This window comes from Vombatus ursinus, unplaced genomic scaffold (genome assembly GCF_900497805.2).
Source record: "Vombatus ursinus unplaced genomic scaffold, bare-nosed wombat genome assembly UNPS02009205.1, whole genome shotgun sequence".
NCBI lineage: Eukaryota > Metazoa > Chordata > Mammalia > Diprotodontia > Vombatidae > Vombatus > Vombatus ursinus.
Window position 1 is genome coordinate 28829224 of NW_020948983.1, and position 72089 is coordinate 28901312.

General features: G+C 40.3%; 2 protein-coding genes across 3 annotated transcripts; one reads left to right on the plus strand and one right to left on the minus strand.

Moving 5' to 3' along the window:
- Positions 1–8730: 8730 nt before the first annotated feature.
- Positions 8731–26714, minus strand: LOC114035501 (protein regulator of cytokinesis 1-like). Its single transcript, XM_027851648.1, has 12 exons — positions 26589–26714; positions 25660–25782; positions 25281–25514; positions 24527–24697; positions 23275–23424; positions 21806–21953; positions 16532–16668; positions 14525–14620; positions 13073–13219; positions 12053–12163; positions 9151–9321; positions 8731–8814 (listed from the first exon to the last, which is right to left on the minus strand). Exons 1-12 carry the CDS (start codon positions 26685–26687, stop codon positions 8731–8733), a joined length of 1671 nt encoding a protein of 556 aa, XP_027707449.1. The 5' UTR covers positions 26688–26714.
- Positions 26715–46828: 20114 nt separating this feature from the next.
- On the plus strand, positions 46829–63789 carry UNC45A (unc-45 myosin chaperone A). 2 transcript variants are annotated; one of them, XM_027851647.1, is made up of 20 exons: positions 46829–46899; positions 47058–47219; positions 48336–48372; positions 48673–48848; positions 51463–51567; positions 52213–52380; positions 53059–53227; positions 53579–53749; positions 55374–55545; positions 55998–56298; positions 57823–57917; positions 58327–58468; positions 59117–59257; positions 59842–59969; positions 60228–60294; positions 61374–61487; positions 61710–61825; positions 62138–62255; positions 62693–62848; positions 63119–63789. In XM_027851647.1, exons 1-20 carry the CDS (start codon positions 46885–46887, stop codon positions 63374–63376), a joined length of 2811 nt encoding a protein of 936 aa, XP_027707448.1. In that variant the 5' UTR covers positions 46829–46884; the 3' UTR covers positions 63377–63789. The 2 variants fall into 2 exon arrangements, with proteins under 2 accessions (XP_027707448.1, XP_027707447.1); XM_027851646.1 differs by lacking the exons at positions 46829–46899; positions 47058–47219; positions 48336–48372 and having other exon boundaries at positions 48761–48848; positions 51463–51556.
- Positions 63790–72089: the final 8300 nt, after the last annotated feature.

Below are 72089 nucleotides of genomic sequence, written 5' to 3' on the forward strand. Positions count from 1 at the left end.
TTAATTCATCTAGAAACTTAGTCACCAGTTCCCAGAGCTTCAAAGAAGGTCTTGCAAGCTAATAGGGGGTGGGGAGTGGGGGCAGGGAACAGGGTAGAGAGGGGAAGGACATATCAAATAACACTAGTTGAAATTATCCAGAAATATTCAGAGATGAGAAGTGAAAATTTTTCAGTCTCTCAGGGGTCTAAAAAGCTAACAATGAGCTCATCCTGGTAAGAAAAGCTAGGACAATGAAAACGATTTTTAAAAACAGTATTTGGGGGGAAGAGGAAGATCAAAAAGGATTAGAACTGCTCCTTCTTTTGAATGGGATGAAAATAAACTATGGAGAGCAAGCAGAACTGCTCAACTCTTATTTTGCTTCTAACAGTGCCTAGCATCGTAGGTACTTAATACAAGTTTGTTGATTGACTGGAAAGCACAGAACAGAAATGGCTAGTGGGGGTTAACGCCCAAGATAAGTAAGGTGATAAAGTAATAGCACAGAGGAGCTATTTATGACTTCAAGTCACCAGGCCCACATACTGGTACATATGATTGTTGAACCGTTAATGGTGATTAAGATATTGGAGAGTAGGATAAGTGTCAAAGTCTTGGAAAAGAAAAAGTGTCCCAATTAAAAAAAAGGTTGAGAATGGAATTTGCCAACTACAGGCCAGGAAACCCAACAAATTCTTGGCAATATTCTAAGAATGTATTATTAAAGGGATGGTTAACAAATATATAGAAACAGAAGTGGTCATCACAAAGAAATCCAGCATTTCTTCAAGAACAGGTCATGTTATTCTAACTTTTTTACTTTTTTGGGGGGGGGGGGGGGGTCATCAGCCTGGCAGATCAGGTCAATTCTGTAGCTCTACTTTACCTAGATTTTAGCAAAGCATTTGTCCAAGTCCCTAACATTATTCTTTTGGAAAAGATGAAGGAATACGGACTAGATGACAATACAAAAAGAGTGTTTCAGAACTATCAGAATGGCCAAACCCGAAGAGTTTGTACAATATCATCTTGGAGTGTGCCTCAGCAAGTTGAAATATCAATGAGTTGGACAAAGACACAGATGGCATATTCTTATCAAATTTGCTCATGACGAAAACCTGAGATAGACAACACATTGGACAACAATCTGGATTCGAAAATATCTCCGTAGGATAAATCATTGACCCAAACTGAATAACTTGAAATGTAGTAGAAATTTTAAATCTCCCACTTGTGTTTCAAAAACTAACTTCATTGGTGTAAGTTAGGGGAGGTATAGGAAAGCTCAACATGAGTTAGCAGTGTGATACAGAAGCCAAGAAAATTAATGCAATGTTAGGCTGTTAACGAAAAAAAAAATTGGAAGAAGGGAAAGAATAATATCCAAGACTAGGTAGATGATAATCCTGCTGTACTCTTTTGTTTAATTTTGGGTGCCATGTAGAAAAGGCATTGATAAACTGGAGATCATCCAGAAGAGGTCAACCAGAATTGTGAAGGGTCTGTTCATGGAAGAGCAATTGAGGGAACCGGGGATGTTTAGCTAGGAGAAGATTTATGAGATATGATCATCATCTTCATATATTTAAAGGGTTGTCATGTGGAACAAGAATTCTATTTGACCTGCTTTGACTCAAAGGACAGAATGAGGCATGATGGGAAAAGTTGCAAGGAGGCAGACTTAGGTTTAAGAAAAATCTTCCTAACAGTCTGAACTTTCCAAAAGTGGAACAGGCTGCCTTTGGAAAGAGTGAGTTCTCCCTTATTTTAAAGTTTTCAAACAAAGCTCGTTTGGGTATATTGTAAAGGGTAATTTTTGTTCAGGATCTGGTTGGACTAAATTGTCTCTGGTCTCTTTTAACTCTGTGACTGTGAATCTATGAAAAAAAATTTTGTGCAAATAAAATAAATGCAGCTAGAATTTGGAGAAAATGTAGATTAGGAAATAAATTTGCTTTAAACATCTTTGATAATAGTCTGACATCCAAAATTCGTAAGGTTAAGTAAGGGCTATTCCTTAATAAATGTGTTTGGAAAGAACTATCAACAATCACATGAAAAAGTTTGAGAATCATTAATAATCAGAAAAATGCAATTCAAAACCATATGAACATTTACCACAGCCATCAAATTAATGAGAAATGATTGTTTATTAACAAATTAGCAAAGATAGTAAAATGATAGGAAATTTCAGGGTTAGAGAACGCTCAGTCAGATATTAATGCTTATTAATGATATTGGCCTTTGGTTCTTTTTCTGATTTATTCTTTCCTGCTTTTTTAATTAGAACCGTGTTTGTGGCAATTTGCTAGCATGTCTTTCTCTATTTTTGGAAATAAGGATTATTTGTTTTTTCAACCTGGAGCATTTTCTATAGTAATTTATGGCTTGCTGCATTTGTCTGAAATCAGATTACTTAAGTGACCTAATTTTAGTATTTTATACTTTTGTAGCTATTAATCAGTTTTCTATTGGTATTGAATTCCATTTCTATAATATTCAATACAGTAGTTTCATGTACTTCTCTTAATTTCCTCATTATCTGCTGTAAACTTTCCCTCATTGAGTGGTCTTATACCATTTGAACTACTGTTTGATATGTGAATTGCAGGACAGGCACCATAGTGTAGGAGACAGTATGTTGGGCTTAGAGTGAGGTAACCCAAGCCCTGCCTCCGATATTTAGTAGCTGTATGATCCTGGTCAAGTCATTTCACCTGTCTGAGATTTAGATAACTCTCAGAGACTTAATTTGCATTGCCTTCAACACCAATGAAATCACAGACCTTTTGTGGAAAGGAGGAAAAATAGAAAATTGTTTCCTGCTAGCTACTTACAAAATTTTCTAACTGAAGTGCTAGGATTTGGTCAACTGCATTTCTCAGCAAGCTAAACTTAAGATTTCTCTCTCTATCAGTAATCTTGTGAGTAGTATTAATTTATACTCTATTCTTTTTCCAATATTCCAGGAAACCTTGGATTATTTCATGGAATATGGTATATCCAAACTGTTGGCTTTTTCATATTTTTCTGGGAGGCCAATAATTCCCTTGTCAAACTGTCCTCTAGTTCTGGTGCTTTGGTTGTAGAGATCTACAATCTTACTCTAGGTTTTATCATTGTTTTTACTTTGCAATGTTTATTCTTCCATTTCCACATTTATTTGTTTTGCCTGAGCAACTCTACTTACCCCAGAGAGACAACTGCTTCAATGAGGTTTTCCACTGTATGTGGTCAAACCTCAGGTTTGTCTTCTTTCTTCCTTTGGTGATCTTACAGATCCCAGATCTTCCTTCCTAGCTTCTTGTGATGGAAACCACTCTGAAGACTTTTCTCTTTTAGAGGCATAGTTGTTGTTGCAATCTTGCTCTTACCTTCGCCTCATCTTATTCACTATATTGAGGTCTCTTTTACTTGCTTCTTAGGTCTTTTAGTTTTCCTGCAAGATTTTTCCTGTGAATGTTCATTTGCTTTCTCCTCTTTTTTTGGTTCTTTTAACTGGCACATCTGTTGTTGTTGTTTTAAGGTGGTACAGGGAAGCTGGAATTAGCCATGGCTACTTATTCCACCATCTTGTTCCAAGTCCCATGCCATCCCATTCTCTTCCACTCATATTGCCACCAGCCTAATCAAGGTCCTCATCACCCCCACCTGGACTGCTACCATGTAACTGTAAAAAAATTAGCCCCCTAATTGGTCTCCTTGCCTCCAATTTCTCCCCTCTCCAAACCATCCTTCCCATAGGAACCAAAATAAAACTCCTAAGAAACCATGTCTTCCCTGCTCAAAAATCTTCAGTGGCAGCTCCCTATCACCTATAAGCATAACATACCAACTCCTAGGTTTAGCATTTAAGGCTCTCCAGAGTCTGGTTCCACCCCACCTTTCCAACCTTACTTCATATTAGTCCCCTTCACACACATTACACTCCAACCAAACTTGCTGTTTGCTAAACCTGTCCCACGCTTTTCTCCAATACAACTTGGCAATGATGCCCATTTTGCACTGATTGCACCCCCCCCATTACCTACCTTGAACTCTCTAGTCTTCTCTACTTTCAAGAGTCCTTTTCTCCGTTCAAAGCTCAGCTCAGGTGCTACCTGTTTTATGTATCCCCCACCCCTAAAGCTTCTAGTTTAAAGTGCTCTTTCACTCCTCAACCTTCACACCTTGATCTTTCCTCTGCCCCTGTCACTCCCTCATTTTACACTTATTTGTGTACAAGGCATCCCTCCCACCCCATAAGTTCCTGGATGACAGACTGTCATTTTCTCTTTGGATCCCTGACACCCGTCATAGTGCTTTGCATATAAAAGACACTTTTAACCAAAGAGCACAGACCCCACTTAATCAAGGAGCAGGGTTCTGCTATAGCTTTCTGCAGCAAATAGTGGCAAACCAAGGCACGATTATTACAATTTTTAAAATCGGTCTCTTCCTGCCTCTATCAGTGACTTCTTGGCCCCCTCTCCTCTTACCAAGAATGAGGAGATAAAATCAGCAGGTCTAGGGCAGAGTCTACTATCTGGAACGAGGACAGAGAGAAAATGGCTGAACTGCATCTCTCAGCCATTCCCCATTTTTAATTAGGAATATGAAATGTTTTATGCCTGTGACCGGCTAGAAAGATGCTGGAGCTCATAGTTGGGGTGGATGAGGGAGGGAGAAGTAGCGAAGATGAGATACCACAGCAGGGGGTCTTAAGTTTTTTGTCACAGACCACTTTGGTAATCTGGTGATGACAATGGACCCTCTCAAAATGTTTTTGAATGGATAAAATACGTAAGATTCCAAAGGAAGCCAATTATAGTACAGTGAATAAATTATTGTACTTAGAATGAGGAAGACCCTAGTTCAAATATTTTCCAGTCATTTACTAGCTGTGTGACCTTGGGCAAGTCATGTGACCTCTCTTAGCTTTAGTTTTCCTCATCGATAAAATGGGCATAATAATAGTACCTACATGACGGGTTGAGTAATAGTACCTACATGATGGGTTGTTGTGAGGGTCAAATGAGATAATGTACGTAAAGCACTATACAAACTTCAAAGTGCTATATAAATGTTATTATCAATAATAATAATTTTATAAGAATACTTTAAAATCCCAGGTTAAGGATCTCTGTGACCAAAGAAAAAAGCTAACAAATTTATCAATCTGTGAATTAAAGATCAACATTTCCCACCCTACATACACCATATTCACAGACGGATCTTACAGAAGAAAATGAACGTTTGCTCTTCCAGTATACTTTTAACTAGCTTTATTTTAATTTTTTTAGAAAAGAACTCATTATTTCAACAACAAATACTTAGATGGTACTTTATAACCTTCTTTCCAAGATTAAGTAGGCAGATGTAAATTACTTCCATTTAACAAATAGGGAGCCTAAGACACAGAAGAGTTAAAATGACTTCCTCTATCCCAAAGCTGATAAGTGGCAGAGGATTTGAACCCAGGTCTTCTGACTCTAAGTCCAAGGCTTTATCTACCACATCACAGTCAAAGTAAATAAACGTTTTAAAAAAAAAAGTAAATAAACATTATTATTCAGGACTCCATTCCTAAGATGAGAAGCCACAGACATTTTGTGGAATCTAATCACTGGTTTAAACATTTTCTCAAGTGAGAACAAACTTGAACTATAGGGATGTCAAAACCACCCCAGGGAAGATAGGGAGGCCCACAGCCTGGTAGGAAGAAGATCCTTTTCAGGATTATATATTGGTAGAGTTGAAAGTTCCCGAATTGTCATCAGATTTGGAAGCCTCTGAAAATTCTTGCTGCCGGGAGAGAAATAAAGTTAGTTGATCAAAGTGGGTAACAAGCTCATTCCTGGCTCAGCATAGGGATCTGGCAGCTAAATTAAGTCACCATCCTCACCCCTCCCTCCTAGCACAGCAGATACTCTTGGAGGTCCTGAGCCTTTCAGCTGCAAACAGAGGGCAATGATGTCACCCTGACTGGATGTGGGTCAAGTGTCAGTCATCAGCCCCAGCAAGAGGTTGTTAACTCAAGGTCAATTACTTTGTGCCTTCAGTCTGGCATAGAAAAGACGCATACGTACATGTGCATGCTCCAAGCCATGATGGATTATGAAAGAGACAGATTCTGTAGAACAGAAATGCTAAATATTCACCAAGCTGCTGGCTGAGTTTCTAATTAAAAAATAATGAGTTGGTGTCCAGGGAAGCAACAAATATTGGCAGACTGGCACCTTGAGATATCCACAGACCAGATACCAGATGCCAATCTTTGGAGCTGAGAGCCCTCTGACTTGCTGTTGACTTGACCTCATGCTAAAGTACAAAGAATGAGTTTAGAAAGTAGCCGATGTTAGACTCATACAGGGAGAATGCTATCTGAGACACCATAGCCATACAGCAACTAACACTAGATGAGGGCTCCTAAGATGGGGGCCACAAGATAACCTGGCATAGCCCGGTGGAATGACCCCCTGAATATATTTGGATTTGACCCGACCTTGAAGGAGCAACAAGTGACCGTGGCTAACCTCTTACATATCAACCAGATGGCTAATAGGACAAGTATCGTTGCCAGCCTGTGTGACCCTGGGCAATTTCATTTGAGTTCTCAGGGTTCTAGACAAGTGTCTAAGACTAAAAGTTGCAGAGAAGGTGCTGACCTGAACTGGGAGCGTAACAATGAAATCCTACGATCAGTCTTGTCATTATCACATTATCTGGGTAACAGCTTTATCTACAGAGGCAACTAAGCATGAGCCTCTCTTCCTAAAAGCCCAAACCAACTAATTCAGACAAATATCTCCTCCCCACTATTGTGGCTTTTAGATGCTTCTAGTTCAATTCAATTCAACAAGCATTTATTAAGTGATGGGCACTGGGAATTCAAGGGCAAAGCTAAGAAACTGTGGCCATCATTTGGGTGTAGAGGAGAGAATGTACACAAGAAATAAAGATTTAGCAACCAATTGGACATGAGGATATGAAGGGTCAAGAAATGGCTCTGAGGTTATAAACCTGGATGACTGGAAAGAACAGTGGCACCCTCAACAGAAAGAGAGAAGCTTGGAAGAAAGGTCAATCTAGGGGTAAAGAAATTAGTTCTGTTTTGGATGTATTAAAATCTGAGATGCCTACAGGACATCCAGGTAGAGCTTTCTAGCAGGCGATTGGTGATACAATGCTGGAGTTTAGGATAGAGAGTAGGGCTGGATATATAGATTTTTGAAGTTATTTGTTTTTTTTTTAATTTTTTAAAAAAAATTATTTTTGCTTAGGTAACTGGAGTTAAGTGACTTGCCCAGGGTCACACAGCTAGTAAGTATTGAGTGTCTGAGGCTGGATTTGAACTCAGGTCCTCCTGACTCCAAGGTCAGAGCTCTATTCACTGTGCCACCTAGCTGCCCCTGAAGTCATTTGCATAGAGATGACAAGTAAACCTCTAGTGAGATCACCAAGAAAGAGAATACAGAGAAAGAAGAGGAGGACCAGGATGGAACCTTAGGGCATATCCACGGCTGGGGGTCCAGCTGGGGATGATGAGCTAATTACATAAGAAACTGACAAGTGGTCAGTCAGCTAGAAAGAGAACTAGGAGAAAAGAGTAAAACCAAAGCAGAGGGAAGAGAGTAATGCTATATAACTAAGTTTCTCCTAGAACTTTACTCTAGCACTTACATGAGAGGAGACTCACAGATCAATAGCATCAGAAACAAACAGTAAAATGAAATGATGAGGCAGCAAGTACCACTGTTTGGTTTAAGCAGAAGAAGTGGGACACTAGCCAGAAACATCATCTAGGACTAAAATGTTATTTTTCTTTATCCTCTTAATTAGTTTTATAATCTATTGGGCTGGAACTTCCTAGGAAGCCAGTCAGGAAAATGACGATGACTAAGTCACACCAGACGGCAGCAGGTGTAATGCAAAATATTCCAAGGCTATAAAAGAACTGGGATCCTGACAGCAGAGTCAGGGCTCCCTCACGACATACACAAAGAGTGATCCAATGATCCTGTTATTTTTTTTTAGTTTAATGTGGGTGCCCAATGTCTTTGTATCAGAGTCAGTTTAGCCCTCCCCTGCTTCTCCAGATGGAATACTCCCACGTGACAAAGCAAAACAACGGAGCAAAAACATCTGCTTCAATGACTACATCTGGCAGCATATACAATATTCTGTCCTAGTAGACTTCCACCTCTCTGCTTCAAGGTGGACATATTTCATTATGATTACTACGCTTAATCACTTTTTTATGCTATTATTTTAATGGAATTCAGTCACAGCTAGAGGAGGTGACCCTTACTAAATAAAGCTTCTATTAAGATGCTTTGGCACATCTAAGCAGGGCTGAAAATCTACATAAAATTGGGGCAGCATGTTTCCACAGAAAACTAGATTTTAAATGTTAAACACTCAAAAAATAACTAGGGTTTTTGTTGTTGGTTTTCCTAAACTTAGGAGGCTGTCCCAGTGAGAGGACTGGCTCTTATAAAGCTCTACTCAGATGATAATGAAATCAGCAGATATTATTAGGTCAGTCTGAAAGAAGGGACATGCAAGGACTGCCACACAAGCCTTAGATCTGACAGATAAGAAACTGGAGAGAAAGTGAGCTCCTTCCACAAAAGAAAGGACTGAGATGGTGACCAAGAATGCCACCAAGAGAACAGAGTGGCCACTGGAAAAGTGATGCAGGTTCTCTCCCTACAGCCAACCTGTCTCAGAAAGATCCCATTCTGAAGTTCAAGTGTTTTCCCCTTTTTAATTTTTATCTGTACCTTCTGTTTTCATATCATCTTCATTTCTAAATATATTCTTCACCCTTCCTCTACCAAAAGAATCATCCTTTAAAATAAGGAAAAAGGGGGGGGGAAGCAGTTCAGCAAAACTAATCAATTGAATCTGACAGTAGATGCAATATTCCACACCCAGCGTTGCCCCACCTTTGCAAAGAAGGGAGGGAGGTATCTTTTCTCATCTCTTCTTCAGAGTCAAGCATGGTCATTGCAATTACACAGCATTCATTTTCCATTTTCCCCCTCAGAAGTTAAACTGCCAACTTCCCTCCTGCACACAGCTTTTCCACCCCAGAGATGGCACTGTGTGTCATCAGGAGACTACCCGTCCTGCCCTGTCTGTGTGTTCTGTGAGGACAGGTAGATATTAGAAAAGGCGGATTACCACAAATTCAGAATATGTGCTGGCAACAGAATGAATCTGGAAGTTTCCCTGGAGTAGAGATGGCTGAGAATATCCATTGTTTAGAACAGTCTCATCCAAGTCAATGGTCCTGTTATGCTCCCGTTGGCTGGTATTGAGCGTCTTTTGCCCCAGGGAACCAATATTCCAGGACTGGCCAAAGGAAAGAGAAGAATAGAAGACGGGTGAGCATGACTAAAATGTCTGAAGAGGAAACCTGCCAGGTGTGGAGGCAGGAGCCCAGCACTGAGAGTCAGGCCTGGGTTCTTCCAATAAGGACTACCACTACCTGGGAAGGACCCTCATGAGAAAAATCCCTTCGTTCCCTGTAACTTCTTCATCGTAAAATAGGGTACCTGCCCCTCTTCAGCCATAGGGAACTTGTGAGGTTCAAATGAGGTAAGAGGTGAAAATATTAATAAAATATATTCGTATGTAATTGTCATTCTATTCTCCTGTTATTTAAAATGGAAGTTACTGGAAGACAGAAATCTGAGAAATAAAAAGCATTATTTGACTACTCCCACCATTCCTTCAGGTGTTCTTTCCCCTCACAACACACCTATATCTTTTTTTGTGCTTTCCCATTTCATTGGTCAGTTCCCTTATAGGGGAGAGAGAAACAAAACAGGGGTTGAATTGTTCTGCTTTTTCCATTAAAATTTTCTCATGGAGAAAAAACTTTTTGCATTTTTAACTAGCTTTGAATCACTTGAGGCTTCAGCCTTCCTGAGACTCTCCTGTAACACATCTATGCCATGCTTTGTTTTATGCTCTCAATTTCATCATTTTTTTTTAATTTTAAAAAAGTAATTTTTTTGGAAACTTAACATTAAACATCAAAATAAACAACTAAGCTTGTTTGGTAATGATTTACATTTTAAAGAATTTCAGCACAAAATAATAACTTCTTTTTTGCCCTTCCTCCTAAGTCTCCATGAGGAGGATTCTTCGTCCACTCACTCTCACTATTTTACCTGTGGCCTATCTCCTCCTGCCTATTCAAGCAGACCAAGTCAATGTAAATTTTTTTAAAATGTCCCCCCATTGTTTTTTTTAAAGCCTAAACTTTTTAACTTTGCGTATGCTACAGAGAGGCAGTATAATATAGTAGGAAGATGAGTATGAGAAATTAAGATCTGAGATTTAGTCTTAACTCTATCACTAACTAGCTGCGTGGGTCTCAGGCAAATTGCTTTCCCTTCTCTTGGTCTCAGTTTCCTTACCTACAAAATTAGGAAATTGTACTAGATGAATTCTACAGTCACCTCAAGTAAATTCAGCAAACATTTACATAATGAATGCCTACTTCATGCAAGGTACCCTGCTAGGGATACAAAGATGCACATGACATAGTTCTTGCCCAAAAGCAGCTTACAATTCAGCAAGGGAGGTAAAACAAGAACATAAATAATTGTAATACAAATTGCAACATATTAAGTGTACTGCAAAGGTAAAAAGTAGTGTGAAAGATCTCAGCAAGGACAGATCATTTCTAGATTTTTGATAAGGAGAGATAAAATCAGGAAAACCTTCACAGATGAGATGGTCTATGAATTAGACCCTGGCAAATGAGAAAGTTTCCATCACATAGAGATGTAGAGGACAGAGACCAGTGAAGGAACTTGCAAAAAGCAAGGCAGGAGAACCTCATAAAACTTTACCAGGGCAAATGAAGCACAGCTCACAATAGATCTAAACTAAGCTTTCAAAACTCCAGTGGTCAGGTCTATGGGCTCACCAGATCATCAGCTGACAGCTGGAAAGGACCTTCGAAATCATCAAGTTCAACCCTCTCATTTTACAGACAAGGAAACGGAGGTTCAGAGACACTAAGTGACTTGCCCATGGTCACACAGCTAAAAAGTGTCAGAGGTAAAAAGGGAACCCAGGTTTTTCCTAATTCCAAATCCAGCACTTTAACCTCTCGGCACTCTGCCTCTATTGCATTCTAGTGATGCAATGGAATGTTTTGGTTGCTCCAAAAAGCACCCTGGATATATGATATCATGCTTTTCCAGTTTTTTGAGTCTTTTGTTTTAAGGGAAGGGAAGAGAGAGAGAAGGTAGGTCGGCAGGTGAATGTATGTCTGTATGCATAGGCAAAGAAAGATGTAAGTGGAGAGAGAGCTAGACAGACCAAAAGGTCTGGGAGAGAAAATAGCACTCCTAGTGTCTTGTTCATTTAGCAGAAATCATGGAAAACAGTGGTCTATTCAACTAATACAGAATGATGAGACAAAAGCCATTTCAAAATTTATCTTGGAAACCAGCTGGAAGAAATAACAGAGGATTTCAGTATTAACATAATTGGAAAAGACCAACTAGTAAAAACATTAAAAGTCTGCAAAGACTTTTGTCTATTTCTAATCAAATTAAAGTAACATTCATTAGTAATTATGAGGAGTGCCCATAATATTCTCAAAGGATAACAATTTCTCCTAACACCACTCAGCATGTGGGGTTGGAAGGACCACAACAGCAGCAGCTTGTAGTAGGAGGAAAAAGACAAAAAAAAACCCAAAAAAACACCCAACAACTTAGCTACTGCCACCATCCCCCCAGAACAACTCATTAGTTCCTGAAATCAGCTGCCATCCCATCCATCTCTGTTAAAATTTATTTGTTTTTTATCTGCTCCCCAGACATCAAGATCAGCACATCAGTGTGGGAGAACAACTATTTAATGATGAGCATGTTTATATTCACTTAGTCTCCTTTTATGTGGCATCTCAAGTGGAAGTCAGCTGAATGGAAGCTACAGAGTGCCTATTCATCATTACCTGCAATCCAGACCCCACTCAGAAAAACAAGAATATTTTCTTGTCTATAGTCCAATAGCCAAGAAGCCTATCCACCCCATACCCTTTGTAATCTCATGTTACCTTGAGAACTTTGCCTGTTATTTTGGATCCCAGGCCTTCCCTCTTGCTAGGAATTTTAGGTGTACTGCCATAAAACATTTCGACTTCTATCTGTTGGCTCTTCTTTAGATGCTGAAGGAGAACCAGAAAAAAACAGATAATCACAACAAAAAAATAGGAAGGTTAGATACATAAGACAGGAATGGGAGATGAATTGATAGACAGACCCGAAAATGAGGTTGATAGATAGATAAAGCATTTTTAAAGTGCTTACTATGTGTCAAATACTGCTCATTTAAAAAAAAAAATCTGGTATCAAAATATTCACAGCAGCACTTTTTGCAGCAGCAAAGAACTAGAAACAACATACATGCCTATTGATTAGGGAATGGCTAAACAAATTGTGGTACACTGATTCAGTGAAATATTACAGTTTTGTGACAAATGATAAATATGATGAATACAGAAAAGCATGAAAGATGTATACGAACTGATGCAAAGTGATGTTAGCACAAGGAGGAAAACAATGTACACAATAACTTCAACAATGTAAATGGAACAAGGAAGTGATCAAAAATGAATGCTACAATGTTACAACCAAGGTTGGCCTCAAAGAGGAGCTATGAAAGGAAACCTTTCTCCACTTCTTTGCAAAGGTGAGTATGATGGTGTGTAATACTGCATATAACATCAGATGTTTTCACTATGTGGGTTAGTTTTGTTGAATTGTTTTTTTTCCCTCATGTTTATTCTTTGTTATAGAGGGTCTTGGGGAGGAGTCTGGGGGCAGGGATGAATATATTGGAGAATGAAGGTGACAGAAAAACAAAATAAATCAATAAAAATTTATTGTAAAAAGAAAAATCTGATGTCACATCCCTAGGACAAAAAGAAACAACAACTGAAGTCAAGGTGCAGACCTGGGCTGGTTTCTCATCACCCATAGTCCCTAGCAGAAATATTATAATACACTTCATTATTTAAAAACAAATAAAAAAAACTTACTGTTTTTCTCCTTTCCCTTTCTTTATTCAGACTTACTCTCTCCTGCTTTGCTTTCTCTTTCTCCAAACGATGCATCTCCCACTGCTCCATCACATACTCCATGAACTTCTGTCCATTCACCACAAAGGCCTTTGAATATTCTTGTTCCCACAGTTCAATCTGTGCTTTCAATTCCTCTTCCAGCTGGAGCCAAAAAAAAAAAAAAAAAAGGAGACTACTGTCCCCAACTCTTTTGTCACAATGAAAATCCCAGAGATCTCTTCAAATGAAAACTTCTGTTCAGGAGCTTCCCTGTGGTATCTCTAACAGGAACATGTAATTCATAGCAAAGGATGTGCCTGTCAGTGACTGGAACGTTCAGATGCTAAAAAACTTAAAGACCTGGTTCATTCACAGGAACACTGAGAAGGAAGGAAAACCCACAACCCTTCATTTTTTCTAAGAAGTTCCTGTTTGGGCTGCCCAAGGTGCTATAGCACCTATGATTTCTTAATCTTATGAAACTGAAGCTTAAAATGTGGCTAGAGATATATATGTGAGTTCTAAGGATCTTGGAGGATTTAAAAAAAAAAGAGTGACTAGGAAAATTTTGGAGCTAAAAACCCTACCCATCTCCTCCCAAAAGGGGGACTATTTTTCACACATGCATAATTTCACAATTAATATTTTGGAGGGGAAAATATCACCACTATCAAAACTCATTGAAGGGGCCTCTGTACTCATTACACATCCCAGCCTCAAATCTCTCTCTACTCTAGTCCATCCTCCACTTGTCTATCAAAATTTTCTTTAAGCATGAAATCTGACCACGTCACTCTCCACTACTTAATCAACTCTATTACCTCCAGGATAAAATAAAAAAATCCTGTTTGTTAAGCTCTTTATAATCTGGCCCCTTCCTACTGTTTCAGTCTTTTTGTGCCTTATTTCCCTCCCCACATACTCTGTGATCCAGTCACACTTGCTGTTCCTCACACCAGACATTTCATCTTGCAACTATGTATTTTCATTGGCCATGCCCTATGCCTGGAATGCTCTCCCTCGCCATCTCCACTTCCTGGCTTTGCTGGCTTCCTTCGAGTCTCAGCTAAAATCCCATTTTTTGCAAAAAGCCTGGTCTTCCTTAATGCCCATACCTTCCCTCTGCAATTACCTGCAAATTATCCTAGATAGATTTCATTTGCACATAATAGTTTGCAGATGGTCTCTTCTATTAGACTTTGAGAGACTGCCCCAAAGTCCAATTGATGACAAGAAGCCTTGATATGAGTCGTTTATGTAAATTAGATAAGAATGAGTAAACCCAAGACTCTCACAAATCTATGAAGGCTTGTCCCTGAGCTAAGCAGAGAAATTACATCATCACAGGCTCCAAATGTTCATCAGCATTATTAGATTAGTACATAGAAGACATTAGTTATAGAGCAAAATCTTCAAGCATATGGTTTTCTGGAATTAGGGGTCAACCAGCCAAAGAAATGACACTACCTTAAGGAAAGTTTTTTGGAGCCTGGCTCTTTGTTTTTCCTCCTTCAGGAGGTTTCCACCACGGTTAATAAAACGACTTGGATCTGAAGCTCTTCTCTGTGGAGACAATTATGCTTCAATTAGAGCCAGTATTCAACTAGCAAGTCTTAGCATAACTAGTTAGTTCCTTGGAAGTCCCTTAATCTCAAAAAGCTATACTTAGAAGGAGCTAGGAAGGAAGTCTGATGTTTCCTCCCCATTCTAAGGTTCAGTTATGATAAAAATGAAGTCTGGTATTAAAAAAAAAGAATGAACCGAGGGCTAGATGGCGCAGTGGACAGAGTACCGGCCCTTGGAGTCAGGAAGACCCGAGTTCAAATCCAGCCTTAGACACATAACACTCACTACCTGTGTGACTCTGGGCGAGTCACTTAACCCCAACTGCCTCACAAAAAAAAAAAAAAAAAAAATTGAAAAAATATTTCAAAGTCTGGCAGGCTGACAAACTGGAGGACTAATAGAGGTAATGATGATGATCCCCCTTTTCTGATTACCTTGCTTAAATTATGTCAACCCCAGAGCTGCTGGATTGATTCCCCAGTCCTGGAATGCTCCCCTCCCTCACCTCTTAGACTCCCTGGCTTCCCTCAACATCCAATTCAAACGTCACTTCTGAAGGTCTTCCTTGGTTCCCTCTACTGCTAGTGACTTCCCCACTAAGGTTACTTCCCATTTAGCCTGTATATAGCTAAATATTTATATGGTTCTCCCATTAAAGTGTAAGCTCCCTGATGGCAGGGATAATCATGATTTTTTGGGGGGGGGGAATTTTGGTTTTCTTTGTAACCCCAGAGCTTAGCACAGTGTTTGGCACATAGTAAATGATTAATAAATGCTTGCTGATTGCCTGATCGTCTCCAATTTTCAAATCCCAACAAGAGATAGAAAGTAGGAAAGATTGAGATGATCTCCCCACACTAAAGCTATATTACCTGAAAAGGAATCCAAATGGATCCTAAACTGAAACAGATACTCAGGCAGTTTTATGAGATTGTGGCGGGGGGAGAAGCAGTTTATGAAAATTAGGAGACTTAGGTGGCAAAGTCAAGTGTTATAAGAAAACTTTTCTGGCTTTTACCACCATTTGCTTAAGACAGTAAGACACATAACTAGCTAGGATCCACAAAATCAAGCTAAGATATCTAACTGTAGCTCCAGTCATTAACTTGTTAGCAATAAGAGAATTTCCAGCTCAAGCTTTATTACTTCTACTTACTTAAGGATGTCACATAACTAGCTATCTCTCCAATGTTAATGGTCAGTCTACAAAGTCTCGCTATATTCCCCAGTACTTACTGACCAGTTTATTATTTAACCTGATATAAACCTTCCCCTTCTGCTAGCTGTTTTTTGATGTGTAAATCTTTGTTTCTAAACCCTTTGTAAAATTCCACAGTGCCCCGTCTGCATAACTAAGACTTTTATAAGGTTGCTGAAACTGCTGCTCAGGGCCCATTGGTTTTTGTATACTGTGGGTCTATGCTCTGGGCATAATAATAATATTAATAATAATAATAATATACATATACCTGTATTTATTGGTATATTACTATAATAAACCAGTATTTCTATGTTTCTGCAAGTCAGTACAATTGACAGAAGTACCTATCAACACATTCCTGGACAATTCACAAGTTTCAGAAATCTTGTATTGCCAAAGTCATGCAACTATGCACAAGACAATGTGACATACTTGGCATAGTGGGCAGAAGGCTGCCAATAGAGACAGAAAGCTCTGGAGTTCAGGAACTGCCTGTCACATACTGGCTTCATGATCCTGGACAATTAACCTCTCAATGCCTAACTCTCTCAGACTCTAAGTTGCAGAGAAGGGGTCGACCTGCTCTATTAGGGGGAGTTTCTTCATCTAGGTATCCCAGTGAAAGCCCAGATCCATTCTTCAACCCCATTTTTTTTGGCTGCCTTTCCCCTTGCCTTCCTCTTGTTCTGACAATACCAGGACGGTACCTCAAACTCCAAGAAGAGCTTCCAGTTTTCTTCCCACTTCTCGATGCCTTCAAAGAGCTCTCTGTGCACCTCATAGTAACGTTTCAACTGCACCACCTCAGCATCGTGGAGCTGGAGCAAAGTCTCCGAGTAGTCTTCTGTGTAACAATCAGGTTCCAACAGAAGAGGGGGAGAAAAAGCCCAAATTTGCCTCCATTAACATTTCAAAGTCCCTAAAAAATCATGACCCCAATTTTCCCTGCATTCCCTCACCTTTTTACTCAGCCTTTAATGCAAGTCTGCTGAGAAGGAATACATTCTTATTTTTCATTTACATTTACCGCTAGTAACCCCTTAAGGTCTCTGAAAATATACTACTCATTTTCTATAATATAAAATTTAGGTTTTTGTTCATTTTAGTCTATGCTTAAATATATCTTAACTGTTCATTAGTTTTCTCGTCATGTGGCTTCTTAAAAAACAGAAAGACAGAAAAGTACAGACATAGATATGAGAAAAAGGCAGTGAAACATGCAAGAGGCACACATATTTTCATAGAGTAACATCACCATCTTTAGCCCAGTGAGTAAATTGCCACTAATGACTTTAAAGTCACATTGTATTTATGTAACCGTGGACATAAATGAGGATGTCAGCCCTTGGTGTTTTTCCAGTCAACTGCATACAATTTTACTGAGCACCAGACACAGGCTCCATGACATCTCTCCCCTTTCCCAATCTATCCTTCAGACAGCTGCCACAATAATCTTCTCAATGCTGGGTCTGATTATATCAGTCCAAAACCTCCAAACCTCCAATGGTTCTCTATTGTCTAGAAGATAAAACACAAACTCATTAGCCTAGAATTTAAGGGACTCTCCATTTTGGCTCCAACTCATTTCATATTATTTTCCTTTGTGAATCTCACAGTCCAGATAAACTAGATTGCCAGATGTTCCCCAGTCCTATCCTGAACTCGCCTGCCTCTGTACATCTGTACAAGCTGTCTCTCAGCATTTCTTCCTTATGTCCACCTACTGAAATGCTCCCTTTTTGTTAAGGTCTAGCTCTGATGCCATGTCCTTCATGATGTCTTCCCCAAATCCCCAGTTAACAATGTGATTCTCTCCTCTTCCTAGATTCCGAGATCACTCTGGATTTCTCCTTTTTCCCTCTCATAGTGGACAGAGCATTAAACTTGGAGTTCAGCAAGACCTGAATTCAAATTCTACCCCCAAGATTTACTACCTATGTATCCCTAAGCAAGTCATTTAAGTTCTCTCAGTCTAAGTTTCCTCATCTATAAAATGGGGATAATAACAGAACGTGCCTCACAGGGTTGTATGAGATAATATACATAAAGGGATTTGCAAACCTTAAAGCTTTATATAAATGTTAGCTATTATTATTATTTCCCTTCTCATAGTTGTCAGTATACATGACATATTCCCTGAACAGACAGGCATATAGTAATATCACATCTATAATTTCCCCTTGGAAAGCCAATCCAGTCAGCTTTAACTATAACCTATCTGGATGACTCTCAAATTGACATTTAATTTCACTCAACCATTTATTAAGTACCAGCTATATACAAGGAACTATGCTAGGCACTGGGGATGAAAAAGTCCCTTCCCTCAAGCAACTTGCATAATACCAACTCAAGTTCTAATCTCATATCTACAATTGTCTACTAGGACATCTCCATTTCCACGTCCTGCCATCATCACTGATTTAGGACATCCAGAATAGAACTTCCTTCCTACTGGAAACAAACCTCCCCTACTTGCATTTTTTTTTTCTGTTTCTACTAATGACGTCACCTGGGCTCAAAACCCCAAAGGCATTTTTATCTCCTCCCTCTCAGTCAGTTGTCAAATCCTATTAATTCTTCCTCTGAAATGTCTCTTGTAGCTATCACTTCCTTTCCATTTTTATTGCCACCATGCTAGGCTAGCTCCTCTTAACCTCTTAAACTCTTACCCATTCCTTAAAATTACTGTAACATCGCAGGCCTGCCCCTAACTTCACCACTTCCCAACTATCCTCTCACCAGACTGCTATTAATAAGAATAATAGCTAATGGAACTTCTGGGTCATATGAACAACAAAATGGTAGACTAGACATTTTCTCCAATCCTCATGACCTCTTAAACTCCAAAACAGAAATTATGTATCAAAGATAAATAACTTCCACTGTTTCCATGGTCTTAGATACTCAGAATCCCCCCCCCCAAAAAAAGGATAAAAAAAAAACCTCCCAAACTCAGGTACTGACACCCATTGACCCTGAGCTCACTCAGCACCCCATCCCTAGTTGTCATGCAACCAGCACTGGCAGACCCAAGAATATGACACAAGCTTATATCAAAATCCACCCCAGTACCAGTGTAGCAAAGTTCTGAACTGCTGGTGGTAGGCCAGGGAACTGAAGAACAGAGAGAGGGACAGGTCATCAAGACAGGACACTGTATTTGTGGAGAGCTGTGCAGCACTCTACAAGAAGCCTGAGAGAAAGAGCACAACATCCAGCTAGGGCTAGTGCTGACTAAAAGTCACTTAGGGCAGAAACCTAGGCTGGTAAAGAATGAAATGCCCTTTGTGGAAGGAAGCTAAGATGCTTTGACATCCAGTCCCCAAGGAAGCCACAATTAGAGGGAAGGGAGTCAAAAGTGAGTGATAAGGAAAATGGGGGGGGGGGGGGAGAAAGTACCAAAGATTTCAAGAAGAAAACTCAAAGACCTTGTACATAAAGAGATAAATCAACAGGAAAAACAATAACCACAAAAGGAAATATGGCCTCTGGGTCTAGTGAATGAGTTTCCAGCATCTAAGAATAAATAATGCAAAATGCAGAAAAATGATTCAACACTTGATGAGACAAGAGGACCACGTAGAACTTGAAGCAAACACGGAACCATAAGATGCTGTTTCTTAGCGGTTTAAAAGAGAAACGAGTATTAAAGGAGCAGAATTTATGGATTGTGCAACAAAAATAATGAGAACAGAAAAATTTGAATCTGTAAAGAAACAAAGGAAAGAACAACAAATTGGCAATAAAAAGATACAGAACTAAAGGACAATCTAGAAGAAAAAAAAGCAAAAAACAATAACATTTAAAGAGAATATGTTCACTATACAAGCAAAACATAACCATTATCTTTGAAGATAGGTTTCACAGAGACAATCTTAAGCACCAAAGGTCTCCAAAAGAACACAACAGATAAAAAATCCTTAACACCATAATGAAGGAAAAATAGGAGAGAACTACCCAGAACTTCTAAACATAGAAAATGAAATTCCAGTTGAAAGAATTCATAGATTGCATTCAGAAAAAAAAAAAAACCAATGCTGCAAACCGTGGTTAAATATAACAATCCAATTCAGAAACAAGTTCAGCAAGCCACCAGGAAAAAGACCTTCAAATACAAAGGAAAGGACAGTCAAATAATGCAAGACTTTTCTGCATCCACTAGAAGAAGGAGTGAGGAATGGATTAATGTATTCCAAACAGCTATGGAGCTCAGGATGCAGCCAGGTTGACCTGTCCTACAAATATGAGCTTAACCTTACAGGACAAAACTCCTTCCCCCTCTCCTTGTCTCAAACTACAAATATGCTTCAGAACTCTGTTCTTGGCCAGTCATAGAAGGTATGATTACTAAATTAAAAAAAAAAACCTGTAGATGGCACCAATCCGAAAGTGTGACCCCAAGCAAATCACTTGACCTCTCAGCGCTCGCTAAAAGTATAAGTTGAAGAAAATGTGCCACCCTGCCTTGGTAAAGGGACTTTTGTCACCTGGGATTTACGTACATCAATGAAATCACAATCTCCATCCCTTGGGTATTTTATTTAGCCCCAGATAGCTTAAATTTAAAAGGGTCCTAACAAAACAGAGTTTATCCAGAAGACAAGAACCAGACCATGATGGGGATCCAGTAACCATCTCATAGAAGGAATGGCTCGTGTACAAAATATGATTCACATTTATCTCTGCAGCATGTGAGTGGCCTTAAATCCCTGTTAAAATGAGATAGTTACGCACACAGAAGACTGGAGATAGCTACCAGGTCTCCCCTTAAGTAACTGAAAGGCTATTATGCAAAGGAATGACCAGACTTGTTCTATTCTCTTTCGAGAACATAACTAGGACCAGCAGGAAGAAAGAGACAGATTTTAGCTTACAAGAAGAAAGGACTCTCAAGTACAGACATCTGCCACTACAACAGACCACCTTACGGGGCAGAGAACCTCCCATTACTGAAAATATTCACAAAACCCCCTGCTGGAAGGAACCAACAATCCAGTGAGAATTTCCTCTGACATGATCCCTTACAAGTACTCATACCATCTCTACTTGAAGACCTTCAAGCAAGGGGGAACCCATCTCCCCGGGCATTCCATTCTACTTTTGGAGATTTTCCCTCATGTTGAGCCAAAATGATCCTCTCTGTAACCTCTGGGACCAGGCAGAGCAAGTCCAATCCTTTTTCCAGAATTGCAATCCTCCCAACATTTGAAGACCAATCACGTTTCCTGTGTTCTCCTCCCACCAAAGCCTTCTCTTCTGCAGGTTAAACATCCCAAGTCTCTTTAAATAATCATTGCTACAGCATTGTCTCCAATCCCTTTACAATCCTAATTGTCCTCATCTAGTCATGGTCCACTTTGTAAAATGTGGCACCCAGAGCTACTCCCAATATTACAGACTGATTTGAGAGACAGTATGGTACTGTGTGTAGTGAACTGATATTAAAAAGACCTGCTTACAAATCCCACCTCTGACAGACAAATCCTGGCTTTGGGACCCTGTACAAGTCACTCAATCTGCCAATACTCTGGGCATCTAATATCATAAATTATGACTAGGTATCAATCTGCCTAGGTAGAGAGCATTTCCTCACTGGAAGTTGAGTAAGTGACCAGTGAAACCACAGGTCCAGGCACCCCAAAATAAATCACTTCCTTCAAGGCTCTCTCAGGTCAACCTCACATCCTGTTAGCTTTTTTGGGTTGCCACATCATATTACTGTCTCCTACTGAGCAGCCCATCACTTAACCTGAACCTCATTTTTCCTCATCTATAAAATAAGAAGGCCAGACTAGCTTATCTTCAAAGTCCCTTCCAACTCTAAGTCTGTGATCCCATGAACTAGAAAAGGCAGGCTGTGTCTTAGGTCCTCTTATAAATGGATATACTTGTTGTTACACAAATAAGTGAAAACACAGTAACACAAAAGAGCAAGCCAACAGGTGCATCTACCGGGCTGTGTCTACATCTCCCATACCAACCATCATAGTAGGGGGCAAAGATTTCTCTCTGCTCCTGGCTGTAGAAGCACTTTTCCCAATACAGAGCCAGCTCCTCTCTGACAGCTTCAATCACTTTTTTCAGGTTCTGAATCTTCAGCTCTTCCAGCCGATCTGCTTCTGACTGAAGCTGCCGAAAGGGGGAGGAAGCATCAAAAAGAGCTTGCTGTTCTTTTGTTTAATTTTATTTACTTATTCATAATTTATGGAATAAAACAAGTATTTCCATAATGCAATATAATAAAAAGATGATCGCACATGAAACTGCAAATCTATGATGTACAACTTGCTATTCCTTTTAAATATATAATAAAGGTATCATGTAAATTTCGTTTTTTTTCCTTTTTTTCTTCCCTCCCTCCCGACTTAGAGATGGCTACTATAAGATACAAAAAATATACATATGTAATGTATATTACATATATACAGATATAATACATGTATATATATGTAAAATTATTCTATAGCTACTTCTATTTATCAGTTCTATCTCTCAATGCAGATAGCGTCTTTCTTCATACAATCTTTATAGTTAATTTGGGTATTTATAATAGCCAAAATGACTTGTTCACTCAAAGTCATTCTTAAAACAATATTGCTGTTACTGTATACAATGATCTCTTGGTTCTGCTCATTTCACTCATTATTTCATGCAAGTCTTTCCATGTTTTTCCAAGATCATTAAGCTCATCATTAGTCATAGCACAGTAGTATTCCATCATAATCTTATACTGAATATTCACCTGAGCTCTGCTACATTTCTTTTCTGCTTTTAATGGGCCACACATAGGCCTTAGTTTAGGGCACTAAGAAAGAATATCCTTTCCTATAGGATGCATTTTGTGAGTATCAGCTTATTGACCAGCTGGGCAGGGCACACAGTAATGGAACATTAGGCTATTTTTCAAAATGCTAACTACTCAAACCTTTGTTCCATGATGATTTCTAAGAGCAAAACCATAGAAGAGGTTCCCTGCCCCAAAAGAAATCTTGCAAACTAGAATTAAGGAACAAGGCTTATTTAAAATAGCTTTCAAAGAAAACGTGTTTTATAAAAAACAATCATTACTAACTACTGGCCCAGTCAATCTATCAAAATACAAGCATTTATCAAGCACCAACTTTGCACCAGGTACTACCAGAGACAAAAATGAAATAGTTCCTGCCCTCAAGAAGCTTATATTCTATCAGGGGAAATGGCATATACATAAATAATCATATACAAAATAACCAGAAAGTAATGAGGGTGGGGAGAAATACCAGTAGTTGGGTGAAATCAGGAAAGACTTTGGGTAGAAGGTAGCACGTGCATCAAATTTCAAAGGAAACCAGGGAGGTGAGGTGAGAGGGCATCCCACGGACGGGAGAAAGAAAGTTCAAAAAAGTGGCCCATGAGCCAAAAGCTATTGTCTTCTCAGCCAGTGCTTTTAATGCCTACTGTGTTTCCTTACCGCTTTTCTCCTCTTGGGTATTGACCCAGTCATGAATGTAGCCAGGGCTTCTCTCTCCTCATAAGGAACTTGTAACTCGTCCCAGAGCTTTTGGATTTGAGAGTGTAGATCTTCGCACACAATCTCATTCTCAGCTCTCAGCACCTCTAACTGGAAAGGAAGGAAGGAAGGAAGAAATGAAGGGACAAAGGAATGAAGGGGCAAAGACAGACGGACAAAAAGAAAGACAGACAGACAGAAGGACAAAGACAGAAAGAAAGAAAAAATTAGAGAAAAGGGCTGCTTCACAGTAGGCCATTCACCTTCCCAAAGAAGATGCCCAAAACATACCAGCTTGCAGGGAGAGAGACAACAAATGAATCTTTGCAGTATATCAGGGGATCATGTTTGTATTTACAATTTTTTCAGCATATGGACTATGATGGAACATCCAGAAATCACTATTTTAGGGAAATGCCACAGTATAGAACCTCAGTATCCCAGACCAGAAATTCTCACCAAACACTAGACTGATGAAGGGGATGAATCAATAAACATTTATAAAGCACTCTATTATGCACCAGACACTGCACCAAGCACTGAGAATACAAAGAGGCAAAAGATAGTCTCTGCTCACAAGGAGCTTACAATCTAATGGAGGACTTGCAAGTAATACATACAGTCCTAACTTTAGCAGGATAATGATGCCTTCTTCCTCCTCTACAGGAGGAAAACCACATCAGAGCTGCTCAAACACCATCCCCCATCCCTCCCCACAGTTATCTACCTGATATCTTATGAGTTAGATGCCTTTCATTCATTTAGACATCTGCTTTTTTATAAACCTGAATTCAAAACTAGAGATTTTTAGTTCTCTCCCATTTTTCCTCCTCATTTTTTGGCACTCTGTACTTGCAAATAAAATTTCCTCTCCCTATTAGAGATTGGTGATAAAGAGAGTAGACATGTTATTAAAGAATACTGAGGGGTACAGCTAGGTGGTGCAGTGGATAGAACACTGGCCCTGGAGTCAGGAGGGCCCGAATTCAAATCTGGCCTCAGACACCTGACACTTACTAGTCGTGTGACCTTGGGCAAGTCACTTAACCCCTTTTTTTAGCCAAAAAAAAAAAAAAAGGATACTGAGGCACTCTTATGGCTTTGGGTGAGAATCCCAACTCACAGAACAGGACAATCTCAAGGTCCTGATCCCAGCACTCCCTCAGCAACAGATCAGATCTCCAAAAAGGACCTTGGGCCAGGGTCTCCATACCTGATGTAGCAGGTCGTGCAGAGCTGCAAGTTTTTCCAATGACAGATCAGAAGTATCTTCATCTTCACATAAAACATCCTTTTCAACACTCGTGTCTGGGGTGTAATCTAACTCTTCCACAAGGAGTAGGATCTGCTTCTTTGCGCTGATAAATTCCTCCTGTCTGCATGCCTAGAAGAGCATAGAAATTGTGTGCCCCCCTCAGAGTGAGTCAAAGTGACTTTTAGAAAAGGTGCCTCTGTGTACTAAGCTTCAAATCTAATGCCTCAGCCTGACACGGAGGTAACCCTGGGTCCCTGAAAGCTCTGGCAGCAGGGTGCAAGCCCTGGCAGGTCCTCGCAAGCCGAAAAGGCCTCAAATATGGACCTGGCAAGGAACTACACTCACATCTACCTTGAAGGAGCTAACTGAGCTGGGTGGGGTTTATCACCAGTAGGATGGCCACAAGGCGATGCAATGAACTCTTTAAGAAAGACAGTGTGGTATGGTGGAAAGAGCACTGGAAAGGTTCGCCTCTGATGCTTCCTGTGTGACCGTAGGCAAGTTACTTAACCCTTAAAGCCTCAGTTTCTTCATCTGCAAAATGGGGGTGATGAGCATATCTTACAGGGTTGTTTTGAGAATAAAGTCAGCTATTATTATCAACCACCACCACCACCACAGATCAACATGGAGGCTGTGATCTGTATCAGGGAAAGCTCTCCCACTGATTAAAATGCAGACGCCTGGCGTGCCGGGTGTCTCTGCCACATACCTTTGTTTCAGCCAGCCTCGCCAAGTAGCATCTGAACTGGTCCAGCTCCTCCAAGCTGGGCACCGAGGCCCTGTCCATGCTGTAGGGAGTGGTGTGGAGGAGCTCACAGAAGGCCTGGTCTTGCTCTTGAAGCCTTTTCAGCTCACGCTTCCTATCCTCCTTCTGCTTTAATCTGACTTCCAGTTGGATGCCTAAGTCCTTCTCCAGCTGCAGCATGGTGATGCCCTCTTCCTCCTGTACAGGAGGAAACCCACATCGGTGCTGCTCAAACACCGCCCCCCCCCCCACACAAAATGAACCTTATTACATTAAAAGGGGAATCTGAGGACTTCGAGGCTGAAGAGGATTGAGAAAATATTCCAAGTAGTTCAGAACTTACTTGAAAATGTTCCACATTTAATTCAAAGCACAGACTGTCTAGTTGTTTTCGATGTAATGCTATGCTCTCCAGAAGCCTCATTTTCTTATTCTCTTCCTCTGCAATTATCATGTCCAAAAGGCTCTATGGCATGAGAAGGGGAAAATCAGCAATCCAACCTCTTCAGATTCTTGGGAACATAAAAACCCTGTGCTGTTTTCAAGAGGGATGCTCAGGAAAAGCATCTTGATTTGACAACCTACAGCTAATTTCTTTTTTGGGGGGGCAGTGGGGGGAAATCAGGGTTAAGTGACTTGCCCAGGGTCACACAGCTAATAAGTGTCTGAGGCTGGATTTGAACTCAGGTCCTCCTGACTCCAAGGCCAGTGCTCCCTAGTTGCCCCCCACACCCAGTTAATTTCAAGTAAGGAAATATTCTCCCAAACCCCTCAGTTCCAAAGTTTAGTGCTAGATGCTATGTGACGCAACAGTCTCCCCACATTCTTCTGGAATTCCTTTACATTTATTCTGCATTTAATTGTGTACAAATTGTTTATCCAGTAGAATACTAACTCTTTGAAGGCAAGGACTGTTTCATTTTCGTATTTCTATCTCCACTGCATAGCTGGTGCCTGGCACGTAATAGGTGCTTAAAAAATGCTGGTTGAACTGAAATTCACCACTGCCTAACATACCTTTCAATACATTTTTTGTCTCAGCTAGTATCTCCCTCAAGAGCGGATTCTCAACTGTTTTTGTATCATGGACCCCTCTGACAGTTTGGTTATACCTATGGACTCCTCAGAATTATATTTTTAAATGCATAAAAATATACAAGATTACAAAAGGTACCAATTATACTGAAATACAGTTATCAAAATATTAAAATAAAACAAGTTTATGGATTCTGAAGACCACGAACAACATCAACAGGTCAAAGCTATACTCACTTTCACCACTTCCGTCCTCTCTAGCCTCTGGTCTTCTGGGATCCCCACTGACTCAAAGAGATCCTGAAGGAAGCTCAGGGCTTTGTAGAGATAGGCCATTGATTCCACAGCCAGCACCTCACTGAAGGAAATTAGTGGTGGTAAAAAAAAAAAATAAATGAAAAGAAGTAGAAACAAAGTGGGTCCCCTCTCAGCTGAGGGAGAAAGACTAAACAAATTGAGTTATAATGGAATGCTACAGCGTCATAAGAAACAATGAATATGATGAATTCAGAGACGCACAGGAAGATTTATGTGAACTGATCCACAACGAAGTAGGCAGAACCAAGAGAACAACATATACAACTACATTCATGTAAACCAAAGCAACACTTTTCAAAGGAGGTCAAACTCAAAGTAGTTGCAGTTATCAGTCTTAGCCTGAGAAAACATGATTAAACACATTTCTTTTCTCTTGGTACAGATGTGAAGGACTACAGAATTGAAATGTTGCATATGTCAGATAAGTTGTTATATTGGTCGAGTTAGGTTATTTATTTACTTATTTAAGCAATGGAGGGCTTAGAGTGGTAGAGAGAGTTTTCTGGGAGGTAGTATAAAAAACTAAAAGCATAAAAAAACCTTTTTAAAAACCTATACATTTTTATCCATTTTTATATATTTCAAAGCATTTTCATATCATCTAATTTGATACTTATAATAACCCTATAAGGTATTACATTTATTTTACAGTTGAAGAAGCAAACACAGAAAAATTAAATGTTGTGTCCAAGATTATGTCCCTTGTTGGGGGCAATACCATGTCTAGAACTCCTAGGTTTAGGGCCTTTTCTACTCTCTTATAAATCTAATAAACCATACAGTTCCCAAATGGGAGGTATAGAAAGTGATCCTAATATAAAGTGCAGGAAATCTTTGAGCAATTGTCCCTCAACTGCTTTGTCACTTTAGAACAGAAAACCTTCCATCCTTATCAATCCTCATTTCATAGAATCATAGCATGTCAGAATGGAAGGGGATCACAGAGAAAGATAAAACTCTTGTTTTATAAATTAAGAAACTGAGCCCCAGACTACTGATGATGAAATATATCTCTGTCTTCTTGGTAGAGAGGTGGTGGGCCACAGGTTCACAATGAGGCACATGCTATCAGACATTGTGAATGTATCCATTTGTTTTGCTTACTGTATTTCTTTATTACAAGAAAAGATGCTACTAGATTGGTGGAAATTACTGAGAACTGGAAGAAATTTTTAAAGCATCCATAACACATAAAATAAAAGAAACTAAGGCCTAGAAAGCTTAAGTGATTTACCTTAAGCCATGCTATTTATTTGGTGGCACAACCAGAGCTGGGACCTCTATCTACGTCTGCCATCTCCCAATACACACCATGCTTTCTGTCTCTCATAACGCCTTCTTCTCTCATCAGAACAAAAAAACTCCCTAAAACTTCCTGCTTCATATTTTCCAACTCCAGCATCACCAGAAGAGCAAAATACCAAATTAAATCATGAAAATAGTTATTTTTTCTTCATCTATAATCCCACCTCTAGGGGGCATACAGAAAACAATGCATGAAAACAGCATCAGAAAAAATCCAACGACTTGTACAAAGGTTATTTTCTCATATTGACCTTGTTCACAACAAACCACTGAGTCTGCAAATAGGAGATATAGACGGTGATCATACTACGCACTTGGGGTGTGTGGGGTGAATCCATTGATTCCTTTGCCATTCAAGGAACTAACAATATTAACATATTCAAAAGATGGTGGGCCCCACAAAAAAGTATAAAACATAGCCCCTGTCTTAAAGGAAACTTTGAATAAATTGAGGAGAAAAGGTGAATCAAGTGAAAATTACAAGAGTTTTAGAGAAATTTTTAAAGATGACAATATAAGAGATAAAGCAGGCCATTATTGATTATCACATGAATTCTATAGATCAGTATTTCTCATAATGTGTTCCATGGAATCCTGATGGTTCCATGTGATATGAACAGGAAATTCATGAGAAAACTGCAACGTTATATTTTTCCCCTAAAATACTATGCCCCCTTCTTTTCTCTGACACTGTCACGACTCGGGGACAGGCCATCAACACTTCATATCTGGACTACTATAATCATCTCCATCGGTCTACCTGTCTTAAATATCTCTCCACTCCAGTCCATCCTCCACTTACCTATCAAAGTCATCTTCCTTAAGTCCACATATGACAGTGCCACCCCCTATTCAAGCAACACCAGTGGCTTCCTATATCCTCCAGGATCAAATATAAAATCCTGTTTGGCTTATAAAAGCCCTTTAGAACCTGACCTCTTCCTACTTTCCAGTCTTCTTACTCAGCTCCCTTCTGTGTACTCTACCATCCAGTGACACCAGTCTCCTTGCTATTCCTCAACCAAGACACTCCATCTCTTGACTATACATTTTCACTGACTGAATCCCATGCCTAGAATTCTCTACCTGTCTCCACCTCCTGACTTCCTTAAAATCTCAGCTAAAACCCTACCTTCTGCAAGAAGTCTTTCCTGACACCCCCCCCAATAATGTTGGTGCCTTTCCTGAGATTATCTTGTCCATATCTCATTTGTACATAGTTGTTTGCATGTTGTATCCCCCACTAAACTATTAGTTCCTTGAGAGCAGGGACTGTCTTTTGCCTTTCTTTGTATCCCCAGGACTTAATATAACGCCTGGCACATAGGTAGTGCTTAATAAATGCTTGTTAACTTGTTGACTTTTTTCTTGCAGTTCTAGCAGGAAATAAATGTCAGTCTGACATCAGTTTACCCAACTACCACCTATCATCTCAAGAATCTAAGTGGAAGGAAAGTAATCAAAATTTTGTTTTGATGTGCGTTACCTATGTAACAGAGCTTCAGCCAAGAACATGCATTCAGATTACAGAATTTTCATTGACAATCATTCTTTTTTCCTCCAGTAACTGATTGCTCATTTTTCTGCTCTGTATATATATGTTTTCACACTTATATGTATATACCATATTTTCCCCAGAATTTATCTCCACTCAACATTCACAGAATCACAGAACCTCAGAGTTGGAAGGGACCACAAAGGCCATCATCTAATACAATGCATATCTGAACAAGAATACCCTCTATAATCAATCAACAACTGAACGCCTACCAAGCACCAGGCACTGTACTAGGTTCTGGGTAAGTAGTCATCTAGTCTTTGTTTCAAGACCTTCTTTGAGGGGAAACCCACAACCTTCCAAGGCAATCTGTACCACCTTCATATAGCTCTAATTGGTTTTTATCTCACTTTAAGACTAAATATTCCTCTTCATAACTCTCCCTGTTTGCTCTGGTTCTGCCTCTAAAAGCCAAGCGAAAAAAGTCTAATCATCTTCCATGAGATGAGCCTTCAAACGCCTGAAAACAGCTATCATGTCCTGCTTCAGTCTTTCCTTAAGTCCTCATGTCACAACTCAAGGTCTGTATACCAGCGTGGCTGCCGTATACCAATGTACACTCTGGTTTAACAAAATCCTTCCTAAAATCTGGCACCCAATACTAATATAACGCTGATGGAGCTATGAGGTGGTTCAACTATTCTGGACATCAGTTTGGAATGATTTAAAAAGAATAAATAAAACTATCCATACTTTTGATCCACCAATCACTCTACTGGATACATAACCCCACGGAAGCTAAAGGCAGAAAAAAAAATACAATAAATACCAAAATATTCATAGCAGCACTTGATAGCAATCAATTAATCCACAAGCACATATTAAGCACCTACTATGTACTAGGCACGTTGTTAGGCACTGAAGACAGAAAGACAAAAGTAAAATTGTCCCTAGCTTCAAAATGCTTACATTCTAACAGGGGAGATAACCAACATATATGCAGGTACATATCCAATATAAACTAAACAGATTCAAGGTAATTTTTGAGGGAAGGTCCTAGCAGCAGAGGGAGAACTGGGAAAAGATCCATGTAGAAAGTGATGCCTGAGCTGACCCCTGAAGGAAACCAGGGATTCTAAAAGGCTGAGGAGAGAAGGGAGTTCATCCTAATCATGAGGGACAGCCTGTACAAAGACAGGGAGAAAGGAGCCTAACACACATGAGGATCAGCAAGATCTATACCATCAAGTATGTAAAGGAGAGTAACATATAGAAACATGTTTGAAAGGAAGGAAGGAAGAAAAGAAGCAAACAAGCATTTATCAAGCACCCACTATGTACCAGGCAATGTGCTAAGCACTCTACAAATATCTCATTTGATCCTCACGTAAGTGCTCTTATTATCTATATTTTACAGTTAAGGAAACTGAGGTAGGCAGGTTTAAGTACTTGCCCAGGGTCACAAGTTAGTAAATGTCTGAGACTGGATTTGAACTTGAGTCTTCTTGACTCCAAGCTCCAGTAATCCATTGTACCACCTAGGTGCCTTAGGCTGCCCCTTGGTTTGGGGTTAGTTTGTGATGGGCTTTAAATACACAGTTTATATTTGATCTTGAAATCAATAAATTGAATATAATAAACAGGAGAGTGCCTTGGTCAGACCTGCACTTTAGGAAGATGGATTAGAGAAGGGAGAAATGTGGCAGGGAGAGTAAATGAGAGACTATAATAAGAGCCTAGAAAAAGCAAAGCAGAAACCAAGTGGGCACTCAGAACGGGATAGAGCTCTAGCAACTATCCAACTGAAATAAACAGAACCAAAAGAACAATATATACAAAAGCTACAACAATGTACACGAAAAGATCACAAAGAGAAGCTGAACTCTGCGTCATGAAAAGACTCAGAACACAGATAATGAAACATACCTCCCTCCTCACGGCAGGGAGATGGTGGGGGGGATATTGTAAAATCAGATCACTACATCAGATGTTTGTGCTTAGCTGAGGGATCAATCTGGTCCAGAAATGACTATGAAGTTTAAAAAAAAAATCAATAAAATGTACTTTTAAAAAGTGCTTAAGAGAAAACCAGAATAAATAAATGTGGTATCCAGAACTGGACCTAATACTCAAGATGTTGTCTGACCAAGATAGAGTACACTTCTCACCTCCCTAGTCCTGCATCCCCTGCCTCTTCTAATGTAGCTTCAGATTGCATTTGAGGGTTTGGGGGCTTTTTGGTTGTCACATATTGAGTTTGCAGACCATTAAAACTCACAGATCTTTTCCCAACAATACGCTTTCCAGCCACATTGATCTCACTTTGTACTTGTGAGATTGGTGTTTAGAACCCAAATTTATCTCTTTAAAAATTTAATTAGATTTGGCACAATATTCTGATCTGTGAAGGCAGTTTTTAATTCTAAAACCTTTCATCCAGTTTATTAGCTAATTTGTTACCTGCAAATCTGATAAGGATCCTTTCTATGCCTTTATCCAAATAACTGGTAAAAATGTTAAACAGCAAAGTGCCAGCCACAGATCCTTGCAATGACACTATATTAAAGACCCCCCTCTAATCTGACATCAAACCACTAATGTATATTCAAGTTTATTCGATCAGTTCTGGATTCACCTAACTAGACTATGGTATAGTCTTTATCTTTCTATCTTTGCCACTAAAAGAGCATCAGAATTCTCTCTCATGTGTTATTAAAATCTATGTAAGCTATATTTACAATATTCCTTAGGTCTACTAATCCAGTGTTACTGAAAGTTACACTGTCTCAGTGACCCCATTGTTCCCAGTTTTGCTTGTCAATCAGCATAGAGGGAATGCCACCCAGTCTGTAGCTTTCATTATTACCTACTATCCAGCATGTACCTGGTCACCCTACCTGTTAAGCTACCAAGTACCAGCAATTAGAGAGAAGGTGAGAGAGACGCCACGGCCCATCCCCTTTTGCTGCCGTGGACCTATCCAAATTATCTATCTCAATGTGAAAATTATCAATAAAAGCTGGCTCCATCTTGAATCCCTTGCTGATCTCTATTGATCAGCCCTTAAATGTGTTTCTATTTTGACTTTTTTTTTCCTTCCAATTACATGTCAAGACAATTTTTAGGGGGAGCTAGGTGGCTCAATATATAGAGCACCGGCCCTGAAGTCAGGAGCACCTGAATTCAAATCTGGCCTCAGATCAAACACTTGACACTTATTAGCTGTGTGACCCTGGGCAAGTCACTTAACCCCATTACCTAGCCAAAAAAAAAAAAAAAGACAATTTTTATCATTCATTTTTACAAGATTTTGAGTTCTAGATTTTTCTTCTTCCCTCCCTCCTTTCCTTACCCTCCTCCCCTCCCTTCTTTCTAAAATGTTAGACAATTTGCTACAGGTTATATATGTGCCATCATGTAAAATATATTTCTCCGTTAGTCACATTTGTGAAAGAAGAAACAGATCAAAAGAGAAAAAAAAACATGAAAATGAAAGTAAGTGAAGAAAAGTATACTTCAATCTGCATTCAGAGTCCATCAGTTCTTTATCTGGATGTGGATAGCATTTTCCTTTTTGAGTCCTTTGTACTTGTTTGACATGTTTTTTTAATAAATTCCCTTTATTTGTCTTTTTCCTGAGTTTTGCCTCATTAATCAGGGCAAAGGCTGGCATAAATAATTTTCCTTTTAACAGTAATCTTGTCCAAAAAAGGAAATATTTATCTGGCATGATCTGTTCCGCTTCTCTAATTTGTTCATTATGTCACCTTTTACATCTAGGTCACCCATCTATTTGGACATTGTCTTAGTATATGATAGGAAAATCTGGAATGATCTATTCTTAATAAAAGGTTAGCTAGGTGGCATAGTAGATAGAGTGCTGAACCTAGAGACAGGAAGGCTCATCTTTGTGAATTCAAATCTGGCCTCAGACACCTACTAGCTGTGTGACACCCTAGGCAAGTCACTTAATCTAACCCTATTTGCCTCAGTTTCCCCATCTGTAAAATTAGTTGGAGAAGGAAATGGCAAACCACTCCAGTATCTTTGCCAAGAAAATCCTAAATGAGGTCATGAAGTCAGACATGACTGAAAAATAACATTCTTAATAAAACCAAACTGGTTCTCTGTGATCTCTGCTTCCCTTTCCAGATGTTCTCTAACCATCCCTTTAATATGTTCTTGAATTTTGCCAAGAAACAAAGCCAAGCTCATTGACCTATAATAGACTCCATTCTCTTCCCCGTTTTGGAAAATATGGACGACAATTGAACTTGCCAATCCTACAGCATCTCTCCAATTCTCCATGATCTTTCAAAAATCACTGAGCAGCTCAGCAATAGCATGTGCCAGATATTTTAGTACTCCACTAGATAACTCATCACCAAGGACATTAAGGTGCTCTTTTACAACTTCCTTATTTGAGTATTAAATCCCTATTGGTAATTTTCATTCTGTCCTTTCCAATTCAAAGATCATTCTCATCAGAGAAAGTAGAAACAAGACAAGAATCTAAAAGTTCTCGCACCAGTTTTCAATACCCCTATCCTCCCTGTCCCTTATCTGATGGTCCTTTTCCCTAACACAGCTTTCAAGAATCTCTTTTTTGTTAGCCTGAAGCATTCATCAGCAGCCTTGGCTGATTCTGAGCGTTTGGTACTCCTGAACCTACATCTGTACAAAAAAAGCCGTACTTTTGTATTCATCTTCTGTTACCAAACAAGGGCTCTAGTATTCTGGTCCAGAATTTGAATGACCTCATTTCCCAACTGTTTTATTTGATCATTCAATAGCCACTCCCCTAAGAAAGTTCACAGACTACTTATAGAAGTTGAGCCAACAACTCTCCAATACTGGCAGCAGGAAATGAGTGGTAAGAGAACTAATGCAACCATGGTGACTGAAATTACTAGAATCTAAAACCTGCATGAGGAAAGGGGGCTGGGGGGAGAGGAGAGACACAGACTCACCAGGCGCAGGGTTGGAGAAATGCGGGAATCAAGTCAGATGCATATGGAAGCTCTTTTTTACTCTTCCTAATAAAACTGAGCCCTCCTCCAGGATTCAACTCAATTCAATAAATAGTTATTCCTGGAAGAAAAGATTTAACAGGGCAGTTCTGGTATTCAGCTTTTGAAGAAAATATATACAACTTGCATTTCTAGTTCTATTCAGCATCAAGTCAGAACCACAAAACTGACTTAAGACTGAGGTGCTAACTCTATTTTCTCCAAGAACCTTGGCTAATTTACCTAGCTCTAAAAAGCAGCACCCTAACAAAGCAAATGAAGGGGGAAGATAATAAAGCAGAAGTCATCTTCAGTGTCTTATCCCAAATTAAAACATCTAGGGCAGGTTTTTTTAATTTTCATTTTATTACAATTTTAATTTATTTAAATAAAAATTTTTATTTTTAAATTTTTTATTTAATTTATTATAATTATATTCTTTTCAATGAACAAAAACATTCTCTCACTCTCTCGCCCCTACTTCCCTTTTAAAACAAAACAAGACAAAAACAAAAACCTTGTAACAAATAAGCATAGTCAAGGGAAACAAATTCTTGCATTAGTAGGACAAGAGAGCACTTCCTAACTTAGGGGTCCACAGATTCAAGATCTGTGAAATTCAATGGGGAAAAAAAAAATATATATATATATATATATATATATATACACACACACACACATATATATATGTACATATATCTTTATTTCCAATCTCTAACTGAAATTCATCATTTCCCTCAATTGTTTAAAAAACTTGATTCTAAAAAGGGGTCCATAGGCTTCACCAGTTTGTCAGAAGGATCCAGGACACAAGGAGAAGAATCCCAGAACTAGGACTATGGGTCAATACACTCAATGTCCAGAGTGAAGCTTCTGGAGTTGTTTGCTTCCTTTCTACCCCTGCCCTGGATGTCAGAGTAACAGCTACTAGCAGTACTGAGTGGCCAAACAGCACCTACCCTTATCAAATGTGCTTCATTAGCTGGGCAGAGAAATCTACCTACTGACTTGAAAAGATGGCTTTCTAGAATTGTGTTTAAAATAAAAGAAAGTCATTCTAAGTGATGAAATGAGAGATTAGCCTATTAGTAAAAGGAGCTTAACTGCATGGGCTTTGACATGTCTTGGCTGCTCAGAGGTTTGGGAAGAGACCTACTTTTTAGACCAGGGGGTTCCTAACCATTTTTATGTCATGGATTGCTTTGGCAGTGTGATCAAACCTATAGACGCCTTCTCTGAATAATGTTTTTTAAATGTACAAAACAAAATACATAAGATTACAACAGAAATCAATCATATTGAAATACTTATCAAAAATTTTTTTTAAACAACTTCACAGACCCCAAGTTAAGAGCCTTTGTGTTCTGGACCTAAGCTTTAGCTTGCATAGTTGGGTTCTCTACATGACCTCATTTCTAGATAAAGAAGTCTTTGGGAACTATGCCTTAAGGTGCTGTTATTTAATATTGCCTTCTCTTAAAAACAAAACAAAAAAAAACCACTTTGTTTATAGCTCCTCTTCCCAATTTCATTGTATTTTAAAATGTCCCAGTTGACACGGTGGAGGGCTCATACACACAAAAAAAAAACCCTCTTGTGGGACTAATGTTCAAAGTAGCAGCTTAAATTGCAGTCTCCCTAACAAGTGCATTTCCCTCAATTCAGTCACTGTTCTTCAACTTTCAGAACAGTCTGAGGTCAACAAATGGGCTGGAAATGCAAACAGCCTGACCAATTCTTTTCTAAGATTTTCATGGCACCTGCTTTGTATGTCCACAGATGCTTACCTTGCTTTTGATCAACAGAAATACCTGAAATGAAAATGAAAATGTCCTTGGGCTCCCTACTCCACCTTTCTCATGCTAAAAGATCTGTGGCTGCTTGCCCTATGTTGTATGTGGCTTCCACAACTGGGACACCAAAGATAAAGATAAAGGCTAATGGGTTTTCTAGCTTTTGATCTACATATACTATTTCACTTGACCTCACAACCCTGTGAAGGAGTAACTACAGTACTTGGGGGTTAGCTTCATTTCACAGAAGGAAGACCTCTACAATTCCTTTCAGATATAAATCTATGATCCTCTGAAGAAAACTGAGGCTTGGGTCAGTTTACTACTTGACCACATCATGCAGTTGGGTAGGATTTCAATCAATAAACATTTATTAAGTACCTACTGTATGTCAGGCACTGAGCTAAGCACTGGATTTGAACCCACAGCTCTCTAAATTCCAAGTCCAAACTGCTTCCCACACCACTGCAATTTATAAGTATTGCAGAGGCCCAGAAGTGCATAACCCCTTGTGGGCCGAGACTATTCCTTTTGTTTCTTTTAGCCTCAAAAGCTGGTACCTAAGAAATGTTAAAGTGTTAGTTGCTGGTTAAGTTCTTCCATTATCTTCCTGACTCACACCTACACTTCAGCCTCCATCTCACCCGTGGGAATTTTAGTTTCTGACTGGTGAACGAATCTTAACCATTTCTAATCTGCTCTACACATACTACACCACCCCCAGCACACTCACACAAAGGGCTATTCCCCAGCTATCTTCCTACCAAGCCTATGCTTTCCCCCTCTTGAATCAAATCAACCCACCAGCCAAACCCTGCTTTCCACCTCTGGCTCAAGAAAGAATAATCCAATCAATCTACCATTTCCGGAAAAAAATGTCTAAAAAATGGCTCTAGGCCTCCACATAGGATCCTCCTGACTTCCCTGACACTGCTCCCCTAGTAATTCCCTAGTAATCCTCCAGCCTTATTAGAATATAAGTTCCTTGAGGGCAAGGGCTGTATCTTGCTTTTGTATCTCTACTGCTTAGCACGGTTTATGTTAAGCGCTTAAATGTTCCTTCATGCATTCCTTCAAGATCCAAAGCTCCAACCTGCTCATGCGCTAACCTCAGCCTGGAGGTGAAGTGCTATTTACAAAGGACACTAACTTCTGAAAAAGGCTTTGCATGCATTATCTATATCACTCCAGCCTCACAACTGGGTTAGGTATTATAGATGGTATTCCCGTTTTATAGATAAGGAAACAGAAAAACTCTGAAAAGTTAAGTCATTTACCTGGTTAAGTGACCCAGATAACCAAACACGGGATTCTTACCACATGTTCCCGACTCCAAGTCAACCATTTTTTCCACGCTGCCTCTAAAGTTTGCATTTTCCTAGGCGCACAGAACAGTGTTCTGCACGTAGCAACCGCTAAACAAATATCTGCTGAATGCTTGCTTAAAATTAATATTAATAACTGGGGGGCGGGGAAGAAGGGCACAGCCGGGTCCAAAAGACGCAGGTGCAACCTCCAAGGGAAGGGGCGAATAACCCCCCTGCAGAACAAGCCGCCCCCTACCCCTGGCCCTGCCCCTGGCCCTGGCCAGCACAAGGTCCGAGCGCCCAGGGGTCTCTGAGCCGTCTGTTCCCTCCGCAAGCCCGCACCTCATGGCTGCAGGACCGAGCCTCCACCTTTCTTAGATGGGCTTGGTCCCGGTGGAGGCCGTGGTTGCAGGCAGGTCCGATCCGGGACAGACGCGGCAAGCTCAGCCCTCACCCGCCTGGTCCTCACACTTGCTCAGACTCCCGGCAAAGTCTTGGAAAAACTCCGCGGGCGCAAATTTCAATCAGAACCGCTGGGAGGATGCGCGCTGCAATTGGTCGACGGCTGTAATGATGCTTCTCCCCGTGCTCAGGAAGCCCGCCTCCCCTGCACTTGAGCCTGGGAAAAGTGGCGCGGACGAAGGCTTGGAGTGATATGAAGGAGCCCTGCGGAGGGATTGGAGAATGAAACTTGTGCGGGTGGGGAAGGGGGCGGTGTCCCAAGAACGAAGTGCTATGGACCAGGGAAATTAGACAACAAATTTCATCACGAGCTGTGCGTGAAATTTACTTTCTCCCCCTCTCCAAATAGCTAACCCCACCAATGTTCAGACTTTTTAACCCCTCAAAAAAAGGTCATGCAATGCACCCTTTGGAAAAAGGGAGGTTCTCCATCCCAGAGGCGCTCCTCCACGAAGTGCACTCAGGCCTTTTACCGCGGTCTACTGCAATGTCCTACTTCCGAGGTTTTTTTTTCCCCCCAGGCAATTGGGGTTAAGTGACATGCCCAGGGCCACACAGCTAGTAAGTGTCAAGTGTTTGGTCTGAGATGGATTTGAGCTCAGTCCTCCTAACTTCAGCGCCGGTGCTCTATCCACTGCGCCACCTAGCCGCCCCTTTTCCAACTGCTTCTATTCCTCCTCCAATACAGCCTTCATACCACTGCTAAAGCAAGTTTCCTTTGGCACAGATCTGGCCCTGCCTTTCTTTTCCTCTAAAAGCTTCCATGGCTCCTTATTGTCCACCAAATACAATTCTAAATTCTTTTGCCTGGATTCAAGGCCCTTCATTCTACCTTTCCCACAAAATCTCATACTATATTCCTTACTGTGCTTCCTTCTACACTAGAGCCAAGATGGACTAATTCATTTGCTAAATACACCCAACGCTCCACAAGTCAGTGGCTTTGCTCAAACTGTCTTCTCTTCAATTGTGAAATTCCTACAGAACTCATATGCCTTTTAAGGATCTTTACCTCTCAACTCCTATGGGTAATTATCATTTCCACCCTGACTTCAAACAGCACTTTATTTTCCACCTCTAAAGTGCTTTTATATTATGGTGTATTGTCCTTACTGTATGATGCTTCTTATACCTGCACTTTATTGCAAGGCCTGTAAGGGAAAGGGACCTTGTATTTTACTTCCTAGCACAGTTCTGTTGCTGAATTTGTGGAATTGAAGTCAACATTGAAAGAGGAGGTACACTTTGGACAAACTTTGTTTACCCAACAAATATTGTTCATTCTTTCCTTAATTCTCTGTACCTCAGTTTCCTTCTAGTTCTAAATCTGTGATCCTATAAGGTCTCCACGGGAGTGTCCTAATGATCTGATCTCCTTTCAAAACCATTTGAGATACCAATATTGTTTCTGTCAACCATTTAATTTCTAAATAAAATTTCTGGACTATATATTAAATGAAGGTTTTCAGTGACATTATGTACTTCAACTTCTTCCTCTTCAGTTTTGGTAAATCCTTGATTTCATCTAATCTAGACTCAGGGATGAAGTTATTTCCTACTATTTCCCTGCACTAGTCAGATGTTTGTTGTCATGTGATATAGCTAAGGGTGCTAATGACAGAAAGCAATAGGAATCTTTTCCCAAGGGGGCTGCTAGGTGGTGCAGTGGATAGAACACCAGCCCTGAATTCAGGAGGACCTGAGTTCAAATTCGACCTCAGACACGTAACACTTACTAGCTGTGTGACACTGGGCAAGTCACTTAACCCCCATTGCCAAAACAAAAAAAAAAAAGAGAAACCTTTTGCCTAAAACTGGTAAAAATCTGTCCAATTTTGTAATGTAGTACTGATGCTTAATGAAAGCATTCATGTCTCTGTTTATTTCATATCTTCTTGTGGTTTGTCCATTTTTGTGGTCAGTACCAACTGCACTGAATCGTTTCTAGTAACTGGGATATTATTATTTCTGCCTTGCTCTGTTTTATTTTGCCTTCTTGTGGTACTAAGCAAGGCACCATAATAAGGTGCTCCTTGCCTCCTATTTTGAATCAAGTTGATCTGATTATCATAATGATTTTGAGTAGGGCCCTTCTGAAACCCTCAGCTGCCCTATTTTTTTTACACATAGGAGCAGTTGCATCATACTGACCAGTAAATTAATCCAATTAGTAGTACTACCAGAACCTAATTAGCCAGCATTTCAGGGTTATCATTATTATATTTTCTGCAACAGAATAATCTGTTGGTATGTTTAATCAACATCACTGACACTGCAACATTGAGAATCCCTGCAGCAGGAGAATGCCAGGAGGTAGGTAACATTCTTTATTATGGGTCCTCTCCAAGGAAGATTGCAATTCCTTCTTTGAAGGCAGTAGGATGATGAGACTGGGCTCTCTCCAGTCTCTGAGATGAGTACCAGATTAGAATATATCTGTCCACCTAAATATTGCTGGTCTAGGGGCAAGATTTTTAGGTTCAAAACATAAAGTCACTTCCGGAGTTGCTCATGTCTTAGTTTAAAGGGGAAAAATTGCACAGGGGATAGAGCACCAGCCCTGGGGTCAGAAGGACATGGGTTCAAATCTGGCCTCAGACACTTAACACTTACTAGCTGTGTGACCCTGGGCAAGTCACTTAACCCCAACTGCCTCATAAAAAAAAAAAAGAAAAAAGAAAAAAAAGAAAAGGGAAAGATTATTCCAAGCTTTTTACCTGCTGGCTTGGCCCTTTTCCACAACATGGTGGTTACACAAAAGACTATCATAAATAGCAAATATCAAATAAAACTATTTATCAAATCACACAGCAAACAGAAATTGAAGATATTATACAAATTAGAATATATCAGAATATACAGAAGAGTAAATGAACTCTCTTGCTAGGAATGAGATATCTTACCTCAAACCAAGAAAAGGCTAGATCTCACCCAAAGGAAAATTCCCCAGTTCTCCAGGGTAAAGGGGCAAGCTGAAAATCAGACATTTGTTGAAGAGCCATATTCCCCCAATCTACAGCTTCCAAAGTTTCTCCTCTCTCTCTCTCTGTCTGTCTCTCTCTCCCCTCCCTCTCCCATCTCTCTTCCTCTTTCATCAGTCCCAAAAAATGTCTGCCAATATGTTCATACTCTCTACAAATGTCTCCTCTCCAAAAGCTCCAGGACCAACTCTACCTCTCATCCTCATACAGGTCTGCTCCTTAGCATTAGCATTCTCTTTCAATTAGCACAATTTCAGCAAAATGTCCCAGCTTTGCCAGGGTTATGTACACAATAACATTGTAAATACAAACAACTTTGAAAGACTTATTGACTAATCATTGCAAAGCCCAAACATAATTTTAGAGGACGAAAGATTAAACATATTTTTCCCGACAGAAATATGATGGAGTCAAGTTGCAGAATGAGATGTTTTCAGACAAAATGTAATTTGTTTTTATTATGAATATTTGTTACAAATATTTTATTGTTCTTTTTTTTCAATATGGAAGAAGAGGGGGAAGTGAGAGGAAAGCTAGAGGGAAGTAGGGAGGAAGGAAGGAAAGAAGGAAAGAGGTTAAGAGGGAAGGAATCATTGAATTATGTTTTCAAAAAGTACAGAAAGCCAGATGAATCACAAACAGGACATCTTTGAAAGTAACACGTCAAATTTATTATATACTTAAAAAGAAAAACAAGCCATATACAATATTTACAATTTCACGTACAGCCCTCAGTTCTACAGTCTATGAAGGAGAGAGTGAGGCTAGTGATTTTGTACACTCCTGCCTCATTAAATCCAATTCACTTGCAAATCATGACATCCCCTTCCTGATGCTATGGTCCTCTTCCAGAAGGAAGGACAAACAACAACTACACAGAAGTGGTCATTTTATGTGATATTTGCTAAGTTTAGGATTAAAAAATAACAAGAAAAAATAAATTCATGTAATGATTCCATTGTGGCAAACTGCCCAGAGTTATCTAGGTTAAAAGGAATAATACTTGGGAAAAAAAAGATAGAATAAAAATGGAAGATCAGCTGATTGAGAGATCAGCTGGTAGCTGACATTACTACTATATCGCTACTGTAATATATTACTACTATAAAATGGATCATTTTCTTATAATACAGAGAATCAATTATAAATCAAGACTTGCATCACCAAATCTCTAAATGCACAGTTGTGACAAGAAAAAACTAAATATTGTTTTTAGTGTTTTTATGTAACTACTGGACAGTAACAATTATTACTATAGTCCTTAATTATCTGTAGGTATTGGTTGCAGACTAAACATTTGACTTTGATATTATTACCAGACTCAACACAGGTCTGAGATAAGAAGGTTGGCAGAAGACTGAAGTTGAAAATTTCTAATTTACCTTAGAAGCAAAGTGGAATGTGGCCAATGGAAAGCAATTATCCCTCTCTAAGTAAAGATAGACTCAGCTGGGTGGGAGTTTTCCAAGCCCCAGGTGTACCAAAAGTTGTACTTGGTCATAGGTAGCCTTCTTTTTATCTCAGGAGAATTGACTGGGGGTAAGAGACTCTCAATCTACCAAGTTCCAGAAAACCCCTGAGGTGCTTTTGAACACTTCTCCCAACAGGTTTAGGCCTGGTTGCTATGGGGACCAAATCCTAACCCTTGGACCTACAAGAACTCATTAATAAGAAAGTTGCTGAGGGTCTAAGCACCAATTAGGGCTACTACAAGGAACCCTAATAATTATCTTTGATTTGGTTTGGTTTGGGGATATTTCTGTAGAATCTTCTCTTTCCTCTTGTCTAGTGCCTGGATTAGACTTTAGGGATACTGGTTTAAACTCCTACAGCTTTCTTCTGTCACATGGGTTCTTTCCCCAAACCCTGCACACTTGTCCTATGCCCCAGGGGCTAATCAGAGCATCTACTGCTACACTGAGAGGATGATGTTGTCAGAGTATAGCTTATCAGAATAAGATCTCAGAAAATGGTGGCTGGCCACGTCTTAAAAATACATCAGTTTTCAATCTGGACCTTAAACCTGTGAATCAGAGGTAAGAGAAATCGAGAGACCACTGATGAACTTTCGCTTAGATCTTAAGTTAGAATTTGTGACAATATAAGAGCTCTCTTTTGGGGGTTTAGAAGGTGAGTCTACTATGGTTTCATGGAAGGGATAATGAAAGAATATTTAACTTGCAATGTTTTTGCAATGTTTTAATGCTAAAGTCTAGGAAACCAGTAATCCTAAATCCATTCCTGCAGCTGAGGAAAAACACTTAAAGTGCTGCAAAGCAGAGTTCCTCCGAGCCTACAAAGCATGCTGCTGAGGTTCCTGGGATTTTCAGTGTAATGGTCAGAGCTCCCTGGGAGTCTCCCTTCAGTCAAGGGCCAACTTGATGCTACGGAAATGTGGTGAGGGAATACACATTCATATGATGTGTATGCACATGTATATTTTCAAACTTCTTTTTTTATTTATAAGCATTTATTTTTTATCCCTCCCACCTTTTCCTACCCCTAATATTTAAAAAAAAAAAAACTCCTGTAACAAATACACAGTCAAGGAAAACAAATTCTGAGGAAATATATTTCCAGCATCTGATTTCACTGGGAGAGATACTCTATCCACCAAAGTAGATTAAAACCTCTCTCTACTTATATTTTTAGGAGCTCCTATGAAAATTCAGCACCTAGTAGCCAAGTCTTTGGTAATGAGCCTTTTTGAATTTAGCTACTCTGTTTCTCCAATAGATAAAATTCATTGCTGGTCCCTTCCCTATTTAATCTTTCCAGTATGGTGGGATCTGCCAGAATCTACTCCATTGGCATAGCCTTCCAAAAGCCCAGGGTCACCTTAAATGGCACACTGAAGCACCGGAGTAGGACTGAAAAGAACGGTGGTCTATTTTACATGTCGGCCAGCTATCAGCTGATCTCTCAACTTCCATTTTATTCTGCCTTGTCTTTCTCAGGTATTGTTCCTTTTAGCCTAGATAACTCTGAGCAGTTTGAACCACTGCCACAAAATCTTCCACTATCAGGAATATTAGGCAGCAAATGTGGAGTCTTCTATCCTTCCTGGTGAGACCTAAGGACCTATAGTGCTTTAGGTCTTTTTTGTTTGTTTTTAGACTTTCTGCCTGTGGGCCTGGTTAAAGGATCAACTAAGAACAATGGCATGTATAGTACTTGAGTTAACATAAAATTGCATACTTATGAGCTCTGAAACCATGAGGCTGACTTCTTCACTTCTGTCCCTTGGGCTGCTACTATACAACTCCCAGGTGGGCCTTGCCTACTGGACCTCTTCCTCAGGTACAATTTTCTTCTTGGTATCTCTCCCCCTTATTAAACAACACTAGCCTAAAGTTTGAAAAGAAAGCAGGGCACCTATGTTTTTCTGAGAATGCTCTTCTATACATGGTTACTTACTACCCTGAAACTATGCATCTCTCATTCCCTACAGCTCTGATCCATTATCCACACCTGTGCCAGGCTTCCCGGGACGAGAGTGGGCATTATTATCCAGGTTTCTTCTGTCCTCGGCTCTCTGACCACCCAGGGGAAGGCTACTGCTGCCACCTCCAAGCCTCTGGAGGTTCCTGTTGTACCCAGGCAGAGTTTGAGGCACTGAACCAGGTCAATTTGTCAGCATTGCCACCTCCACCCATCTTAAGGTAAGCCACCTACAAAGTCAGCCTAGGGAGCCAGCTTGTTATAGTATTATCCATGGTCATATAGCACTAGCACTGAATCAGCTTCTTAGGGACCCTTTTCCTAAGTTAAGGGCCCATCTTCTACACCAGTTGGAAAGGACCTCAAAGGCCATCTGGTCCAACCTGTTCCTGAACAAGCACCTCTCTACAACATTACCCACAAGTTATGATCCACCCTCTGAAAATCTATAGTGAGGTAAACCCACGAGCTTCTAGGACTGTCCATTCTACTTTCAGATAACTGTTAAGAAGTTTTTCCTTACATAGAACCTAAATATGTCTCTAAGCAGCTTATATGTATTGTTCTCAGTTCCTGCCCTTTGGGGGGGAGGGGAAGCAGAAAAAGAATGAATGAAAAAGCATCTATTAAGTGCTTATTATTTGCCAGTCATCTTGCTAAATGCTAGGGATATAACAAGAAAAAGACAATCCTTGCTCTTAAGAAACTCGTATTTAATTGTGGGAGACAACACAAAACCACCGTTGACCAGCAGGACAGATTGAAAAACCTGGAAGTCAAAGATTCAGCAGCAGGATAGATTGGAAAATCAAGTCAGATAACAGTGTCTGGAGGAAAGGACATTAGGATGCATTGGAATGGGAAAAGAGTAAGGCCTAGTGGTCCTCCATTTCACTGGAAGGAATAGTTGTTAATTCCCATTCTAACTAAGCTAGTGAGTAGTCAAGCAACCCCAGCTGGAGGTAAGGGGGGGTGAGATCTCTTCTTTACTGCCAAAACTGAACTTGCCCAAGGTCACAAAAATAGTGACTGAGGGAGGTACATTTCCTGACTTCCAGCCTATTGTCCCACGGCTCCATTCATGTTTATTAGAATTCTATAACCTCTGCACCTAAGGCCAATTCTCACCTATTGTGCTAAATCCCAAGGTCATTTCCCTTGAGATGAAGTTTATTTGGGTCAAGCCTTTTCCACGGACTCCTGTTCTTGGGACGGAAGAGGAGGTATTCCTAGAAGTCCTGGAGTTTGTAGCAGTGAAAAAAAATTGGTGCAATTTTTCATCACTACCAGAGATCTGACACATCAAATCTAAGATCCCATGGTTCTTTAGCAACTCTGAGCTTCAGAAGAGAAAAACCTAACCTAATATGGAAATGAAAACCTTGCCAATGACGTTAGTAATAGGAAAGCTTTGGAGAGAAAAAAACACTCCTCCCAGCAGGAGTGAATCAGCCAAGCCCTCCTTAGAAACACAGGCTGCGGGCATCTTAGAGACCATTTAGTCCTAATACCTTCATTTTAAAGATGAGCAATCACAGTGTACTGGACTTAAAAATCATTTAGACCCGGGTTGGAGCCCCATTTCGGCCATTTATCAGGTGTATGACCAAAGGGGCCGGTCACTTAACCCGTCCCTCATCTGCAAAATGGGTCTAACACTGCCCCTTGCCTCACTCAGAGTGCAAGGGAACGCCTAGGGAAGCCGAGTCACGCTACGGCGGCCCTCACGGGCCACGTCCCAGCGCAAGGAGGGGCGAGGCCAGCCGAGAAGCCGCGCTAGCGCTCACGACTCCCCTGTTCCTCTGTCCCCGCTTCCTGCAGGGGCCCAGGCCCGCTCGTGGCGCTGGGCCTGTACAGCCTGCTCCTCGTGGCGCTCATGACCACGGACCTCCTGCACTTCTGCTGGCACCGGGTCCGAAGCCGCCAGCTGCAGACTTCCGGCCGCGCCAAGCATCAGAGACGGCCTAGAGAACTCGGGAGGGAAGAGGTGGAGGAGGAGACTCGCCGCGGGGCTCGGCAGCGCCGGCTCCATATGCCGCTGGACCGAGCCGGGCGACATGCGCGCTCCGCGTCCTAAGGGAGGGGAGAGGCGGAGCGACGATTTCTGATCGACGCGGCCTCCTGCGCGCAGTGTGTGCCGGGCGGAGTCGCACCGAGAGGACCATACGTGCGCTCCCCTGTGTGCGGAGAGAGGAGGGGCGAGGCGAGGAATCCCGACAGGCGTGGCTTCCGGCGCCTGCGCGCTGTGTGGGCCGAGCGGGACGGGGGCCAAGACGGGCTGTACGTGCGCGCTCTGCACCTAGAGGAGCGCGCACGCCCCCTGCGTGCGAAGAGGCGGGGCGTGGTGTGGCGAGGGTTGCTGACAGATTCGGGCTGCCGTCCACACCTTCGCGCTGTGTGGGCGGAGCGGCGCGGCGCGATGGAAGGCACTGAGGTGAGTGGAGGGCCCTCGGGTTCCCCCGGCTTCGCCGAGCAGCTCCCCCATCTAACTCAGCCGTCCTGGCCATGATCGCCCAGCCGTCCCTTCCTCCTCCCGGGCCTCCTGCCCACGGCCCGCGCCCCCCGGCTGCCCAGCCGCCTCGTCTTCCCCAGGTGAGCCCGGCTGCGCAGCTGCGGGAGGAAGGCAATGAGCTCTTCAAGGGCGGGGACTACGTGGGAGCCCTGTCCTCCTACACCACGGCCCTGAGCCTCGCAGCCACCCCCCAGGAGCAGGCCGTGCTGCATCGGAACCGGGCCGCCTGCCACCTCAAGCTGGTAAGTGACCCGCCCGACTCTGGGGCTTCCAGCCAGAGGGCTTCTTCAGGGCCTCGGGGACTGACTGGGAACTCGGGTCAAGTCAGGACTTTCAACGCCTGCTATGTGCCAGGCACTGTGCTGAGCGCTCTGGAGGATGCAAAGAAAGGCCAAGGGGGGAAAACCAGCTCTAGCTCTCGAGGAGCCCACTTTCTTATGGGGTAAGCAAAACGCAGACAGCTCAGAACCAACAAGATACCCATCGGATAAATTAGAAACAATCATAAGAGGAAGGCGTTAAGATTGAAGAGAACCAGAAAAGCTTCTTGCCGCAGAGACTTGAAAGAAGCTCCTTCGGGGGCAGCTAGGAGGCGCGGTGAATAGAGCACCGGCCCTGAAGTCAGGAGGACCTGAGTTCAAATTCAGCCTCAGACGAAACAGTTGACACTAGCTGTGTGACCCTGGGCAAGTCACTTAACCCCAATTGCCGAAAGAAAGAAAGAAGCTTCTTGACTACTTTGGATTTAGTTGGGCTGGATGATCTTTAAAGTCCCTTCTAGCTCTAAATTATGTGATCCTAGTTGGACTACATAGGTTGGCAGTCGTTGAGGGAGGGGGTTGCCACCTCTGAATCTCCAGGAAGAAAAAATGAATTTGTGAATCGAACTAGTAAAATCCTAGAGCTAGTAGGGTCTTTTGTAGAGCATGCAGTCCAGTCTTTTCATTTTAAAGATGAGGAAACTAAGGCCCAGAGAAGTGAAAAAAATCTGACCAAGATCCCAGAGCCGATTAGTGACAGAGCTGAAAGTAAAATTCAGCTGCTCTTGGCTGCCATTCTATGATTTTTCTACTACACCAAGCTACTTCTGACTTTGGGTTTGAAAGTCTCACCCTCAGATTTTAAGTGCTTGCCTAGAGAGGCTGTTTGCCCATCTCCAGAGTCCAGTCAAGTCCATTCCCAGAAATTTAGGCTTAGAAATTTGCTCCTATTGTAGATAACACTCTAATAGTTGTCTAGTCAAAGATAAGACAGAGTTACCTCTGGCTATCCCTTCCACTATACCTCCAACACCCAAGAGGTTTTTTTTTCCTTAGAAATTGAAATTAGCAATCTCATTATTTTTTTCTCTTCCATAGGAAGATTATTCTAAAGCTGAAGCTGATGCATCCAAAGGTAGGAGAAATTGGTCTTTACTATCAGGTTGTAGAATTTTTCTTAGGAAAGAGATTAATTTTATCTGCTGGGGCACAGTGCTGGTCACAAGGTTTTCTCCTTTCCTAGGACCACACCTGTCTTCTGTCTTTCCCACTTTGGGGCATTTCCTTTTCTGCAGCTGCCTCACCTTTTCTGATGCTGAAGTGCCAAGCCCTGCATCAGTCCCCTTCTACTTCTAGCCCTTGAGATCTTTCCTTGATGCTCTTCTCTGGAGATGGTGGCCTCATGAGTGCTGACACAGCTCCTATTTGTGCTCAGCCATTGCAACTGATGGTGGGGATGTGAAAGCGCTTTTTCGACGGAGCCAAGCACTAGAGAAACTGGGCCGCCTTGATCAGGCCATCCTTGACCTGCAGAGGTGTGTGAGCCTGGAACCCAGGAACAAAGTCTTCCAGGAGGCCCTCCGGAGTCTAGGGGGCCACATTCAAGAGAAGGTATGTAAATGAATATAGAAGGGAAAATGGCTGGAAATGAAGTGTGGCAGGAAAGGACCTGGGGGTCAGAGTGAACCAGAAACAGAATATGAGTCACCAAGGTAGTTCTGAATTTTTAAATATGAAAAGGTATTGCGTCATAATTATTTATATACTCATCTTATATCCTCTCTTAGACTGCAAACTGCAAGAGAGCAGAAACTGTCTCTTGTATAGTTTTATAGGCCTTGCAGTACCAAATGCAGTGCCTTCCACATATTTGATGTTCCATAATTGTTCAGTGAATTCTTGATTATTAGAGTGACAGAATAATAGAATTTTATAGTGAGAAGGAACTTCAGCATCCATTTAGTCTAGCCATACGTGAAAAGAATTCCATCTGTAACATATCTGACAAATGGACTTTCCACTTTTGGACGGGTCTGATTTTTAGGAAGTTTTTTCCCATCAAGTATAAATTTACCTCTTTTTGCATTTTTCGTCTGTTGCTCCTCATTCTGCCGTCAGAAGAAATCCAATCTCTCTTCCATTTGACAGCCCTTCAGATAGTTGAAGACAGCTATCATGTCTGTCTCCCCCACCTCAAATTTTCTCTTTAAGAGAATTGTCCCCCTAATTCCTTCCTATAGCATAGATTGAAAGCCTTTCATCTTCCTTATTGCCCTTTTCTGGACTGATACTCTCTAGTTTATCAATATTCATTTTAAACTGTTGTAGCTATAGCTGAACACAGTACTCCACATTTTATGGTTTGACTAGTTCAGAGTACAGAGAGATTCTTGCCTCCTTATTCTGGAAAGCTATACCTCACTTAATGTTACCTAAGCTCACATGAAATTTGGAGGCTGCCACATTACACTGCTGACTTATTTTGAGCTTCCATTGCATCAAATCTCCCCTGTATTTTTCATACAAGCTACTGTCTAACCATTCCTCCCCATATTGTACTTGTGAAGTTGTAAGAATTTACATTCACCTTCATTGAATTACATCTTATTAGATTCAGCCCAATGCTGTACATCTCTTTGGATCCTGAATTTGTCATCCAGTCTGTTAATTATCCCAGCCAACTTTGTGTCATATGTAAATTTGATGAACATGCTGTCTATACCTTTAGCCAAGACATTGATAAAAATATTAACTAGAACAGGATCATACACATAGTCTCTGGGCTCTCCACTGAAAACTTCCTGTCAAGCTGACATCAAATCATTAAAGGTAACTTTTTGCATTCTGAATAGGGTAGGGACTGGACCTGTGATTTTATTGATATAGGGAACTCTGTCTACTAATACCAGTCACCACCTTCTCTGCAACTTACAGTCTCAGAGAGTGGCCTAGAACACTGAGAGGTTGTGACTTGCCCAGGGTCATACAGCCAGTATATTTCAGAGGTAAGTCATGAACTTGGATCTTCCTGTTTTCAAGACCAGCTCTTTATCCACTATGCCATACTGCTTCTCCAACACTTCTAGATCTAATTATATTACCAGCTAAACCACAGTTCTCCATTTTTTCCACAAGAACAGTATGGAATACTTATGATATACTTGCTGAAATCTAGATAAATTGTATCTGTAGCCTTCCTTTGATCTGCCAGTTTAGTAACCCTGTTAAAAGGAAATAAGGTTGGTCCAGTATGACTTGTCCTTGATGAAGCTATGCTCATTGCATTGTAATCACTGCTTTCTGTGTTAGACATTCACTAATCATCTTATTAATGATCTGTTCCAGAATTTCCCCAGCATTAAAAGTTGAGCTCATTAGCCCATGGCTTATCAAACCTTTTATCCTCCCTTCTCTAGACCTGTGGTATTTCTCCCATTTTCCATGATCTTGTCAAATATAGTACTGACAATGGCTTAGTTATCACATTTTTCACTACCCAAGTGGGTAGTTCATCCAGATTAGATGACTTGAATTCCTCAAAGGCAACTGGGTGATCTCTTACTGTCTTCTGGCTTAATCTTGATTATCATCTCCTTGATGCTGTTTTTATTCTTTCATTTCCAATGCAAAGATCATGGTAGAAGGAAGACCATAATAGGGGAGTACCCTAGTACCAGAGGTACTCTCATAGATGCCAATTGAAAAACAAGACAAAATAAATGATCAAAGTTAAGGGGTTATTTGTAGTAATATATCTACACCTATACTCATCTCTTTTTTTCAGAGGTCCAGGTTATAGGACTTCTTTTGGCACCCTTTATAAATATATACTGTAGGTAATGATTCTACTACTATTAGACTTTGCCATACATGAGTGTAGTTGCTAGAGAACTAAACAATAATCTTCCTGTTAATAACACCCTACTTCAGCATCAATACAAGTTGCTACTGGTTTAGTTGGATGTGTGGCTTATAAGGTAAATGAGCCTTTAATGTCTGAGAGGGTCTGTTAGGCAAACATTTTCTTGCCTAAAGAACCAGTTTAACCTGGCTGTTAATTCCTAGGGCTGGAGATGCTTAAGTAGGCAATGGCAACCTATATCTGCTGCTTAAAGGCAGAGCTTGAAGGATACTAGATTGGGGGAATAAATAGGGGAAGTATCTGTTGCCTTCATCCAAGAACTCTGAAACAGTGATTTTCTGTGTGCCTTTTTGGTTTTCCCAGGTTCGGTACATGTCTTCAACAGATGCTAAAGTGGATCAGATGTTCCAGATTTTACTGGATCCAGAAGAGAAAGGCACTGAAAAAAAAACAGAAGGTATAGACCTGGTTTAATCAATATTGGGGTAAAACATTTCTAGTGCTCTTTTCATACTAGTTTGCCCTGGATATTTTTGACATCTGGATGTTGCTGCTTAAGACATTTAGATAACTGGTAGCCTTAGCTCTAGAGGAGCTTTTACTTCTTGGTGTCTATCCTCTTCAGTGTCTGGGTCTAGGTAAATTGCTTCACTGCTCCATGTCTCTTTATGATCTGGTTTATCACAGTGGAGTTGAGGACAAAGATTATTACTGAGCTCTTGGTTTGAGTATCTTTTGGATCTACAGCTGCTTTCATCCTCAGTCACCTGATGCAAAAGGGGGCACAACAGGTAATTGTCAGGTATAGGTAGAGATAAGAGATACATAGAGAGTAAGAGCTACGTTGGAAAGGCTGGAGATTTCAGGAAGTAGGTATGGGGGGGGCTACCAAGAAGGCATCTTTTTGTTAATATCCTTGCCTTCCTTCAAGGGAGGATGTAACCTCCTGGTTGGTCTGTAGAGTTTGATGTCAATAGAGACTACAACCTAGGTCTCCCAACTCCTAGTCCAGTACTTTGTGTTACACAATCTACTTCTGGTGTATAGTTATTTATAGGCTGGTTGAATCCCTTGACTAAATTTTGAACACTTTTTCTCTTTCCATTGCTATAGGCTTCTCAGAATCTTGTTGTACTAGCACGAGAAGATGCTGGGGCTGAGAGGATCTTCCAGAGTAATGGGGTTCAGCTGTTACAACGCCTTCTAGACACAGGAGAGACAGACCTGATGTTGGCAGCTCTGAGAACTTTGGTTGGAATATGCTCTGAGCACCAGTCACGGGTAAGTATGGAGAGATTTTTGAAAACTGCAGGACTAAGCTAACTTAATCAAACAGCTCTCTTGAATATTCAGATGGCACTGAGAATGGAGGTAAGTTGATGTGTTCCCTAGAAAAGCTATTAGTCAAGCTTGAGCTCTGTTCCCTTATCTCAGCTTCAAGTCCATTCTAGGCTGGGAGTTACAGGAACTTGCCCTGCCTTCATTTCAACTTCTGTAGGCTCATCCAGCACCAAAGTAGACCTCTTGGGACTGGAAAGATTTTTCATGATCTAAATCCAGATCTCTAGTGCTATTTTGGAATTTTGGTGATTGAGGTAAGAAAGAAACTAGGCATTTTTTGGCCTGGCATTCATCTGAATAGTTTTTGCTAGGTTGTTGCATAACATTCCTGGGGAGAACTAAACTGAACCAGATGCTTTGGAACCAGGGAAGCCTACATGGAGTAGAGTAGCAGTGAACCATTATGGAACTGCCCTGAAATGTTTTCTTTTAGAAACTGTAGCTACAGGATAATCTTGATATTACTTTGGTAGAATTACACTCAGACCAACTCTCCTACTTTGTTTTTCACTTAGACCTGACTTTTTTCAGAGTTTCTTGACCTGTCATAACCTTTCATAATAAGGACTATTAATAGGGGTAATTCCCAAGCTGAAGTACTTGTTTTTTCTACTACAGACAGTAGCAACCCTAAGTGTGCTGGGAACTCGTCGAGTAGTAGCCATGCTTGGGGTCAAGAACCAGGCAGTGTCCCTTGCTACATGCCACCTACTGCAGGTCATGTTCGATGCTCTTAAGGAAGGAGTAAAGAAGGGTTTCCGAGGGAAAGAAGGTGCTATCATTGTGGGTGAGTCAACCAGTTTTTATTTGGGTTTCCTTCCCATGGTGCTTCATTGTTATAGATCATATAAAAAACCCACTTGATGGTCCAGATATAGATGGGTCCTAAACATAATACACTGCTTTGGAGTCTAAGCAACAAGGGAACTTGAGAATTGAATAAGAGTGCTCTGGGAGGGACAAAGCCCTTTAACAGAAGTGGAGGTCTGTCCAGATCTAAACAACAAACATTCTACACTATTAGTTCACTTTCTCTACCCTCTTCCCCTTCTCCTTAACCCCTCCAGTAAGTTATTTGGTAAGCCTAGCATTCACATTGGCTGCTAGGCTGCCATGAAACGTTGTTTTGTCTTTGCAGATCCTTCTAGGGAACTGAAGTTATTGATAAGTAACCTTTTGGAATTGCTGACTGAAGTGGGTGTTTCAGCGCAAGGTCGAGATAATGCCCTAACTCTCCTGATTAAAGTGGTTCCTCGGAAGTCACTTCGAGACCCCAACAATAGCCTCACTCTTTGGGTCATTGACCAAGGTAAGAGATTCAAATTTAGAGGAGACTCTTTGAGAGACTCTGTGTTATCTGTCCTTTTACTTATGTTGAGTAAGCTCAGCTGACATTCTTTCTTAAGCTGGTTATTATTAGTAATAATAGTAACCTGAATTTATATAAAAAAATTGTAACAATATATTTTGTTTTTATATTGCCTTCATTTTCAAATATATATCATTCCTTATAACGAAGAATTTAAAAAGGGAGTGAGGGGATAGAGGCAATAGCACCGTTCAACAAAATTAAGCAACTCTGATAAGCATGTGCAATGTACCACACTCATAGGCCCCCACCTCAGCAAAGAAGGAAGAAACATTTTTAGTTCACTTCTTTAGGGCCAAACTTGGTCATTAAAATTACATAGCCTTTAGTTTCTTTTTTAAAATTCTTTCCATTTACATTATGTATATTTATTTCCTGGTTCTCTATATTAGTTAAAATGTTTTATTATGCTTCTCTGAATTTTTCACATTCATCATTTCTTATGGCACGGTAATATCTGTCCCATTCATGTAGTACAATTTGTTTAGTCATTCCCCAGTTGATGGGTGTCTAATTTGTTTCTAGTTCTTTGCTCCCACAAAAAGTGCTGCTATGCAATGACTACAACAATGAAAATGGAAAGAACAAAGATCCCCAAACTTAACACTGTATAATTGTAGTAACCCACCTGGTCTATGAAGAAGGGAAGGAAAATGTCCCTCCCTCTTTTGTTGGCAGAAATTAGGAGATGATAGTGGTTGTAGAATGTGGCATATGCTGTCAGATTCAGTTGATATATTGGTTAGTTTGCTGAGCTGCTTTTTTGGTTTATTTTGTTCTTTGTTACAAGAGATTAGTTTCCTGAGAAAAGGAGAGGAGAAGGAAGGGTCAACCTTTCATTCAGAAATTAAGGTGATAAATTTCAATAATAATTAAATTTTAAGTGCCGCTATGAATATTTTGTACTTTATTTTGTCAGGCAACAAGCATTTATTATGAGCTTACCATGTACCAGGCACTCTAAGGGCTAGAAATATAAAGAAAAGCAAAAAACAGTCTCAGCTCTCAAAATTGCCGAGGGGGAAGACAGCATGTAAATAACTAAATACACACAAGATATATGCAGAGTAAATGGAAAGTAATCTGAGTAGCTGGGGAAAACCTGGGAAAAGGTGAACTTTTAGCTGAGTCTTGAAGGAAGCCTGGGAAACTAAGAGGCAGAGGTGAGGAAGGAGAGCATTCCAGGCATAGGGAACAGCCAGTTCCAAGGCACAGGGATAAGAGATGGAGTATTGTGTTCAAGTCAGCATTGCTGGACCATAGAGTGTGTGGAGGGAAATATAGTATAAGACGACTAGGAAGGTAGAAAGTGGCTGGGTTATGGGAACTTTAAATAATCATGTTTAGTTGTATTAATGGAAATCCTACTGCTGACTTTTCACCCTGTTGCTGGCTTTGCCAGAACTACTTTGTCTCCAGTTCCTACCAATCTGTGTGTTCGCAGACCTGTGCAGCATTCCTTCCTGAAAACATCGTCTGTTCCTCTCCAGCTTCCTACATCAAAATCTGTTCCCCTTGTCCTTATACAGTCAGGAATTGTATCTAAGTAAAAATGTCTTTTCAGGTTTAAAAAAGATTCTGGAAGTAGGAGGTTCAGTTCAGGAACCTCCTGGAGAAATTGCTGTGACAGAGAATAGCCGGATGAGTGCCTCCGTTCTCCTTAATAAGCTCTTTGATGATCTGAAGTGTGACGCAGAGAGGGAAAATTTCCACCGACTCTGTGAAAGTTACATCAAGTAAGAAAATGTCCACCAACTTCTATTTCCAGTGTCATGCAAAACAAAACAAAAAACCTAGTCCCCAGAGCAAGAACCTTCAGGAAAGGGTTTTCAGCAAGTAGAGCAGCTTTAGAAAAGGATAGCAAGGTCTAGAAAATAACCCCAGGTTCAATTCCCTATCCCAGCATAACTTCATGTCAGAGAAGTTCCTTCCCTGACTTCAGAAAGTAATGTTTATTTTTTGTCTAAAATGGATAGTCTGACTGACTTAGATTCTTAGATGACTAAGCCACAGCAGTTAGAGCCAAAATGATATAGTTCTTTCCCATTACCATTTTCTCCTATTGTTCAAGTGGCCTGTTATCTGGGGAACCTCATAATGAAGGAGTAACCTGGAAGATTAACCAGGGAGAGATAACAAAATATGAGAACCCTAGTGTAGGCATGACCATTGGATCTGTTTTTCCCAGGAGCTGGTTTGAGGACCGAGGGCTGGCTGGGAAGCTACGGGCTATTCAGACGGTCTCCTGCCTCCTGCAGGGCCCTTGTGAAGCCGGCAACCGGGCCCTGGAACTGAGTGGTGTCATGGAGAGTGTGATTGCCCTGTGTGCCTCAGAAAATGAGGCAGAACAGCTGGTAGCTGTGGAGGCATTGATCTATGCAGCTGGAAAGGCCAAGCGTGCCTCATTTATTACTGCCAATGGTGTTTCCCTTCTTAAGGACCTGTACAAGCGAAGTGAAAAAGACAGCATCCGAATTCGGGCCCTAGTGGTGAGGCTGGACCCTGGGCCTGGGAATAGGAGGGACAGTCTTGATGAATTCTATTTTCTCTTTCATAATCAAGTATGTTTTAACTGTATATCAATCACTAAGGATACAGTGAAGTATGAGATGTGGTTTTTGCCTTCAAGGGGCTGACAATCTAGCTGGGGAGACATACCCATAAAAAAGATAACACTACAAAGTAATGTGTGCTAAGTGCCAAATTAAGCCAAATGTCATTTAAAGGTCATCTCCAACCCCCTCATTTTATGCATGAGGGGATAGTCTCAGAAAAGTGAAGTGACCTGTCCATGGTAACACAACTAGTATGTGACAGAGCTGGGATTTGAACCCAGGTTTTCTGACTCCAACTCTTCTACTGCTGAATGCTGCCCCTGAGGCAGAGCAGGAAGGCTTACAGCAATAAAAAGGAGGGAAGTGATTGGTGCAAGTTAGGGTTAGCCAGGAAAGTTTCATGATAGAAGTGATAACTTGAACTGGGACTTAGATAAATCAAGTCTTCACCAGGAGCAGGTTTTGTGAGGAAAGTTAGTTTCTCCAGCACTAGCATTTGGATATTTTTACTATAGATATGCAGCATTAGTATTGAGTAGGAGTTTTTAAACTTTCTTGTGTGATAGGTAGAATAATATTTTTAAGTACATAAAATAAAATAGGAAAATACAAAGGAAACCAGTTATATTGAAAATAAAGACCCCCCCCAAAAAATCTGTCCATAGTTTCCGTGGGGGGGTCCATGTATCTCAGGTTAATAATAATTAGTGTAATGGAAAGAATTCTGGGCTAAAAGTCATAAAGTCTGGATTCAGGTCCTCATTCCTCCCATTAGTGTGACTTCATGCAGGTTGTTTCACCTTACAATGAGCCTCAGTTTTATTTGTAAAATGAGGATAATAAAAAACCTGTCTTATTTCTCCCAAAGTTATTGTGAGGATTAAGTGAGATTACTTACATAAAAGTGCTTTGTAACTAAAGCTATCTATAACTATAAAAAAGTATTATAGAACTAATCTAACCATGTTTCTTGTGGGGCATTTGGTTCCTAGGACGTTCTTATTTAGAGCTTATTTGGAGTTTCTTTCCCCACAAATCTGTCAGCCAAAAGCTGGCAGTTTCTGGGGGGAAAGTTGGTGGGTATCTTGAGCACTAAGATTGAGTGCCATTTAGGCTGTGGGTATGAGACCTACAATGGCTAGCAGGATGTTCATCTCCACTAGATGCTAGCTCATTTACCCCCTATAGAGTATCTAAACACCTGAATGAATATCCTACCCACTCATGGCCAGAATAAATGACACAAAGTGTCGATGGTTTCTTGTGATAGCTGAAGACCTCTTAGTTTTTGTAAAACTTCTTGGGCTCTTTGATCTCCATGGATATGTAATAGGTAGAAGAACATCCCAGTAAACACCTCAAGAGTTTCATAAGTCTAGATTACAATAAGGGAAAGGTGCAGTCTCTTCCTGAATTCCACGGAGCCCATCAAAACTTGTGCTTTCCTTTTTCTTCCAGGGGCTCTGTAAGCTAGGATCAGCTGGAGGTACAGATTTTAGCATGAAGCAATTTGCAGAAGGTTCCACCCTCAAACTGGCCAAGCAGTGTCGAAAGTAAGTTTGATGTGATTATATGATATGTATATGATTATATGATAAAAGTTGACATGATTATGGAATCCAAGTGTCGATCCAGGCCAGCTTAGCTAACTAGATTTCATGGGAAGAAACACTAGGGATATGGGGTGGGAACCTTCTTTAGCTATTTTTCATTGTTGAAGAGTATGACTTGAATGTAGAAGGAACAGTCTTCTACTTTAAAAAAAAATTTTTAACTCTAACCTTTTTTCAGCCTTCCATTCAACCTTTCCATTTCATGCATTTAGATCTTTTGCTCCAAGTGAACCCTCTCTAGAGCATTAGTTTACACAAACCAGATATGCTTGGGTTTTCCTCATTTATCTTACTGATGTCTTTCTCCAGCTCTCATTTTGTTGATAGTCTCTTTTCCTACTACCTCCAGGTGGCTGTGTAATGATGGAATTGATTCAAGCACCCGGCGCTGGGCAGTGGAAGGCCTTGCCTACTTGACTTTTGATGCAGATGTGAAAGAAGAGTTTGTGGAAGATGAGGCAGCTCTGAAGGCCATGTTCCAGCTCAGTAAGGTAACCTGGGGTTCCAACCTGGCAGCTTTAAGAAGCTTCCATACCAGAACTTACTCATTCTCTTCCTGGAATTACCCCAACCCTTACCCTGCCCCACGTCCTTCCCTTAGCTGGACTGAAACTAATGGAAGGATTGCATCATACCTTTCTAGCAAGGTTAACACAGTAGCTTTGGCTGCTGTTTTTGGAACCTAGCAAATAAAAGCCATTCTCCCCAGTCTCAAGGTAGTTCTGCTCTGTACATTGAATGAGGTGCACTTTTGGTGTCCATTGTATACAACTCAGGCAGTTTTAGAAGTTGGACTACCATTGATGAGGATGGTAAGCTACTGTTTACCTTTATAAAACCTGAGACCATTTTTGGCTTTTGAAAATAATAACTTAAATGTTGTATGTTGTATTTGGGCAAAAAGAGCCACTAGAAGAGGGTGGCCCAATTCTTCCTAGTTAAATCTTGGGTTAAGGAATATATGTGGAGAAGAAATGAACCACTCAGATTTCTAAGGGTAGAAGCTTGTACCTGACCTTTTGTGCCTTTTCCAGTGTTGTCTGAGACATGTCTTTTTTGAAACAGTATTTAGTATGGTTCATCCCCAGGGATTTTCTCCAAAGGCAGAGCCAGTTGAATCCTTTTTCTGTTCTTTGCAGTTGGAGGACAGGTCGGTACTCTTTGCTGTGGCCTCAACATTAGTGAACTGTACCAATAGCTATGATCATGAGGAGCCTGACCCCCAGATGCTGGAGTTGGCCAAGTATGCCAAACAACATGTACCTGAGCAGCATCCTAAGGTGAGCAGGGGTAAATGAGAGGTGGGTCAGGTGGGTGACGGGTACTTCTTTAAATCACAGGGACATTGGGCTAGAAGGGACATGGTTCCCCCAACTCTAGATAGTATGATTCCCAAAGCATAGAATTTTAGAGTTGAAAAAGACCTTGAAATAATAGCATCTGGTCCAAAGTTATCATCTTATAGATAAGGTAATAGAGGCCTCAAAAAGTTAAGTTATCCTAAACAAATGAGTATTTGCTGTTTTTAAAGATTATCTGGAGGGGCAGCTAGGTGGCACAGTGGATAGAGCACCGGCCCTGAAGTCAGGAAGACCTGAGTTCAAATCCGGCCTCAGACCAAACACTTGACACGTACTAGCTGTGTGACTTCGGGCAAGTCACTTAACCCTGATTGCCTCACCCCCCCCCCAAAAAAAAGGTTAACTGGGAAAGATTTTTTATTTTGTTAATTTAGTGTTTAACAATTCATTCTTACTAAATCCCTTTCTTTTTAAGTGTCTTTAGTTCTGCTGATAGTAAGAAGGAGTACTGCATGTACAATTTGTTAGTTGTGGTTTTCTGTTGAACTATAATTTTTCCCCAGGATAAACCAAGTTTTGTTCGATCACGAGTGAAGAAGTTGCTTACAGCTGGTGTAGTATCAGCTCTCACATGCATGGTGAAGAATGAAAACCCCGTGCTCACCAATTCTTGCCGAGAGCTGCTCTCCAGGTGCACCCGGGAACCAGGGGGTGTCTGTGGTGAGGGACAGATGACCCATTCAGGGCTAAGAGATGGTTAGGTGTTAGCTAGCAACTACACAAAATTGTTAAAGCTTCATTTCCTCATACGAGAAAGTCTTGCTTGGGGCAAACCCTATAGAAACTAATTATTTAGCTGTTTGCCTAGCACTGGAACAAGTGCTTAGGCCAAGAAAGAACTTTGTCCCCTCGAACTCCAAGCCATAACTAATTAGGTTTCTACCCACAGAGTCTTCCTAGCATTGGTAGAAGAAGCAGAAGACCGTGGGAGTGTCGTTGCTCAGGGAGGGGGCAAGGTAAGCTACCATTGGTGGTTACTTTCTTCTGCTAAACGAAGATCATTAGCTGTAAAAGTGATGCTAATATACCAGAGGCAAAGGCTTACAGAGCCAAAATTTTAGCAGTGAAAATGAATTTTCTTAGACATAATCATGTCTAACCTTTAGTTTACAAATAAGGAAACTTGAGGCCCAAATTATTTTTTTTTCCCCAAGACCTCATGACTCTTACAGCATTTTGCATTGTTACTTTTTTGTGTTCAGAAACTCACTTCAGTTCTGTTCTGTGTTAGATTATGTAATTTACTCTGAAAATTACAATGTACTTACTCCTTGTTCTGGGAATTTTGCTTTGGCCTTAGGTCCAAAACAAGAAAGTCTTGATTGAAGAGCATAGATTTCAGTCCGTATTCAACAGTGAGCTTTCATTTTTTTGTATGTATACATATATAGATCATATACATATATAGCTTATTAATATTATTTTGAATGTCAACACCAAATAAAATTAGCATTTCCACATACATCATACAGCAAGAGAGAATACAACCTCTAATAATTTTTGCTAGATTTCTCAAAGATTGTACCCTTAAGCCCACCTAAGCATCTTTAAAAAATTTCTGCCAGCGAAGATAAGAGGTACTAAAAGACAGTGTGAACAAATTAATGCAAACCCATCACGACTATTGGAGAAACTATTTTAAATTTATCCCTTTACTGAAAGTGAGTCATTAATGTCTTCTAGCATATTATTGCATTTGGTATATATATTATTTCATAAAATTTAGTGTTCTGTAGAGGAAAGAGCAATGGTCTTGGAGTCAGAACTAGGTTCAGGTCCTTTCTGCCACTTAGTGTGACATTGGGCAAATGACTTACTCTCTGTCAGTTTTCTCATCTTAAAATGAGGATGTTATAATGTATTGTTTCAAAAACCAAATGAAATAAACACTTAAATGTAAACTATTGTTATTTTATAGCATACTTACACTAATACATAAGAACATAACTTTGATATTTTCCTAATTTTTTAAAATTTCAGTTCTTTATTTAAAGATAAAATCTTTTTTTGGGGGCGGTGGCATATTACTTTTCAGGCCTTACTGCCCTTAGCTCTGGAGGGCACAGATATTGGGCAGACTAAAGCAGCACAAGCTCTTGCCAAGATCACCATCACCTCTAACCCTGAGATGACATTTCCTGGAGAACGGGTATGTTTTTTCTTCTCTCTCTGCCCTACTTAACTTCTTCCTCCTTCATTGCTAGACAGTGATTTTTCTCTGTATTGGTACTATTTCTTAAAATGGGACCAAAATGGTGCCTTTGATCATCTGTAGAGAGAGAGTAGCATGGGGGACAATGTTGGAATGAGTGTCATGCCTTTAATAGTGTAACGGTACTTCAGCTCTAATGTGCCAGTGTTTGTGTTTCAGGTCTATGAAGTTGTCCGCCCCCTTGTCTCCCTACTGCATCTCAATTGTTCAGGGCTTCAGAACTTTGAAGCACTAATGGCTTTAACCAACCTGGCAGGGATCAGTGAGAGGCTTAGGTAAGATGAAGTACCTATGTCCCTGGAACTCATAGCCAGCAAAGTGAGTTCCCTCCTCTTTCAAGCAGGGGCTACTGTCTCTTATTCTTACTCTCCAGCCTACTTAAATCCTGTTTGATTGATGAGCCAGAGCTAATAGGAAATTGAACAACTGCCCTTTGGATTTTAGTGGGTGATAGTGAGCCTTTGTTGGAAAATGGAGGTTTTCACTACCACTGAGGAAAATCTCTGGCCTGCAAGTACTGAGTTGAATAGGGCAAGAGATGAACGTAGGTAGTGGGACCTTCAAATTGCTGGCTTTTGCTCCCACAGGCAGAAGATCCTGAAGGAGAAGGCAGTGCCAATGATTGAGGGCTACATGTTTGAGGAGCATGAGATGATCCGCCGGGCAGCCACTGAGTGCATGTGTAACATGGCCATGAGCAAGGAGGTAAGGGGCTGGGGAGGAGGGGCAGGGTACTGATGTAGATTCCATGCTTAGGGGGTGGTAAGAAGAAAGGGGCATAAATATTCTCATAATAAGAGCTGAAATTTATATAGCTTGAGGTTTGCCAAAGGCTTTTTCCATACCTTGTCTCTTTGGTACTGAAAACGTACCTCTGAGGTATGCACTACAGGCATTATCATGCTTATTTTATGGCTAAAGAAACAGGTGAAGTGACTAGCCTAATATCATAGATTTTAGCTGTCAGGCAGGGTTGGAATTCTCTAGTGTTTTCTGACTCCAACTTGAGCACTCTTTCCATTCTATCAAATATGTCAAATGCATATACAAGGCAACAATTTTTTAAGAAGGCAAGTTCTTTTCACTACACTAGGCTTTTCTCTCAAGAATATATTATTCTTCACTGACTTTTCCCATTTTAGGTGCAAGATTTGTTTCTGGCTGAAGGTAATGACCGACTGAAGTTACTGGTGCTTTACAGTGGAGAAGATGACGAGCTCCTGCGCCGTGCAGCATCAGGTGGACTTGCCATGCTGACCTCACTGCTGCCCCCACTTTGTATTCGAATCACCCAAGTGGTGAGTATCATCTTACTTTGTATCAATAATAGTCTTCACTGTCTTAGTACTTTCCTCCTTTGTTAACTGGGGTGAGGCAGCAGTCTTTTAAGTGTTCAAATGGTCAACGTGGGTATAATCAGAGCAAGGTTCGTGCCATCCGTCCCCGGAGAATAGGTATAGATCTACTACGTTGTGTGAGTGAGGAGAACCCGCTTCTGTATCGGAAGAACCTGACACATTCTCTCTGAGAAAGTGAATCGATGACCAGGTCTTCTTTCTTTTTCCTAGACAACACATTGGCTAGAGATCCTACAAGCATTGCTCTTGAGTCCTAATGTGGAGCTGCAGCACCGGGGTTCCGTGGTGGTGCTGAACATGGTGGAAGCTTCGAGGGAAATCGCAGTAAAACTAATGGAGAGCGAGGTGTTGGAGATCCTTTCTGTGCTTGCCAAGGGTGATGCCGGACCAGTCACCAGGGCAGCGACTGCCTGTCTTGCAAAGGCAGTGGAATATGGGCTTATCAAACCCAGTAAGGAGGAGGAGTGAAAAATTTGGACTCACTTCCATTACCGGGGCTGGGGCTTAGAGCTCCTTCAGGCCTTGGTTTCTTAACTTTTCGCATAGTGCTTAATGCACACAGTGCCTGTTGCTACACAAGGAACAAAAATGTAGAAGTAGCTGTGCCTGGCCAGACAGGCAGCTATATTAGGTAGCAATTGAGAAAAGGGAGAGGGGGGCCTGGCATACTTTCCTGTTACAAGGCAGCTTTTTGGCTATGACTGCATGTAGTATTTTCCCCTCAGGGACCTATCAAATATGGGTACCTGGGGAGGGGAGCAAGTGGACCATCACTAGTCCCATGGATTCTTCGGCCCCCTAAGAGGGATTCCAAGACTACTACTCCTCTGTGAGCATCACCTACTTCCAACACTATATAATAAAACGTGTGAAATCCTCCACTTGTGGGTGGTTTATAGGAGAGTAAAGTGTTCTGGTACCTGGAGCTGTACTGGAGGGATTCATGAGGAGTTTTACCCTATAGGTAAAGGAGTTTTTACGTAAAAAAGTTAATAGATGGCGGTTATGTAAAACTGGAATAGTTTCTCCCTCCCCTCCTCTTCTGTTTTTTCATATGTTCGATCCATGAGTTAATTATAAAGGAATAGGCCAGGCAGGAAGGAACCAACAACCCCAACTAGCCTGACTGATTTTTCTCGAGTTCACACTTTCTACCCAAGCTCCTGGGGTTCTTTTCGTGTTATGGATGTGGCATGATCTAGCTACCACTGCCATCACATCTATCCTGACCAAGGTATGAAAAAAATCCCCTTTCCTTTTAATTCATCCAGGACAAGTTTAGTAGTTTTTTAATTGTTCCATTCATATTAGTTTTAAATCTCCTTTTCTATTAACTTCTTGAGGGAGAGACTATTATTTTGTATTTCCTCCACAATTTTAGCAGGCAGCATGTGATTAATAGTTGTAAACAACAACGACAACAAATCTTTAGCAACTTTTTTTTGCTCAGGCAATCAGGGTTAAGTGACTTACCCAGGGTCACACAGCTAGTAAGTGTCAAGTATCTGAGGCAGGATTTGAACTCAGGTTCTTCTGACTCCAAGGCTGGAGCTCTATCCACTGAAACCCCCTAGCTGCCCCTAACAACAAATCTTTAACACAACTACTGCTTCTTCCTTTCATCAATGCACTGTCTTCTCTATCTCTAGCAGTCTTTCTTCTACCCCAATTACCCTAGTCAAAATGTTCTCTAAAAGGTCACCAAAGACATTTCTTCTCTAGCAGATAACTGCAAATTAATTACTTAATCTCATTTTAATGAGTGGAAAAAGAATAGTACAGTGGGGGTTTTTTGGGTTTTTTTCCTTTGCTTTTAAAAAAATATATTTATTTAGTTTTAGTTTTCAACATTCACTTCCATAAGATTTTGAGTTCCAGATTTTCTTCCCATCTCTCTCCTCCCCCCATCTCAAGACATATACATTCATATTAAACCTATTTTCACATTAGTCATGTTGTAAAGAAGGAACAAAAAGAGATAGCAAATAATATGCTGTGATCTGCATTCAGACTCCATAGTTCTTTTTCTGAATATGGACGGCACTTTCCATCATGTGTCTTTTGGAGTTGTCTTAGATCCTTCCATTGGTAAGAGGAAGTAAGTCTGTCAAAGTTAGTCATCCGCACATTGTGGCTGAATAGTGTTTTATACATTAAAATTTATATGTATGTATATTTACATAAATAATATAAATAGAATGTATTAGTCATTAAAGTTAAATTCCTAAGACCACATAGGCCTACAAAGGCACCTTTAGATCAAGTCATTGATTTAAAGTTTTTCTTGTCCAGTATGAACAAAAAGAATGTTGAAAAAAAAATTTGTAGTGAAGTCCAGGAGGTATGAAGAAGTGAAAGTTGAAAGCGCACTGAAGATATCAGAGTTGGAAGTCCCTGATAAATTTTCCTGTTGTAAGAGAAATAAAAAGCAGATGAGGAAAGCAGGGAGTGGGAAGCACATTCCTAGACGAGCCCAGAAATCTGGTGGGCCTGTGAAGTCTTCATCCTTGCCACTCCCTTTCAGCACAGCAGCTGCACTGGCAAGTCCCAGGGTACAGCCTCTAAGTGGCAAGCAGAGGGAATGATGTCATGGATTGTATCTTAGTTACCTGTACCAGCGAGAACCATGTAAAAACACAAGGTAAGTTGCTTTGTACGGTAATGGAAAGCTCAGATGCCCCAAGCTGCGCCCCAGGGCATGTCGAGCTGTACTAGAAGGTGTAAAAGAAATTCCCCGTGTCTAGAAGGCATCTGTTGGTGAAGAGCTAATACCCAGGAAGGTGGTGAGGGCCGAGATACTGGCACTGCAAGCTCTTCTCACGAGGACAAGACACGTTTATCATTCTCTGAAGCTGAAAGTCCCGTTGGGACCTGTTGCCTAACCTTATGCTGAAGTACATGGCATGAGAGAAGTTTGAAGCAAAAGGTAAAGACAGAGGAAGAAGTTAATGGATATTTAACTAAAGCATAATAACTAGAAAGAAACATGGTGTCTCAGGATAAAGACTGTGAGGAACAGTAGCAGCTATGCAACAGGGAGTCCTGTTTCTTGAATGTATCTGGCTTGAGCCTGACCAAAGGAACAGGCATGGTGAGAACCCTTTGCTCATTAGTCAATAGTGAAAGGCCTAACAATAGAGATGTAAAAAATGTTCATCTGTTTGATAGATGGAACTTAAGGGTCTCTGAAGATTTACAGATGGAAGGCACCTTCAAGGGCATGTAGTTATGCTCCTTCGTTTATTATGCTAGCTTGACCCCTATTCCAGTTTTGTATTTGGATTCTAATTTAGAGAGGCTGAGCCTGGAGCCAGAAAGACCTGAGTTCAAATCCACCCCCAAACATTAGCTATGTAACCCTGGGCAAGTCACTTAAACCTCAGCATCCTCAATTGTAAATTGGGATAATAACAATCCTTCCCTCCCACAGTTGTTTAAGGATCAAATAATATTTTTAAAGTGCCTAGCATGGTACCTAGCCCATAGTAGGCACTTAATAAATGCTTGTTTTCTTCCTTCCAAGTTTGTAATACAATTCCAGAAAATTTCTGTCCTCTTGCCTCAGTATACTCTAAAAGCTTAATGCAGTGAAGATAGACAACTGAGCATCCAGTAGTTAATGATGGTGGTTAGTGAGGTAGAGGTTCATGGTATTATCAATACATAGGCAGGGCCTTGTCCCACTCCCAACAGAGGGTATGCAATGATTAGGTAAACACTACTGTGCTTTGATGGCATTCCCTCAACCAATTTGGATTAAACTTTCCAAACCAGCAAGCTGCCATTTTGGATATTATTCCTACTACCTTTTATTCCAAGCAATTCTTCTGTGACTAGAAGTCTGACTTTTTTTTTTAACAAGGTAAAGCTTTGTTACCTTTTCAGACTTTGCCTAATGGGTTAGGCCCCAGTCCTTGCCTCTTTCGGGGTGTTTTGGATCAGCTGGTGTATAACATCCCTGCTCCTGTTTGCTGGTTCTTCTTTAGTTGCTATAGAAAAAAGAATCATCGGGGCAGCTAGGTGGAGCAGTGCATAGAGCACCTGGATTCAGGAGGACCTGAGTTCAAATCCGGCCTCAGACACATAACACTTACTAGCTTTGTGATCCTAGGCAAGTCACTTACCCCCATTGCCTAGCCCCCCCCAAAAAAAACCCCCAAAAAGAAAAAAAAACCATCAGTGATAAGCACAACATCAAAGCAAAATGGGGGTGGGAAGGCAGAACCCCAAAGCTAGTCTATAGCAAACACAAAATGGAAGGCAAGAAATGGACATCCACTATATGCTCTCACCATCCTTACAATTTAGCAGAAATATGATGCTCAAAAAGAGCTCACAGCTTGTGTTTGTTTATTTTTTACTTTCTCCTGCTTTTCTTTCTCTTTCTTCAAATGAAACATCTCCCACTGTTGCATCACATATTCTATGAATTTCTGGCCATTCACTACAAAAGCCTTGGAATGTTCCTTTTCCCACATTTCAATCTGTGCTTTCAACTCTTCTTCCAGCTGAGGTCATTAAAAAAAGGAAGGCTTACTATCAATAACTTGCTAACATTTTATTAACCTTGCTATTCTCAAAAGCTGACTTCTTCCATTCAGAGGCTGATTGTGCTATTTCAGTATGTTTGTGACTCTAAGCAAAACATGAGAGCAAGACAGAGAATGTGTGCAAAATTGATCATCAGGAAACAAGCTTGTTTAGAGAACACATGATTGAGGAAAGAGAAACCTAAGCATTCCTCCTAAACTTTTTCTGCTTTGATGGCACCTGTTGCTATGGCATTCAGCAAAACCCAAGTCTCAATGACTGGAAGTTTTCATGAGAATCCTTATGAGTGAGGAAGCTCCATCCTGAGAACTTCCTTTGCTACCCAATGGACAACTCTAGTACGGATGGTCTCCCTGAGAGGGCTATCATGTAGTATTCTGGCTGCTCAGAGAAATTAATATAGAATGACTTCTTCTTAGACAGAAAACTTAAAAGATGGATTTTAAAAGATATTTTATTGACACCTTGTTTTTTATCACCTTTATTCCTGAATGTATCTTTCTCATTCTTTCTTCCCCCATGAGTCATCCCTTATAACAAAGAACAAAATTGGAGAAGGAAGCAGTTCAGCAAAACTAACCAAGACATCAACTAAGATTGAGAACATTTGATATGTTCCACACCTAACGATCCCACCTCTATAAAGAAGAAAGGGATGTTAAGGAACATTTTCTTAACTCTTCTTCCAGGCCAAGTTTGGTCATTATCATTAAGCAGCATTCGGTTTCAAAATTTTGTTCTTTCCATTTATGTTGTAATCCATGTGTGTTGTTTTCCTGGTTTTGTTTTTATCAAAGATGATTTTGAAATGAGAAACCTAGCATGTAAAACATGAGGAACGCTTCAAAAAGCATTGTCTACCTTAGAGAGGGTTTTTTGGAGCTTGGCTCGTTGCTTTTCTTCTTTTAAGAGATTTCTACCGTGACTTGGATCTGAAGCTTTTCTCTGTGGAAATGATACGTTTTATTTTTTTAAATTTATTTTATTTTGAACTTAGGAAATAAAACAAGTATTTCCCTAACATAGTAGAATAAAAAATAGAAAAGATGACTGCATATTAAACTACAAATCTATTATGTACAACTTGCTATTCCTTTAAAATATGTTAATTTTCATGTAAATTCTTTCTTCCCTCCCCTCCAGAGATGACTACCATTAGACACAAATATGTATTCATATGTAAAATAATTCTATTTATCAGTTCCTTTTCTGAATGCAGATAGCATCCTCCTTCATAGGTCATGTGTAGTAAATTTGGGTATTTATAATAGTCAAAATGATTATTCGCTCCAAGTTATTCTTAAAATAATATTGTCGTTACCATATACAATGTTCTCTTGGTTCTGCTATTTTAAAAGCTCTTCATTATTTCATGCAAAGTTATCTATCTTTTTCTAAGATCATAGAGCTCATCATTTCTATTGTATACCACAACTTTGTTCAGCCATTCCCCAGTTGACAGGCATCCCCAAAATTTCCAGTTCCTGGACAATATGAAGAGAGCTGCTATAAGCATTTTAGAACATAGAGGTTCTTTTTCTTTTTCCCTGTTCATCTTTGGAAACAGACTTAGTAGTGGTACTGCTGAGTCAAAGGGTATAGGCAGTTTAATAATGCTTTGGGCATAGTTCCAGATTACTCTCCAAAATGGTTGGATCAGTTTACAATTCCACCAACAATGAATTAGCATCCCAATTTTTCCACATCCCTTCCAAAAAAAATTTATTACTTTTGTCACTTTTCCCTTCAATCATTTTAGGTATAAAATGATATCTCATGGTTGTTTTAATTTTCATTTCTCTAATCAATAATGATTTAGAGCATTTTTTCATATGACTATAAATTGTTTTGATTTTTTCATTGGGAAACTGCCTTTTCAATGTCCTTTGGCCATTTATCAATTGGGGAATGACTTATATTTTTGTAGATTTGACGAAGTTCTTTATATATTTGAGATATGAGACCTTTATCTGAGAAACTGTATAAAATTTTTTCCCCCAGTATTCTGCTTTCTTTCTGATCTTGGCTACATGTGTTTTACTTGTACAAAACCTTTTTAATTTAATGTAATCTAAATTATACATTTTACACCTCATACTTCTCTCTATCTCTCATTTACTCATAAATTGTTCACCTCTCCATAAATCTAATAGGTAATATATTCCTTGTTCTTCAGATTTTCTTGTAACATCTATTTTTATATCTAGGTCATGTATCCATTTTGACCTTATATTGGTAAATGATGTAAGACAAGGGTGGGGAACCTGCAGCCTCAAGGCCGCATGTGGCCCTCTAGGTCCTATGCCCAATTTCTGCCAGATTGCTTCCCAGCTTTTGCAACAATTTTTACCAAATAATGAATTCTTATTCCCAAAACTTAAGTCTTTACATTTGTCAAACACAAGGTTAATATAGTTATTTGCTGCTTTAAATTGAGACAATATATTTTAATTAGAGCTACTATTTAACCAATAAATCCAAGTGCAGAAGGGAGATTTAGTTCTTAGAAGCCCTTTAATTCTATAAAACCATACCCTCCAGGAGCCAGAAAGATATTCCTTCACTGCACTAACAACTAAGTTGCCAGAAAAGGAATCTGAAGTATTTCCGACTAGAATTGATCTTTCAGTAGGTTTATGAGAAGTCATCAAGATATGGCTTGTGGTAATGAAAAGACTTAGAAGACAAAACCAGGTTTCAGAAATCTTGATACACCATGGGAATGGGGTTAAGCAATTTTGTTCAGAGCAATTTATTATACTCTTTTCTTGCCTTTCCCTATCTCCCTTCCTCCAAAAAAGTACCTCAAATTCTAAGAAAAGCCTCCAGCTCTTTTCCCACCTCTGAACACCTTCAAAAAGTTCTTTGTGCATCTCATAATTTCACAATTTCTGCCTCATGGAGCTGGAGCAAGCTCTCTGTGTAGTCCTCTCTGTGATGGTAATAACAGAGTCAAATTTTAAAATTCTAACCTCCTTAAGGAGGCTATCTGCAATCCATCTCTGCACTTCCTTTCCTCTTGCTCTTAGCTTTTTCCAGTCTGGCTTCTGACCTCAATCAACTCTCTCTAAAGTTACCTATGCTCTCATTTATTTATTTACCTTAATATTTCATTTTTTCCCCAATCACATGTAAAAATTTTTAACCTTTACTTTTTACAATTTTGAGTTCCAAATTCTCTTCCACTCCCCCCTCTCTCCCCCCTCACTAAGAAAGAAAGCATTTTGATAAAGATTATACATGTGTAGACATACAAAACATTTCCGTATCAGTCATATTGTGGGGGAAAAAAGCAGACAAAAAAAGTAAAAGAAGGAAAGTAAAAAAAATAGTATGCTCCAAATTGCATTGAGATTTTATCAATTCTTTCTCTGGAGGTGGATAGCATTTTTCATCATAGGTCTTTTAGAATTGTCTTGGATCATTGTATTGCTGGGAATAGCCAAGTCATTCATAGTTAATCATCATACAATATGGCTGTTACTATGTACAATGTTCTCCTGGTTCTGCTTACTTCACTTTGCATCAGTTCCTGTAAGTCCAGGTTTTTCTAAAAGCATTCTGCTCATCATTTTTTACAGCACAATGGTATTCTGTCATAATTCTGTGATTTCTTAATTGCCAAATCTAATGGCCTTTTCTTAGTCCTCATCCTTCTTGACCTGTCTGTAATCTTTGACACTGTCAGTCCATCCTCCTCTCCCATGTTGTTTCTTCCATTAGTTGTGAGCTTCTTGAGGGCACGGACTGCTTTTTTGTCTTTCTTTGTATCCCCAGTATTTAGCACAGAGCACATGACAATCTCTCCCTAAACTAACCTTAATAAAACACAATAATCACTATATGACTCAAAAGCTTTTGATGGTTCTCCACCCATAGAATAAAGTCCATCCTCTTTAATTCCTCCTTCGAGGGCCAGGAATATTTTTAACCTGGTGCCTGTAAACTTCTTTAAAAATATATCATATATATATATATATATACATATGTATGTATATGTGTATATACGTGTGTATGTGTATATATATATATATGATTGATTTCCTTTGTAATCTTTTGTGTTTTGTACAATTGAAAACACCATTTTGATTAAGGGTCCATAGACTTCAGACTGCCAAAGGGGTCTGTGACACACAGGTTAAGAATACACATTCTAAGCCCTCTAATGGCACAGCCTTAACTTTCCCACTCCTCCTCTAAATAGATAATGCTGTGTTCATTCTAAACTCCATGCTTTTATTCATACTATATCCATTCTACTCTTTCTATTGAAATAGTATCCATTCTTTAAGGCCCAGGTCAAATGCTACCTTCTACTTCCAGTTTTCGCCTACCATTTCATCTCAGTTACTGTTTGTCTAGCATTTAATTGTACTATTGCTTTTTATATAATCACACATTATGTATTGTCTATGGTTATTTCCTAATATTTATCATGTTTACATGTCAGCCATCTAAGCTCCTTAAGGGTAGGAGCCAAGTTTTCTAAACTTCTTCTGCATCCCCTGCCTCAGGATTAAGCATTGTAGGAATTCAGATACTCAACAAGCATAGATGTTTGTCTATGATAGTGTCATCCCAGGTGGTCAGCTGTATTAAGAGATTCAAGAGGGAAAAGTTTCCTATTCCT

What these genes read in the sequence shown, in the direction of transcription:
- UNC45A (XM_027851647.1), top strand. An exon ending in CCGCCTGCCACCTCAAGCTG is followed by an intron (nt 47,220 to 48,335) that starts GTAAGTGACCCG and finishes TCTCTTCCATAG; the next exon opens with GAAGATTATTCTAAAGCTGA. An exon ending in TCTTTGGGTCATTGACCAAG is followed by an intron (nt 53,750 to 55,373) that starts GTAAGAGATTCA and finishes ATGTCTTTTCAG; the next exon opens with GTTTAAAAAAGATTCTGGAA.
- LOC114035501 (XM_027851648.1), bottom strand. Translation starts at nt 26,687, where the DNA reads ATGGCCTATCTCTACAAAGCCCTGAGCTTCCTTCAGGATCTCTTTGAG. An exon ending in AGAGGACGGAAGTGGTGAAA is followed by an intron (nt 25,783 to 26,588) that starts GTGAGTATAGCT and finishes CTCATGCCATAG; the next exon opens with AGCCTTTTGGACATGATAAT. An exon ending in TACCCAAGAGGAGAAAAGCG is followed by an intron (nt 21,954 to 23,274) that starts GTAAGGAAACAC and finishes CCCTTTCGGCAG; the next exon opens with CTTCAGTCAGAAGCAGATCG.